The sequence below is a fragment of the Apium graveolens genome, chromosome 3 (assembly GCF_009905375.1).
Source record: "Apium graveolens cultivar Ventura chromosome 3, ASM990537v1, whole genome shotgun sequence".
In the NCBI taxonomy this organism is placed as follows: Eukaryota; Viridiplantae; Streptophyta; class Magnoliopsida; order Apiales; family Apiaceae; genus Apium; species Apium graveolens.
In genome coordinates, this window is record NC_133649.1 from 7,414,879 (window position 1) to 7,486,254 (window position 71,376).

General features: G+C 36.0%; 6 protein-coding genes, 1 non-coding gene and 1 pseudogene across 7 annotated transcripts; all 8 read left to right on the forward strand.

Moving 5' to 3' along the window:
• The first annotated feature begins 5,032 nt into the window (after window positions 1–5,032).
• On the forward strand, window positions 5,033–10,212 carry LOC141713811 (cell differentiation protein rcd1-like). The gene is made up of 9 exons (XM_074517383.1): window positions 5,033–5,210; window positions 5,496–5,567; window positions 5,943–6,032; window positions 7,234–7,276; window positions 7,944–8,050; window positions 8,822–8,926; window positions 9,449–9,639; window positions 9,713–9,782; window positions 9,895–10,212. Exons 2-9 carry the CDS (start codon window positions 5,517–5,519, stop codon window positions 10,021–10,023), a joined length of 786 nt encoding a protein of 261 aa, XP_074373484.1. The 5' UTR covers window positions 5,033–5,210; window positions 5,496–5,516; the 3' UTR covers window positions 10,024–10,212.
• A 722-nt stretch (window positions 10,213–10,934) lies between these two features.
• Window positions 10,935–14,527, forward strand: LOC141711556 (uncharacterized). The gene is made up of 3 exons (XM_074514099.1): window positions 10,935–11,231; window positions 12,626–12,913; window positions 13,198–14,527. The coding sequence occupies exons 1-3, from the start codon at window positions 11,076–11,078 to the stop codon at window positions 14,359–14,361; spliced, it is 1,608 nt and encodes a 535-aa protein (XP_074370200.1). The 5' UTR covers window positions 10,935–11,075; the 3' UTR covers window positions 14,362–14,527.
• A 9,081-nt stretch (window positions 14,528–23,608) lies between these two features.
• LOC141711195 (ARS-binding protein 1-like) lies at window positions 23,609–24,191 on the forward strand (annotated as a pseudogene).
• A 6,230-nt stretch (window positions 24,192–30,421) lies between these two features.
• On the forward strand, window positions 30,422–37,911 carry LOC141711557 (callose synthase 12). The gene is made up of 2 exons (XM_074514100.1): window positions 30,422–36,092; window positions 37,684–37,911. The coding sequence occupies exon 1, from the start codon at window positions 30,765–30,767 to the stop codon at window positions 36,084–36,086; it is 5,322 nt and encodes a 1,773-aa protein (XP_074370201.1). The 5' UTR covers window positions 30,422–30,764; the 3' UTR covers window positions 36,087–36,092; window positions 37,684–37,911.
• LOC141716100 (small nucleolar RNA J33) lies at window positions 33,718–33,798 on the forward strand. Its single transcript, XR_012572829.1, has one exon. It is a non-coding gene; the product is annotated as a small nucleolar RNA J33 (small nucleolar RNA).
• Window positions 37,912–39,038: 1,127 nt separating the features above from the next.
• LOC141711558 (two pore calcium channel protein 1A-like) lies at window positions 39,039–45,535 on the forward strand. Its single transcript, XM_074514101.1, has 7 exons — window positions 39,039–39,308; window positions 40,260–40,406; window positions 40,580–40,687; window positions 41,363–41,458; window positions 42,489–42,619; window positions 43,614–43,674; window positions 43,832–45,535. The coding sequence occupies exons 1-7, from the start codon at window positions 39,174–39,176 to the stop codon at window positions 45,413–45,415; spliced, it is 2,262 nt and encodes a 753-aa protein (XP_074370202.1). The 5' UTR covers window positions 39,039–39,173; the 3' UTR covers window positions 45,416–45,535.
• Window positions 45,536–46,132: 597 nt separating this feature from the next.
• On the forward strand, window positions 46,133–50,940 carry LOC141711559 (two pore calcium channel protein 1A-like). The gene is made up of 7 exons (XM_074514102.1): window positions 46,133–46,339; window positions 46,645–46,791; window positions 46,966–47,073; window positions 47,169–47,264; window positions 48,175–48,305; window positions 48,990–49,050; window positions 49,160–50,940. The coding sequence occupies exons 1-7, from the start codon at window positions 46,208–46,210 to the stop codon at window positions 50,696–50,698; spliced, it is 2,214 nt and encodes a 737-aa protein (XP_074370203.1). The 5' UTR covers window positions 46,133–46,207; the 3' UTR covers window positions 50,699–50,940.
• Window positions 50,941–65,665: 14,725 nt separating this feature from the next.
• Window positions 65,666–66,827, forward strand: LOC141713812 (uncharacterized). Its single transcript, XM_074517384.1, has 2 exons — window positions 65,666–65,790; window positions 65,852–66,827. The coding sequence occupies exons 1-2, from the start codon at window positions 65,666–65,668 to the stop codon at window positions 66,825–66,827; spliced, it is 1,101 nt and encodes a 366-aa protein (XP_074373485.1).
• Window positions 66,828–71,376: the final 4,549 nt, after the last annotated feature.

Consider the following 71,376-nt stretch of genomic DNA (forward strand, 5'->3'; position numbering starts at 1 on the left):
TGCTGGTTGGTTACCAATATGTGGACAGTTTCACAAGTAATTTCACAAGTACTGTGACCAAGTAACTGCAGGTTTAGCTGCTGGTTTTACAAGGACTGCTGGTTTTACAAGGATTTTCTTGTATTTACTGCTTGTATCTTATTCTTTTTACTCCCTCTTGTACCATTCCTTACTTGTTTGACCAATTCTATATTTTAATTTCTAAGACTAAGAGCATGTGCACCCGTTTACTCAATTAATTCATCAATTGAATCAATGATGTTGATTACTATTTACGTTAAATCGATTATTATTTTTTACGATTATTGTGCACCCACAAAACTTCATTAATTCATCAATTACTGTTAATCAAGTCAATAATGTATAATATTAGCTATCTTACTTAATAATATAGATTAAATATCATATATTTAACTCCAACTTTATTATTTAACAATACCACAAATAGGATTCTTGACACTAATAATTGACAATAAATTCGTCGTCACACATTGTTCTTGTTTAAATATCTGTCGATATAGATTATCGAATCCAAAAAACTTATAATTAAATACTTTGGAAGAAAATCAATTACAATCCATTTTCTTAACTATAAATATAAAAAATCATAGAATATGTAGTAAAATTGAGTGAATAATTGATGTTATAAATAAAATACTTAATTTTGCTATTTATAAGAAAAAAATGTATGGTAAAATCTGAAATTATAACTGTTAGTAGTCAGTATCTGTTTTAGCAGCAAAAACAATAATAGTAATTATTCTTCCAGTTGATTGGCCGTTAAAAAAGGCCCGTTGCACTCTCTTTTTTCAACACAACAACAATCTATCTATTATATATTACTGAAACATTACTTTTGTGGGGAAACATTTAATTCGAAATTACTATTTTGCACTCGTATTTGAATAAATATGGAATAATATTGTTGGCATGGAGAATTGAACCCATGACACACTTATAACAAATATGACTTCAACCAACTGAGCCAAGACTCATTTGATTTATATTTTGATAACATACACTATTGAGTTACATACTTCTTTCTTTATTTTGGGTGACTAAACCTATATAATTCAATATTTATACAAGATAAAATTATTCTACGGCTTGGGTAATTAGCTGATTATAATATAATAACTTTATACTCATGTACAACAATGGGATTATAATTATTATTTTTATTTATAAATCAAATAAATAATTTCTTGTTGATAATATATTATCATATTAACTTGTTGATAATATCTTATCGTATAATAATAATTTATTAATTATCGAGACTCCGGTAATTAACTCGCTTCGATATATTAACTATATACTCGTGTAACAACTAAGGGTATAATCAATCTGAGTCGAGTCGAAAATTGTTAGGCTCAAACTCGATTAAAAATGTTCGGGTTCAAGCACGAACTCGAGTTCAACCGTATCTTAAATTTCAAACTCGAATCTCGGGTCATAAAAAATTCGATAGGCTCAAATTTTTTAGGGGAAACATATAATTCGTAATTACTATTTTGCGCCCGTATTTAAATAAATATGAAAAAATATTGTTGGCCTGTAGAATTGAACCCGTAACACATATGTCCAAACACGTGCCTTCAATCAATTGAGGTAGAGGCCCATTTGATTATATTTTGACAACATCAAATACTGAGTTATATATTTGTTTCTTTATATTGGATGGCTAAACCTATATAATTTAATATTGATCTAGAATAAAATTATTCTAAGACTTGCGTAATTAGCTCACTATAATATACTAACTTTATACTCATGTACGACAACGGGATTATAAATTTTTTATTTATAAACAATTTACAGCCATTAAATAACATGTTGATATTATGTTACCATATTAACTTGTTGATAATATATTACCATATAATAATAATTTATTAATTATCGAGACTTGTGTAATTAACTCACTTCAAAATACTAACTTTATAGTTGTGTACAACAACTAAGGCTATAATCAAGCCGAGCTGAGACGAAAACTTTCAGACTCGAACTCGATTAAAAATGTTCGGGTTCGAGCACGAGCTCGGTTTCAACCGAATCTTAAATCAAGTTTGAAACTCGGGTCGTAAATAATCCGGTTGCCTCAAGTTCGGATCGAAAGATTGAATCAATTTCACCAAATAGTGACAAAAACTTGAAATATGATAAGTTATGCTCGAAATCGCTTTTATTAAATATATAAAATATAAATGAAATATTAAATATTTACATACAAATATATTTATATTAAAAAAATAGTATCGGCTCGATAAGACTCGTGAGCCTTATGAGACGAGTAATTTGAAGTTCGAGCTCGACCTAGACCGTGTAAGGAAATTTAAGATTTTGCCCCCATATTTTGATAAATATTACACATAAACATTATAGTATTTTTGGTATCTCTAATTGAAAAAAATCATTGAGACTTGATAGAAAACTATTATTTTAATTGGTAAGAGTGCATTATAAACTTTATATATGTGGCATAATATAAATTTAGGGAAATTCGTCGTTACATTAGTCCTTCTAACATGAATCACGCAATATTGTATGAAACAACATACAAATATCGTAAAAGTACATTAAAATAATAATATTTTTTTATAAATAAAGTTACCCCGTGCCTTGCACGAGTAATAACGCTAGTTAAGCTAATAAATCAACTTAAATTTGCAACCGGTGCATATGCTCCAAGAGCAAGAAAGCCCAGCACACACCCTGGTGGTATTTGGGGCGGTAATGGGCTACGATCCAGTTATGTTTTTTTTATTCTGGGTACGAAATTTAACAAGAACCATCCATGTCTTTTATTTTGCATATCAAATATAACAATATTTTTTTATTTAATGTTGATTTAAACTTTCGTGTTGTATACCGATTTCAACCACATTTCTTATGTATATTTTTATTAGGAACGAATTTGAATTTTCACGTGAGAGAGATAAATGAGGTAAATGGATATTTTGTTAATAAAAAACAAAATAAAGAATAATTATTGATATTGTTAAAATTATAATTGAAAAGAGTATCATATTAAGGTTATAAAATGTCTTATATTTGCTTCGTATTAACAACAAATTTGAATGAGAGAGAGATGAGGTAAATGAACATTTTATTGATAAAAACAAAATAGAATGATTACGGATTTTTTAAAATAAAGAAAAAGACGAGTGTCCAAATCAATCTTATCATTTTATCAATTTTAAATTAATACATATCGTATGTCCTATTGTGTAATACACAATAGATAGATCAATTTTATTTACGATATTCACGTACTTGATTGTTTGTCATATAATATTACGTCATATATCAATAATTGATATTATACGTTAACAATAAGAAAATATTGTAATATTATTACATTGAGCCGTTAAATTTATTGAACTTTGACGACATTATACGCTCAAATAACATTTTTATTATAAATGAACATATAACATTTAAATTATGCCAAAAAGAAAGTTATCTAAATACTAAAAACTCTCTCACAAATCTCATTTGATTTTAAAAATAAATTGGATAGCGGAGTATTAATTACTGTTAAGCGCTTCAACCAAAAATTAAAAGAGTTAGGAATCTGAAATTTACATCCCATGCAAATAATGACAAAATAATCATAAATTTTAATACCACAAATGTGACTACCAACCAACTCCTTGCAGATAGAGAGATAGAGAGGGACAGAGTGAGCTTTAAAAGGTGACAATATCATCAGTTTTATTCTCATTGTGTTCTTCATCTCTCTCTCCCTCCCTCTCTCTCTCCCTCTATCTCAAAACTCTCTCTCAAAAATGGCCAATCAATTCGACAACATGATAACTTCAGTTACAGGTGATTTCAGTGTGAATGAGTGGCGACCTGCAGTACTGGTTCATTGGCCAACTGATGTGTTAAAAAGAGGACTGACTAATCCTTCAAAATCTTACTTTACTGAACCATCCATGACAGATTATCTAGTTGATCCGGCCCACATTGACTGGGCCTCTGCGACCATAGAGCACCTGATACACCTTCTTCATGTTCCGCACTTGGTACAGCATGCACTCTCGTATCTCTGTCAGGTAGTATTATTCATTTATTTATTAGTGTGTGTTTAGGTTTATTATAAATAATTAATTGATGAATCTTGGTCTTTCTCGGTTCTTCACATCCTGTGATTCTTGATCTAGTTCTTAAATATTAGAAATTCATAGATGTGATTTATTATTTTTTCTCTAATTATTGAGAATGATCTTTTTCTTGGTTTTCATGTTTGATATAATATATTTGATGTTTTATATGTTAAAAATTTATTAAATTGATGTTCGCACAAGTATTATAAAATTCAGATGAGTATAAAGGGGTGTATTCGAACTCGGACCTATTTCCGATCCAATTTTTGAAATACTCGGTTATAACTCAATTTTTTAACTGACTCGGGTCAAATTTGGATTACTCGGGAAAAAAACTATTTTAAAATATTTTCTTTCGAAAATAAGTAATAATTCAAAAAAACTCGTAAATGACTGTTGGTTTTAATAAATAGATACAATTTTTAAGTATTTTTTATGTTAAAATGATCGTAAAACAATATAAGAAAAGTAATTAATTATACTGCATATCATTTATAAAATATAACAAGTTAAATACATATTGAAACTAAAAATTCACAATATTTTAAAAATTTTGAATTTTATATCAAATATTCTATCGAGATACTCCGAAACATAATATATATTTCTCACAGTTAAAACGATTGATTTTTTTTTTAAAAAAAAAGAAAATACTTTTTATTAATAAATATTCACTCAGTCCCGATTTATTTGACCTGTTTAAATTCTTGTGACAAAACTGACCCAAATTTAATTGAAAAATTCATATAATATATAATTCAAAATATTTATTAAAATTGTATCACTCTAAAGTATAGTTAATTTACATTAATATCTAATTGTTAGTTTTTGAAAATAATGAGTTTTTATTTACGGTTAAATGCGAGTCTAAACAATCAAACGAGGGAGGGGATGAAAATAAAAGAGAATTAAACATAAGATATCGTAAGAATACGACTGTTTTAATAAACAATCCAGTGGTAATCGGAGAAGGCGTCAACCATGAACAATCTAATCGTTCAATGTTATATAGATGGGGGTTTCTATTTCATTTTCAAAATTTGAAGATTGTATGCAACTTATATATATCCTCATCTGCTCACTGCAGGCTAATTTTGGGTAATTCGAATGCTCTAGTTTTGTTTTTATTTCGTTTATATGTGAATAGAATTTGATCCAGTTGAATGTATAGACAACCAAATAAAATTAATCTTTGTTGCCTGTTTAGTTGATTTATTTATTTTATTTTTCCTTGATTTAGTACTATCTCTCTGTGATCTTCATAATCAAACATTTTTTACAGGTACTAATGTGTGTGTTGCACCAAGAGTTTGAGACTTGGTAGAATTGGTGCTTTATATTTAGCAGTTTAGTTCTGACAAGTACATATAAATGTTAATGCAGAAAAGAGAGAGCTATGATGGAATGGGTATCCTATTGTGGCACTCTTATAAAGGAGTAACCATACTTGTGGAGGTATCATCACCTGCATTTCTGATTATTTTTTTTGCAGATTTTAATGATAAAAGATTGTTTGCTAACTCTATTTGCATCAAACACATATGTGGCTTATGAATGGCCTAGAGAAAATTTACTGCATATGTGTTAATGTTAAAGACAATATGTTGTAGAAAACGTCGCCTAGATTGCTAGATATGGAACAAGTCAACATTTTTAAGATCTGTGCGATCATCAACCAGTTAATCCCAACCAATTGATGATGTTAATACATTTCACTTAGATTAACTGTTTTAGAATGTATGTTTAGCCTATGAATGTATAATCTTATCTGTAGTGATGAGTATTCCATACTAATATGAATGTATAATCTTATCTGTATGTTGATTTCAGGAAGTAAAATCAACTGCGAGGAAGTTGTTCAGCAAAAATTTTACAACTACAGATGTCATTCGAGCTTGCCAAGCCATTACATTACTTCAGGTTATCTCTTTTACATATTCAGATCAGTCTTCTTTTGAAGGGAATCAGTTTTTCTTTTACTTTATCGCAATTTTTTTCTTTTGCAATTCTTGCACACAGTTAGATTCTGATCTGTAAATCACGCACTTATCAAAGGTTAAAAGATACCACTCATGCAACATTTGAATTGTACAACTCATTCATTGATTTTTCATTTAAGAAGTTATAATAGGCTTGATATCTCAATTAATATCTCTTTTAGGGTAAGTAGAATATATGGTAGATCTCTAGGTATTGCATTTTAATATAAGGAAGCATCAGGGTTGTTCAGCGCAGAGCGCAGATTTAAGATTTCCTTTCCCTTTTTTAGGTTAGATAATGTTGCCTAAAGATTCCAACTGTCGCCCCCAAAAGTTATAAGAAACAAAGAAATTTAAAAAAATAAGACAGATGTGTTTACCGTCATGCTAGGGCATGAAATTTGTCTTTCTAGTCATGCCATAGGTTTGAAAAAAATCCACGTCATATTCATTAGCATCTTCAGGTAAGGATCAAATTTTATATTTAGCTTCAGTTATTTGGAATAGTGGAAGTTCAGCCATCTAACATAACACCAAATGCCTAAATAAAGCCTCTAGTAAAGCTAAAGCTGAAAGTATGCGGTAAGTGTAAGGTAGAGGTTGTTGTTATTAATCAAAGAAATCATTGTTTATATGTTTAGAGAAAAATTATTAGGGGCAAAAATTATTCAAGAGAATTGTCTCTTTGTTAAGAGGAACATAAACCAGTTACGAGAAAAATTAGTACTATTCACTTTCTTTCATAATCTGGTTCGCTTTATGCTATCCTGCAGCTCAACTTCTTCCAAGGAATTGCTTGTTTCCTCTGTGTTCTGATATATATATGTTGCAGCTGGTTTTTAGTTTATGCTGAAAAGAAATTCTTATCAAATTTAATCTTCTTAGAAAACAATAACACTTTAGTAGTGCCTAAAAGTGGAAGGACTTTAAAGTGCATATACTATTATCATGGAGGAATTTGTCAATAAGATAATATAATATTGGGTGAACATTTATATTAGCATTTGTAAAAAAAATGTGCTTATATCATAAACTTCCTATGCTATCATATTATTCTTTACTCGGGTAAGTTAAAGTTCTTACCATTCAAATAAATGTTACTATTTCAAAATTTGACACAGTGCCTTGATTTTCGAGTGTAGTGCCTGGCATCTCAAAGGGAGACAAAGCAGGTGTTCCTAACAGGTATTACATCTATGTATGCTAAATTTATGCAGAAATTCAATTTCAGGCTTAGTTGTCTGTTTCTTTTAGAGGTTATTTATGTTGAGCATAATGCCATAATGTTATATCGTTCTGCATGACTTAGTATCTCAGTCTTATTATGGTTGCTTAATGAATTATTGGTTTATCTTTGTCAATTAAGAAGCACTAAAACAGCTGTTTCACTAATATTGTGGTTTCATTAAAGCTAAATACTTGTCGCCTACAACTACCGAATCTCAAATTACTTAAAAGGTGATCACGTATATACTTTTTTAAGATATTTTTACTAAAAACTTCTGTATATTTATTTTTGCAGCAAATGAGATTTTATATCTTGTCTCCCCCCCCACCGCACCCCTCCTTACACAGTGGCATATCAAAATTTATCTGAATTAATTAAATGTATTTTGCCTGGGCAATTGATATAGGCAGGCAAATTAAAGAGGAATATGTCAAGACTATAAAAACTGTATAATGACAAAACGGTTTTATCAGAAGATATTCTTATAGAATTTCCTTGTTATTGCTGTGATTTTCATTTCCCGATGACCTCCAGAATGTAATTATATAAATCATATACATACTCTAAGTAGATGCAGATCTTACTACTAATTGTTGATAGAATGTAAATCTTGTTGTCCTGCAGCCAAGGTTACAGACTCTCTTTGCCTATTCCTTGTTGACATGAATCGTGAAGAGCATACACTAGTTTTAAGGAATGCCAGCTTGAGGGCTATATCTGCATTGTTTGAGGTAGTATTTCCATTACAATCTAACTATCGTATACGATGTTCTCCTGTCTTTTCTTCTAATTACTCATGAACATTGTTATTTAACCTAACATCACGTGTTACTCATTCAGATATATTAACCTAATTAGGTAACGTAGCTTGTCATTAACCTACCGTACTAATTTCTATCAAGACAAGTGGATTATTCTAATGGGTTTATTGCACTTTGATGGTCTGAATTCCTCGCATTATCTGCTTTTCTACTTTGCCGATGTATAAATTAATTAATCATGCTAAAAAAACAATGCACAATTTGGATGAGTAACTATATAGGATGGAAAAAATTTGTGTCCCAAATCATAATCAATGACACATTTTGCTTATGTGTTTTGTATAATATTTAAGATGTCATGCACAGAACAAATATAACTTACGCACACAAACACACACGGTGAAAAGTGCAACTCATACGCATACTATTGTAAAATTCATTAGTCTTTTAAACTCTATTGTGCAACATGTGTTGCCTTAGGTGTAAAATATCAACCGTAATGAGCATTCCGTTTTATTCTTCTTTTCTTTTTCACCGTTTCAGTCAGTTTCCATCTCAAGATCATGTAAGTTTAATCCAATATCAGTATTGAAAGATTTCAACCAAAACGGATTTTTTTTTGCATTTTTCGCCAAGGCCTTTGTTAATGCAATTGTTTAATATATTTTTTTTGGTTTATCCTTATCTATATCATGATTTTTAATTCAGTGTGACAAAATATTAGTCTTTTCTATTATGCAGGCTGATCACCCCGTTCTGGCAGATGCAATCGATCATATTCTTAAAAAGAATATGATTGCATTTTTCTTAGGGTCGATGGAAAATGCTGATTTACATTCGCAGTGGGTAAGTTCTGCGACAACTTTTGACTGTTAGGATCTGATCTTAGTTTTCTGCTGCAAAAGTGTGTACAGTTTGTGCACATCACCATATAATTAATTTTATGAATCTTAAAAATCTGGAAACAACTCTTGCAGAGGGACTGATAAACATATGTAAATTACTAAAAAAAATAATTTTGCTGCAAAGTAATGTGTATCTAACTTGTTGTGGGAATTTTGAAGGTAATGGAAGCTGATTAGAGTTTAGTTGATTACTTCCGGTTCTTTCAGTTCTTCCTCTAATGTCATATGATGAGATTTTTGTGACCTATTAAGTTTATTGTGTACAATAATCCCTATTAAATTACACACATAAAAGCTATCAGTTGGAAAGATATTAGTTGTAGGGGTATCTATTATATGTATTAGCTTAAAATTGGCACTATAAGTATTATTCATGCAATGCTCGTATTACAACATCAAGTAATCTTCCAACTAACCATGTTTTTAACATTTTAGAATCTTTATGTGCATTTATTTGGTATAGACGGCAACGTTCATCGTGTCAAAGATTTTGATGACTGAAGAGGGTCTCAGCTACATAAGCGCTGAGGCAGAACCATGCTTTAGGGTGATACGTGCATATGCAGCTGTGCTTGAGACCCTGGATTTTACATCTCCTATACATCTACTGAATGATATCATTCAGAGCTATCTTCGAATGCTAGATGAACCGAGGTTAGTTAAATTTTAGCTCCCATTTACGTCAAATCTATGATGGCCTTAATTGACTCATGAATATGAAATGCAGAGCCCGTGATGCACTCAAGCACCACCTTCCTTTGAAACTAGGGACTCCTATATTCGCAGCAGCTGTAGCTGTAAGTTCACCCATTTCTCCCAATTCAAAATCGTATTCTAATCATGGTTTGTCGTTTTTTAGCCATTACATTTTTGTCGTAAATTTTTAATGCATTATTCTGGATTTTGCAGCGTGATGCCGGAACAGCACAGAAATTGGAGCTACTACTCCACACAATGTCCGAAATACAGCGGGATGAGTTTGCACCATATAATAACCATCTACAAGCACCGTCCAGTAGACTCCGTATGATAGCTTAGCCTGCCTGAGGACAATCTCTTTGTTTACAACGTAGAGATGTTTTATCATTTTATCAAAACTTCTGTTAAATTTTTATCTTACTTCCTTTCTGGGGGTAACTTTTCTTTGAATTGATCTTAAGTTTGTGCCTTATGGATGGGCATATTTCTGTGGTATTGTTTTATGCGAAAAATGGGCTGAGGATGACCTCAAGCAACTCTCCTAATGTTATAAGGTTCTTCGATACATTTTAATGACATTTTTGTAAATGTCAAATTTTTATTCAGAATTTATAAATTTACTCTCGTCCATTTATACGAGAAAATATTCTAATCTCGGGCTACTACCTGAGATCATCCACCGGTACATGATTCTCTTATTTTATTGATTTTATTAAATGTATAATTGGATCACAATTTACACAAAAAAACATGTTTATTTCGAAATTTTGCTCAAATGCTAAACAGTTCATCCTCGAAAAAATCTAGTTAGAACTTAATTATTTTTAGTGTAAAAAACATAACATTACTGCCAGCTAAATTTTATAAATTCAACTGTTAGTGATTTACCGGTGATTCTAGGACAAAAAACAAAAAGCTAATCTTTCTAAATTTTACTTTTTGAACGTAAAAATATAATAAGATAAGTGAGTTTTAACCTTTTATTCTCAAATAAAGATTTCAAAAGAATTTATTTATGTATTTAATTTAAGTTATGCTAAAAGCACTTCAAAGGAATGTTGAAATTGTTGCTACTAACACTTCTCAAGTCAATTCAATAATATAATAATTCGAGAATAAATTATATAAATAATTAAATAATAACAACAAAGTTGAGAATATTAAAACGCACACAAAAGACAAGTCAAAAATCAATTTACAATTCATCACATTTCTCTATCAACAAGTCATATATACACCCACTTCTCATCTCTATCCATCTGCATAATCTCTCTCTCTCTCTCTCTCTCTCTCTCTCTCTCTGTCTAAAAACACAAATTTTCGTGTCTAATTTCCTCTAAATTCGTTCAATTTCACATCTCCCAGCTAAGTATACCCACAACCCATTTACCATGGCATCCGGATCTTCGTCGGGTCGGAACAATTCGGGTCCGAAAGGCTACGATTTCGCTTCCGATGACATTCTTTGCTCTTATGAAGATTATTCTAATCAAGAAAACTCTAACGGCGTCCACTCCTCCGATCCTGTTGGCGCCAATTCTTCCAAGGTCAAACCCTAATTTTTTTTTTAATTTTTTTGGTCAAGACTTGATTTTTAATTAGGGTTTTGATTGATTATTGTAATTGATGTGTGTTTTGAAGTGGGGTCTTGTTATAAATTGTTTTTGTGATCTTGATTTTTGTGGGTTTGGTTTGAATTGTTGGTTGATTGACTTTTGTATGGTGAATTTTAGCTGATTGGAGATTAGGGGTTTGATTTAATATGTGAAGGTTTTAGTCTTGACTTGATTTTTCGAAGGTGTCTGAGAATTGTTTCGGGTTGATAAGACGGTGTGAAGATAGAATAGGTCGAAAGCTTGTTGGTGTACTTATCTTTTTGTTTGTAATGAAATGGTGGTGCTTAATATTATCGAGTCTTTGACTATGTGTTGGATGTTTGATTATTTGGTAAAGTTTCTAGTCTTGTCTTGGATTTTTCGAAAGTGTCCTTATATTGTTTCTGGTTGATTGGTGAGAAAATAGTATAGGTGGAGAGCTTGTCGGTGTGCTTTTATTTTGTTTTTTGAAATGGTGTTTGGTAGTAGAGTGTAGAGGGTTTGTTACTGTACGTTGGCTGTTTGATTATTTAGTATGACCTTATTTTTGTATTGTTCGATACATGATTATCTAACTATTATGTTGTGTTGTGAAGTGCGGACTTGACTTATTTGGATATGTTGATTATGTGTTTGTTTTTGGTTTAAATGAGTTGATTTGGCTGGATTCTCGCTGATTCTGTCTCGTATATGTTTTGGTTTTATTGGTAGCTGATTTCGCGATTATTTGTAAGATCAATTTATGCTTGTTTGAACCTGTATAAAGATGAACTAGTAGAACTGTCCAATTGATTGATTAAAGACTTTTGAATATTCATTTTCATGTACAAAATTACTTTGCTAGTTGACTCTTTGTATATATGGTTATTATTTACTATGTTAAAACTTGCAAAAAGATTTATTGGTACAAGTTGGTTTATATAAGTTTATGCTCAGTTGCTCCCGATTCTCTGGATGGACAAGTTTTAACCCGTACTCGAAACATTAATTACCATAAAATAAGGACAGTTATTTATGCCAACATGTGGATGCCTATTTAAAATTTTCATTTAGTTATTATGGTTCTCTTCACTCTTGTTAATTTGAGTCTTGAGAGGGATAAAATTGTGTTTGATATGTCTGTTCTCTTTTGTTATCAGCTAAGTGCTTGAAACGCTATAAATTTACCTCAGTTCCACGGGACAGTGAGCCTCAATCTTCATTCATCCCCATACGCACTTTCTTTTTATTTCATTTTGGACGGGACACTTAATGTTTTTAAGAGACAGTCCCTTCTGTTTATCTGTATTATTAGTGCACTGCCAATTATAATACTTAAACTAACTGTTGCTATAATGTTGAAGCAGGAATTTCACAAAAGTAGGATGGCAAAATCAGCTGTGTATCCTGCCTCATCTTACAGTCCTCCAGAAGAATCTATCAACCAAGATGTTATTGCAACTGTTGAATTGACTATGAAAAAGTATGCTGACAATTTGATGCGTTTTTTGGAGGGGATTAGTTCAAGACTATCCCAACTGGAACTATACTGTTACAATCTTGATAAATCTATTGGTGAAATGCGCTCTGAGTTAGCTCGTGATAATGGGGAGGCAGATTCAAAGCTCAAATTTCTTGAGAAGCATCTCCAAGAGGTATTTTGTAGTTTTTTCATATGTGAAGTGATACTATATAATATTTTCAGCAAGATCTCATGAATTATGTTATATTGTTTTTGTTCCTCTATTTATTACTGCACTGTCAAGGTATTGCTGTATAGGGTGCATAGGTTTCAACTGTAAGCAATCTTCTGTAGTTCTTATTATTTGAGTTGTGATGATGTCCTATTATGTGCTTCCTTTTTTTGTTCTCTAGATGATTTAAATGGTTCAATTTTCTAAGATTCTTTAAAGAAGACTTGTAACTGTTGTCATTGCAGGTGCACAGGTCAGTACAGATCCTAAGAGACAAACAGGAGCTTGCTGAAACCCAGAAAGAGCTTGCAAAGATTCAGCTTGCACAGAAAGAGTCCAATTCTGCAACCCATTCCCAGCAGGGAGAGGAACGAGCTTCTCCGCCCGCTTCTGACCCCAAGAAGAACGAAAATTCATCAGATGCCCATAACCAACAACTAGCTCTTGCTTTACCCAGTCAATTGCCTCCACAACCTGCAGTTCCCTCTAGACCTGTGGAGCATCACCAGCAGCCCATGCCACCACAGCCACCTCAAAATGTGACCCCAGCACAGGGTTATTATTTACCTTCAGTGCAGTTATCAAATTTGCCATCTTCAATGCAACCATCTCATGGTCAATATATGCCATCTAATACTCAGTATCAAACTCAACCACAACCTGCACAATCTCAAGTTAATCAAACACCACAGAATCACTCTTTACCTCAGTACCAGCAGCAGTGGTCCCAACAGATAACCCAGCAAGGTCCACAACAGCAACAACAAACATCCATGCAGCCTCAGGTTAGGCCAACATCTCCCGCCGTTTATCCCCCTCATTATATGCCCAGTCAAGGAGCAACCCCCCCTCCTGAGACCCTTCCGAACAGCATGTCGATGCAAATGCCATATTCAGGAATGCCTCAACCTGTTCCAAGCCGTGCAGATGTTATGCCTTACGGCTATGGTGGTGTTAGTAGACCAGCTCAGCCGCAACCTCAGCCTCAGCCTCAGCCTCAGCCTCCACATCAGCATCTGAAGGCATCTTTTGGAGCACCAGGAGATGGGTATAATGCTTCTGGACCACACCAAAATCTCCCCGCTGGAAATGCGTATATGATGTACGAAACTGAGGGAGGAAGGCCGCAACATCTTAGCCAGCCTCATTTCCCACAACAAGGTGGTTATTCTCAGAATCAGCAACCTCATAGCAGCAGCAATATGATGCCTCGCCCCCCACAATTTATGCGCAACCATCCCTACAACGAACTGGTTGAGAAATTGGTGAGCATGGGATATAGAGGAGAGCATGTGGCGAGTGTAATTCAGAGGCTAGAGGAAAGTGGCCAGACTGTTGATTTCAACGCTGTGCTCGACAGGTTGAACGTGCATCCTTCTGGGGGTTCTCAGACAGGATGGTCTGGGTAAGTAAACAGTATTCCTACTTTTATTTGGCTGGTTGCGGAAACAATTATGACGTCTTTTTAGTCTATGTATGCTGTTAAGAATAAAGTTGATGTAATTGGCACAGTGTTTGGTACATATTTATTTGGAAGAGGAATTGTTTGGATATTTAAGAAATTAATTAGTATAACTCTATGGCGTTTATAAATTGAAATGTGGTATGATTTGTTTCAAGGTGGGATGGTCTTATAGCCTAGAAAGACATAAGTTACACTAAATGTTACTGTATGGTTTTATTGTGTTCTTGTTATCTGAATTTTAAAAAAATGTTTACTCCCTGCACCATGTACTGGCCTCTAAGAAAAAGTGCAGTATCAAACGAATAAATTTGTGTTATAGGGTAACAATTGTGATTCAGATCATGACCTGCTAAAAAATATTGAACATATTTGAAGCTAGATTGGGAAGGTGATACTCTTGTGATGATTAAAATAGTTAAACACTCATTTGTCAAATTATTTTATGGAGAACTGCAACTCTGCAAGTAGAAGGGTGCTTACTTTTTTTTATAGATTCATTGTGTACAGGCAAAAGTAGGACACACATGGGTGAAATTAGTTCAGGTAACCGTATCCGTTACCAAAATTTTTACCAAATAACGTAATATGTGAAAATAATTTTCCCCGTTTCGTTATTAAAAACTCCTTTCGTTATGAAATACAGAAACAGAAGTGTGATTATACTCGTAATTGGTCGTAGTACCCTATCTTTTTGTGATTGAAAAAATTAAAATTGCATTGCGAAAAAATATTTATTAATTAAAATTATGTACTTAGGCTATGTTTGTTTTATATCATTAAGTATAATATAAGATTATAATCCTTTAAATTTTTCAATCTCATACTTTTTTTATAAAAAAATTATTGAAATGTTATGCAAGGATTATAATTTTCTAAATTATGCTATGTCATTTTGTTCTATTAGAATAGAATATATGATTATAATCTCTTTTAATACTTGATGGAAGGAGTTATTATTTTATCGTTTTTAACAAAATTTTTATAAAGGATTACAATCTTGTGTAAAATAAACATACATGAAAAATGTAAAGGATTATAGTTGTATTCTAATAACTATCCCTCAAAACAAATATTTGATAATTTTTTTAAAGATTATAGTTCAATTTTAAACTTACGGCTTCCAAATAAAAATATAATATATTTAATCCATAAGATTAATAGCGATAGGATTAATAAAAATGTGATTAGTTATCCCGTAGTATAATCCCTTAAAACAAATATGGACTTACAGTATAACGAAGGTTCTCGTACACGATTTGTATGGAAATTGCCAGCATTAGGTCTACGAAGACTTAAAATGTAATGGCAAGAGGTTGAGTGGGCGTTAAGGAGATGTCATTGACATTTAGATGGTGAAATTGAGATCTCATAGTCTTTGCCAAGTAGCTTCTTGTTTTTTTATGTTTGCGTTCAATTAAAATTCTGAGTTCCTTTACTCGGTCGATGCCTCCCAATTAGCTATGAAAGTTAACAATATTGGTTTGAATATTACTCCTGGTCCTGGATAATAAAATTAAATCTTACTCCTCCGTTTCATTATAATTATTTTCACTTTCCGCAAGAGTTAGTTCAGTTGGTTAAAGATTGGATAACTATTCTCTTGGTCATATATTCGAATCTCAAGGGAGGACAATTTATGATTATGCCTCATGAGTTATAGTCTGTCGCTTAAATGTGGTTTATCTTGATTCATGTGGTTTGCTATTACGTGAGCCATAGGGTTTCCCAGCGCGCACCCGAAGAGTAGTGGGTTAGCTACGATAAAAAAAAATTGAAGTATTAAAAAATTGTATATAAATTTGATTAATGATGCATGTATCAAATTAAAATTTGTCACAATTAGCGTATGTGTCGGAGATTCGGAAAATGTCAGAGACTCAGAGAGTTTTGATTTAATAGCTGAGTTTTGTTCTTAATGACCGATAGAAATAAAATTAGAGAAATGTTAGAGTTCTAAAACTCGTTCCCGAAATCGTTTTCGAAGTTGTCAGAATACTATTGAATATTTACTTAGAAATAAAATGAATTTATATATCATTTTGAAAAGATATTTGAAAAATATTTCGAATATGTATCGTTACTCGTAAACTCAAAGTCGACTAAAATATTGATAGTTTTTATGTAGAAACGAACAAAGCTTGATATTTGACCGTTTGAAAATGTAAAATTGGGGGACCATGATAGAATTTGGATAGAAACTTAAAAGAGTCCATGTCATCCCTGTTGTTTTAAACTAATCCAGAAATCCTTTTTCTTTTTCTTTTCTATGGCCCAGTAGAATCTAACTTTTGGTTCCAAAATAGGTTTGAAAGAAAAAAGGAGGCATACGAAAATATCACAAGAATGAATAAGAAAATGTGGATCTGGGTACTAAATTAGTTTGCTAAGTCGCGCTCTTCTAGAATAAAATTTCATTATTTTTCTTCTTTTTTGTTTCTTATGTAATTTTGGTCATTCTCAAAATAAATATAATAAATCAAAAAATTTAAAAAGTCATTCTCCCGTTAAACATGTTTACTTCAATGAGTCGCTATCTCGCTATTTACAAATATAATCTCACAAAATTATATTATTTATTAGTCAATAATTACTGTAATATTTTTTCCATGTAATATTAGTCATCGTCGGTTGGAAAATAAAAGAAAACCAACCAATCGAGGGTTGATACTTGGTGGGTTATATTAATCATTACGGCCAACTAAATTGGTTGGTTATATATTTAGTTAAAAATGTAAATTAAAACCAACCAACGCGCAACGATCGTATTTGTGACGGTCACTTATACCCCCTTATTTCTTGTAGTGATTATAATATGATATAAATATAATAATATAATGATTTTATAAAATATTGTGAAAACATATTTATAAATATACTTGTATTTGTAATCTTTCATAGGCTAAATTTTTTAAAAAAGAAATTGAAAATATAGTATAGTAAGCTGATTTTAGGAGAAAGATAAGAAATGATATTAAAAAAGAAATTTAGGTAAATATCAAAATGAAAACTTGATTTAAAGAAAAATGAGAAATTTTTTGAAAATATTATGATGGCAAGTTAGATTTTAAAATCTTAATAGAATATGTGTAGAAAGTTTAGGTTAAAATTGCGAATGATGATAAATAACTAAGATACTTTGTCTTTGTAATATTTTATAGTTTAAAAATTAAAAAATAGAAAAATAAAATATAGTAAGCTAATTTTATGAGAAAGATAAGGAATGTTATTAAAAAGGTTGGTTTAAACAAAAAGCAGAAGTTAAATTGATTTGAGGTGATGTTGTAAAAAATTTAGGTTTACGAGAATATTAGAATGACAAGTTGGTTTAAAGAAAAAGTAAAAGTTTTAGAAGAATATTATGATATTAATTTAATTTCAAAAATTTTAATGAAAGATGTTATAGAAATGTTAGGAAAATATTATGAACGATGATAATATATTTAAGATAATATTAGTTAATTGTAATTTTTGATATTTCTTAACTCGAAAAATTGAGTAAATTAGAAAAAATAGGTTGAAACGCATCACTTAAACACCTTCTTCTTCTTCTTTTTCTTTATATAAATATATTGAAGTAGACAAAAACGAATAGTTTATGTATGCATGTTACTATGTTAGGGTTAAATTTATAAATTTATGTATGCATGTCACGTTTAAATTTATAAATTATTATTTTAGGTGAGCTCAATTCTGCCAAGTATATCTTGATCTAAATTTAATTAAGTATTTAAAAAATTAATGTAGATCTATATAAATTATATAATTATAATTGTTCAATTCAGTTAAAAAAAAGTAAAATTATAAAAAAAACGCGTTAATAGATTTATAGCATGGTTTCAACATTTAACAAGGTTTTTAACCAAATGATTGCACATATAATTTTCATAAGGCGGTCTGGAAACTAAAACCAACAATTATTACAACTACAACAATACTAAATCAACACTACAATTTGTAGATTATTAAGATTTTTACTAGTTGTCTAAATGGAGTGATAATCTTAGACGAAAAATAATTATACTCATTGCTATAACGTGTCATCTGGTTGTTTGGTGCTAAAATAACATTTGTATTTCAATGTTACTTATATTTTATAATAAAAAAAATTATATTTATCTAATATTTTATCAACTCATTCAATTTAATTTAAAGTGAACATTCTTCCACTCTATTATTTATTGCATTTCTATAATTTTTTTTCTGTATAAAAATTTAAATATTAGATTTTTATTTAAAAGAAAAAATATTTAAAATTATTTAGGAAACCATGCTTTACGGAAATTTTAAAATATGTGTCGATACTCCGTCACTCAATGTAAACAATCCAGTGGGACGGAGGGAGTAGATGACACGTGTGATGCATGGTTGTTTTAAATAACTCTAATTATATTTTTTTATTTTAATATTGTATTATTTAAATTTGTTATATTTTATTAATTATTTTATTTTAATAATTTTAACATAATCAATAGGGAGAATCATCTTTAAATCAATTTTAACATTGGTCTATCTTTCGGTTGTACACATTATATTGTTTTAGCCTAAAACACATAATATCTACAAAATCCACATAATTATATTCAAATTTTAATATAATTTATTTAAGTTCAGATATATTATATAAATTTTTTAATCCCAATAAAAAATATATTTTTAGCTGGAGTTCTGATTTAACAATACTGAGTTCGATCAAATATTCTTCCGGGTAATCTAATATTTATAACAACAAGAACTCAAGTAGTAATTTGACAACCAAAATTTTAAAACTCATTTTGTGTAAAGATCTTTTAGAAATTCTGTTAAGAAAGTCTTTTTCGAAAACTTGTTTTAGAATTTTGAAAATCAAATATCTGGTTATCCTTACTATATGAGTTGGTTGTTTTTCTCCTCAATCACAACAAGTTAGCTAATTGAAGAAACAACCACCTAAGGGTCCATCCAATTCAGTATATCTTCTACCCCTTATTGAATTCATTTCGCCTTCATTAGTTACCGAGAACTTCATTTACCGCTACATACTATTTCATTCGTAGCTCTAACTCAAATGCTGACATCTGGCACTATCTTTGATGTTTTCATCGTCATCCCTGATGTCATATACTTACTACCTAATTAATGCAATTCGACGGTCTGTTGGTAGGCTTATTATTTTTCGGGCGCCGTGCAAGGAATGACATCTACTATATTAGGCATACTTAAAGAAGCTGCAACCTCTCGCAACGATGGTGCCTTTGAAGGTTGCAATGTTGGCTCTTCGTCAGCTTCAATCGACTCGTTACCTCCAGCCTGGAGCTTGTCCTATTACATACTTCTAAGTTAAATCATACCAAACTCATCTATCTTTCCTTATACGAAGTTCTTACAAGAATAAATCTCCTCTTTCTTTAAAACCACATAAAAGCAGGGTAATTTACTCAGTGTCCGTCGAGCTATCGACTCTTCGTAACCATAGGATCTGGGAACTCAATATATCTATATCGTCAATACACTCGCCTTCCACTTATCTTAACAATATCATATCTTACTAATCCATATCAGGTCTGCTAATCTTAACTCACACTCAACTTGAACGCAAAATGAGTATACTTAGGGTCTTCCTTATCTAATATGACCTGTCAATCCTATCTTACTTCCACCTATTCTTATTTCAGGGACCAATAACTTGTGCTCTGATACCAACTGTAACATCCCCAAATTCGGGGTCAGGATTGGGTGTCACTAAATAACTTTAAATAATATAAACATGTATATTAAAACAAATATACAGATAACCCCTCATTATTCCGGATCGCTTACAGGTTATGGTATGAAACAAGAATCTAACCTTTTAAAATTACAGTAACTAAATACAATTTTAGTACCTCTTTACTAACTTCCTCAAATTATTTACTCTGACACCTCCAAATTCCTTAGCTGGGATCTCTCCACTTTTGTTGTCTATTAAGAGCTATTCACTTTTGTCTTCATTTGATACTGAAAGAAATAAGAATTCACAAAGTAAAAGTGAGCCAAAAATGGCCAGCAAGTATCATAATTGGTTTCCAGGTATTAGATCAAAGAAACTTCTCGAAAGAATCTTTAAATGACTAAAAAAACATCTTTATTTATTTGAAACAGTTGAGCGAATAAAAAATCGGCCATCATTGGCCTTTAATCTTAAATCAAAAGTGACGAGCAATTCCTAGATTCATCTCTTGAATCAGGGTTTTGTCCGGTTTTGTAATCATAAAACTTTTCAAGAAGGAATGTCGTTAATGGCGATCAACAATAAATTAGACTGGATACTAGAACCAACATATGCTCTATAACCTGTTGATCAGTCAGGATATAATGCGGATCTATACCCAACTGCATAGACCCAACCAATATATGGGGTACCCAGGCAACTATGGCCTAATAATCAAGGGTCCAGCCATCTCTGGCCCTTAGGGTCCAGCTCATTCCCGGCCCTCATCGTAACCATCCGGTCTGTGGAGTATTTTGATGTCAAATCACTTTGATTTCAAAACATCCCGATTCAGGGTTCGCAAATAACCCAAAATAATGGGTATTTGCTCAAGAGATCAATCGATAATCAAGGAACAAGATCAAAGAGGTACTTGCATAAACAAGAGTAATTGCAGCGAAATATAAAAACATTTAATTATTCTGAACTTAGAATAGGAATGAAGAAATATTTGCATTATTTTAGAAGACAGTTTATGAATACTTGCCTCAATTGATCCGCTTTCTAGTCTTCAATTGTTATTCTATGCTTTCAGTTATTCTGTATCTACTCGTTCCATTACCATACATAATAAGGCTTTACTTTCACTATCCATGTCTGGCTTTGAATGCCTCGCACTATGTGTATCTATCATAAAAGATACCATTTCAATTAACCGGCAACGTATAATTATCTATCATACGTTTATTTTTAGTGTCTACCCATACGATTCTATCCGACTCGTATATAATTATTTAACAAATAGAGCTCAAGTAGTCACGTAAATCGCATAACACGTAAGGCACATAATTAATTTAGGCTCACAAATATTTTTAGAATCGAAATCAGATATACATTTGCATTAGCAAACAATTTCTGACTCGTTTCTTAATTTTCTAGGATTTATTAGACTCGATGCATAATTAATAAGGTCTGTAAACGAATAAATATCATAAGCCGACTCGCTCTCAGAAGAAATTATGATTTATAACTATTTTTAATGGGATCTGGTCATTTTTTTTATTCTAAGGGACTTCGTTTCGATTAAATCGGATAGACGGTTTAATTATTACGCAATAAACAAGAATAAATCAATTATTAATCAATTATAGTTAATTATTCATAATTAATAAAATCTCAATTATATTTTAAATAATTATCTAGGAATTATCATATTTAAAAATAATGTTTCCCTAATTTTTGGAATTAATTAGGATTTATTACAAATTATTCAATTAAATTGATTAATTATAAAATAATTAATAAGCTTAATCAAATAATAAGTAATTAGGAAATAATTAAATAAATAAATCAATTAATTTTTAAATTTCTGAAATAAGAAAATAATTTAGAATTATTTACAAAATAAATCAGATAATTAATCAAACTATTCATTTGATTAATTAAATAATTAAAAACTGATTTTTTGATTTTTTTTAAAAATAAAATTAAATTAGAAAATACAGAAACAGTTTTTTTCAGAAATCAGTTCAGGGTTTCAGGATCAAAACCGGGTCGAACCAGGTCGATCTCGGATTGAACAAGAACACCACTGGCTCCGGTACCGATGGGCATTTTCCGACGATAGCAAAACGGCAACGAAACACACGGTTTTGGGGCTGGTTTTTCTCCATTTTCGACCAACGATATCACGGAAACAACACTCCCCCAGCCTTCAGCCTCGTTGATTCGAAGCCGGAAACGCAGAAACGCCGCTGGTAACGGCGGTTTCCCGGCGAACTCAAAACGGGAACAAAAATCAACAACACCGGTATGAATCGACTGGAAATTCGACGATCTATACATCTGTAACGCTCAAATTCATCTCAGTAACGTTAATCAAAAACACCCAAATCAAAATCAAACCCGAAAATTATGATTCTAAAATCGAATAATTCAAACACGAAATTGATAACAGAATTGAATAGAGAATTCAAAGAGCTTCGAATCGGTTACTTACATGTTTGATTTGGTGAACAGAAACACAATCAAACTTCGTTTTGATTCCAATAACTCCAAACCCAAATTTCAGAGAATTAGAGATTTTCTTGAATTTCTGATTTTTTATGATTATTTAATAATTAATTAATAGAAAATCTGTTATTTATATTAGTAACAATAATACCCCTAAATAAAATCTAGGCCCTAATTATATATCTCATAAAATTAATTGGCCCTAATTTCTATAATTTTTGGGTATTAATTTTGAATTTTTAAATATCCAATAAATACAAAATATATGCCAAAAATTCCCAAAAAATATGAATAACATAAAAATGCAAAGAAAAATGATATTTGATAATTTCACGATCCTATAAAAATAAAAATGTGATTTTTGTGGGGTTTTTGACACCCGAAAGGGGCCGAAAAAGTCGTTTTTCGCGAAACAAAAAAATTTGTAAAACGTCTAGATGTTCAGAATATTGATACGGTATAGGCCATACTTGGCAAAATAGGGACAATGATTTGATATGGAATATCGGCTATTAAAACACTGTTTGGGCCGTAAAACTTTAGATATTAAACATTTACAGTAAAACCTCTATAAATTAATATAGTTGGGACCGGAGAATTCTATTAATTTAGAGAGGTATTAATTAATCAATAAATTAATAATTATTAATTTATAGAGAATTTTCGGTAGCAAACAAAATTAACTTTTGATTAAATTTTTATTCACATAAATTTAAATAAAATGAATTGTACAATTTATATTTTATACTTAATTCAATTAATTCAATGTATATGAATTTAGAAAGTCAATGTAATGTACAATATATTAGATTCAAAGTCCATGTAGTGTATAAGTTAAATTCATTGTATTTTACATAGAAAATATTCAATGTATATTAGGAAAATTCAAAGTACATGAATTAATTTAATTCATTGTATTTTACATAGAAAGTATTCAATGTATGTGTAGTCATAAAATATATTATATATACTGTATATACTATATTGGGGGAAAAATTATACAAACAAAACAATGGCTTCTTATCTAAAAGGTGTCACAAAATCAACAATGACGGATGAAGCAAGAAAAGCATTATGTGAATATAAAAGAGAAAATTCATCATGCACTCAAAAAGATCTCCAGTTATGGCTCGAGAATAAGTTTCATCTAAAAGTTAGTCAAGGTACAATATCAAATACACTGAAAAGGTCAGCAGACTATCTTGCAGCTAATTACTTGGAGAAAAGAAAAGATATTAAGCGACATAAACCAGCAAAATATCCAGATATGGAGAAGGTTCTCTATGAATGGTTTCTCCAGTACCAAGATCGTGTTAATATGACAGGAGAGCTAATTTTAGAGAAGGCAAAAGAGACCATGAAAATTTTATACCCTCAACAAGATCAGGAGCACACTTTTTCTCAAGGTTGGCTTGAGAAATTCAAGTTAAGAAGCACTCAAGGCATCAAAAATGCTTAATAACTTTTTGATGCAACATGAAAGCACCACACCCGAGCTTTTGGATGCAATAAGGAAGATTAGGGATGAGCTTCATGTTGATTTAAATTATATGAAAAAGCAAACTACAATTGAATCATATTTTACAAATATGTAATAGCTATATTTCTATGAATATAAGGGAATTATTAATTTATAGTTTTATTGGGACCATATTTTTATACAGGGTTTTCAAAAAAATTATTATCTTATTATCTTATCGAAATTGATCATTTTTTGAACTGGCCCAAGTCGGGACCAGACAAAATTATTAATTTAGAGAGATTATTAATTAATCGAGTATTAATTTACAGAGGTTTTATTGTAACTTATAATAAAATACTCAATAATTACTCGAAACACATTATGATCGAAACAGATATCACATAGCACATATCAGCTAGGGTTTTATAACTCAACACACTTACTGACATAATAATACACATAAATCATCTTTATTAAGATATAATACAAGCATAATTTCTCGGTCGTTACAGAGCCAGCAGAAGTGTTATATTATAGATGAGATATGCAAGCTTGTAAGAATAATTTCATTATCAGTTATAAGTTAAACTAGTTGGGATTTGATACGATGTAATAAAAGTTAAGGTTGTGGCTTGTTTTCATACGTTAACCTGTTGCGATCCGTGGTTGTGTAAAGAATGGTCATTGCTTATAATATTTTATATACATGTTTATATAATGTGTGTGAGTTGTGAGCCCCAAACTTCTGACCCGGGTTTGGAGAGCGTCACAATATCAACCAGCGAAATAGTTGTATTTAGTTTTAGCCTGAATGACTACTATAACTATATATTATTTTAAACCGCATTAGTGGCATTTATTATTGTGTTTTAACCCGATATAACAAGTCAACTAATTATATTTAATTTTTTTATTTTTCATTTAAACCCGAATTAGTAGTATAATTTTGTTTAAACATGTATGAATAGTGTATATTATTTCTTCTATTCCAGGTTGTCATTCCTACCAATCAATTATTTTAATTATAATTTTGTTTTAGATCGGTTCGATACGATAACTTTTTTGGCCCGGGTGATTAGTACATATCTTTTTCCTAACAAGAGGACATTATACATATTTAATTATTTTATTTTACACCGGTTCAATAGTATAATTTTGTTGGCCCGGGTCAATAATTTATATTATTTTGTTTCCGGTAGAAACCATTATACATATTTAATTCTATTTGTATTTATATAATTATATTGCCAAAATAAATTTATTAAGAAAGATTTTTTATGTTAAATATAATTATAGATTTAGAGTTACCAAAATAAAGGTGATCAGGGACCAACAACCAAATTTTCAATATTTCATCTTTAATATAATAGTATATATATAATAAGGATGGTTAGGGTCATAGTTGATATCAAATATAAGATTAAGTATCATATTTATTCATCAATATATAACTAAGTGTTGTAATTGAGTTTTATAATTTTATTCATATATTATAGTTACTAGTGCGATGCACGATTTTTTAAAATTTACTTGTTTTATTTTTACAATTTTATAAATTTATTTTAAATTTTTTTAATATATGTATCTTGTTACTTTTGATAATTATATTTATACTGTTAATATTTTTTATAGCTTGTTACAAATTTGTTTCAACAAATATGTAGATATTCAAAGATATACAGATGTTGAATTTAATAACTTTTTTTGTGGTGTATATTATATAACTATATATAGTAAAATAATTAATCATATTAAGGGTATATCATTACATCAAATTTTAGTATTTCAGCATTAGTAGAACTAACATTTTATATTTATGACTGGTTAAACATTTAATCATATTCAATTTAGGATCGTATTCGGAAATTGTGTCGTATTCTCGTGTTTCTATAGTTTTGAAACAATGTCATTTTTTTCTATTCATGATTGTATTAGGATTTTTTTAATTAATTTTGGAAGTTCTATTTTTTCTAATAAGATATAATAAGATATTTTATTATTATTCTATCCAGTTTAGGATGCCTATTTCTTTTTGATTTAAATCTTATATTCTATTCAATTTAAAATTCCGTGAGATATAATAAAAGTATTTAATTATTATTCTATTTAGTTTAGGATACATACTTCTTTTTGCTTTAAATCTTATATTTTATTCAATTTTGAATAGCGTTGATTATAGAAGACTATGTGAAGGATTAGGAGTCATAATTTATTTTCATTTTTATTATTATATCAAATTATAATCTGACGGCTAGGATGTTATTTTTTATGATCAAAATGTTGATATTGTTTTGGCGGTAAACGGACCATAACTACCAAATAAGAATATAATAAGATTAAATATAGTTATGTTTTGGACTTGTGTCAAATAATAATATTATAATATTTTCGTTGGTGTTAGTTAAAATAATTAACAAAAAAAATATAAAATAATGATTATATAAAATTTGATAAGCCTAACTAAAATGGTTGAATATATTTTAAAAATGGCATTTAATTATTATTTCAAGTTATTATTGATAAAATACTTTTTTATAAGATATTAAATGATGCGACATATTGTTAGATGTTATCTAAGGTTCATGTCGAGTGGCCGTATTTTTTAAAAATGTTTTATTTTATTAGGATTTAGATACTGGTTTTAGTCATTATAGATGCTCTTAGTCCATCTCAAACAATTTTGATCCAAAAATTTATGTTTGGATTATCAGCTGATTCTTTCATTCAAATTTTTGACGAACTCCAACAGTGTTATCTAAATTTTGATCCATATTATCTTTTATATATTATAATACTCAAATATGGTATTAAACTCTTTTTTCTTAAATTTAATATTTAAACATTATTAAATATTTATATTGTATCTAATAAATTAATTAAATTAAAAATAATTTTTTTACTACATTTAAGCAACATTAAAATTATAGAATTAGTTAGCTAAAAACATATTCATTTCGTTAATTAACATCCAAAATATTATTAACATTCATTAATTAATCACATAGCAATTTTAAAGCTAATAAACCAAAATCATAAAAGTAAAAAAACCACGATTTTATATTAGAGTAAATTTGGATCACTGATCCATATTTGGATTATTGTTAGAGAAGAATTTGGGACAATCTGCCCTAAATTTGAATTTTTGGATCACTGTTCGAGATCCCCAGTGACCTTTTACGATCTGAAATATTACTTCCTCCACTCCCCGTATTTTTTTACAATTTTTTCCAAATACAAAGTCCATTTACAATTTACGAATGTAATTAAAATATACAAAACCCATTGATTGGATAGTTTGTTTCCTTGTTAAGATGTTTTCCTTTGTTATTGTTTAATTGTTGGCTATATAAACCTCTCTTCTATTGTAATTGAGAACTAGACATATTATAATTAAACCCTATTTTTATCTCTCTCCTCTATACACTTTATCATGATACCAAGAGTTAAGATTCGATATGAGATAGGTTGATAGTAAGTTGTATCAGGGTGGTTTACACATGTTGTGTTTAAAACATGTGTTATGATTATTGTTTTATTCTCGTCTTTTTATGTAAATTGATTGTTTTTTTCTTTTTTCTTGGATGATTTTCAGTTTTAATCACGACCATTTTTTTCTTCGGTTTGGTTGAAATTCTCATGGGCACTTGATTTTGATTGAAGTTTTTTTTCCTGATGATTTTGGTTGGGACACTCATACAACTTTTTTGCTGGTTTTGTTTGGAACTCTCATATAATTTTTCTGTTGGTTTTGGTTGAAACTCTCTTACAATTTTTCTGTTGGTTTTAGTTGGTACTTTAATACACACTCTCGATCTCTCTTTGATAATATTGGCTCATTGATAATATTGTTTTTTTCCTTACTTTTCATTTCACCTTCTTTTCTCTTTCTCGCGTCATCTATGATGGGAGTAGCTATAAGCGCATATCAGTGTTCTAAAAGTCACCGATTTAAAAAAAAAAACTCCTTGATTAATCCTTAAAAATTATTTGGTCGATCTATTTTTTGAAATCCGATTAATATTTATAAATTATTTTTGAATTATATAATTCATAATAAATAAGGTAAATATATTAAATATTATTAAAATATTTAAATATATATGATTTTTGTTCCAATTAATCACTCTGATCAATCCCCGATTTGACGATTAATCCCTAATCGGTAACTAAACCGATTAGTACCGATTACCGATTTTTACAACCATGGCGCATATGTATATTTCTTCGTCCTTTTTATGTATCTGGTGCTCACAATTGGCCCTTCGTGGGATTGGCTTACTTTATTTGGTGTCATAGGCACATTGGTCTTTCGCGAAATTGGTTTAATTTATTTGGTGCTCTGGGCTTATTGACCCTTTAAGGGATTGGTTTAGTTTATTTGGTGCTCTAGGTACATTGACCCTACAATGGATTGTTTAAGTTATTTGGTGCTCTAGGCACATTGGCCTTTTCGAGAGATTGGTTTAGTTTATCGGGTGATTTAGGCACATTGGCCCTTCGAGGGATTGTTTTAATTTATGTGGTGCTCCAAAGCCTATGCACATTAATTTAGTTTATTTGGTACTCTAGGCACACTGGCCCTTCGCGGAATTTGATTAGATTTGGGTACAGTTTGAATTTGGTTGAAGATCGGATATAGTTTGTTGACTTGAATTCAGTTATTTGGAGTTTGTTTGGATTGGTTATTGGGTTTGATTTGGGATTTGGACTCGGTTTTGGTGGTTGCAAATTTGTTTTATTTTTTAATTTGTTATGGTTGATTATTGTGTGACATGAATGGTTTTTTTCTCTTGCCGATTGGATTACTGAGTTTTCTCTTGTGTTGCTGCGTATTTGGACGTTTTCTCTTGCATGCTGATACTTATTCGGATACACGCCTATGTTTTCTCTTATGATTTTTGCGTTTTTGAACGATTTCTCTTATTGCTAAGTTTTAGATTTGCTTCAAAGTTTTTTTAGCTTTTGACTCTGTTTTTGAATTTGTTTGGATACTCTTGTTACTAGTGTTGCAACTTTGGATTTATTTGATTACGTGGCTCTGTTTCCTGTTTGGCAAACTCTCGATTCACCATCGTGAGTTGTATGGGGGATGTTAACATATATAATATTTTTATTATTGGATAATTTCATTATTATAATAATTTATTTGTTAGGATACTTTCCTTTATTATTATTTGTTTGTTTGCTATATAATCCCCTCTTTTATTGTAATCGAGGATAAGTCATATCTATACTATACTTAAATAACCGGAATGAAGTATATTTTCGTATATTTTTTTTGGTTGGTTTGGTTATCTCCATTTATGACAGTCGAATCTTTTTATTCAAGTGATCATGATCGTTAGATCCAAATACTAAAATAATATAAAAATATTAATGAAGACCCATGCATCGCAAATGTTATAAAACTAGTTATAATAAAACCCTACTTTTCTCTTTTCCCTCTATATTTTAACATAGTATCATAGTTCGGTTTAGGGAGGAACTGGGGTTCGAGTCCTACCACCCCATTTATTTAATTTAAATATTTGTTTTTGGTATTGATATTGGTAATCGATATATTTGTCGTTAGCAATCGTAGCAAAACGTATTGTACGATTGAGGGGGAGTGTTAAAGAGTATAAAATAATGTTGGGGTTTTTTGCTACAACCTTAAGATTTTAGAACAACTGATTACTTATCACTTAATAAATTCTAATATTTGCGGTATAACGTAGAAAGTGTCATAAAATTTATAAAAGATATTTAAATATTTAAAAGATATTTAGGAATTATTAAATTCATTTGCTTAATGGATAAATTACATGATTATTACGTTACAACTTCATGAAATCGGAACTAATTGGTTGAATTATCGATTAATATCTTGTCAATTTTTTTTAAGTAGAAAAATGTTATTTTCAATGTACTTTTTTTTTTCTAAAAAAATTTCAGAGCAAATATCAAGTGAAAAATAAAATTGCCTCCATGTATAAAAAACACTCGAAAAATCAATATAAGGGCAATTTGATCTTTTCACATATTTTTTCTTTGAGTGTTGGTTATATCTCTTGCGGGGGTCAAAAGTTTGACTACTGGATGTACGTGTATAATCAATTAATAGAAAAAATATTTTAAAAAATAACATTTTCCTTACATGTATCGAAACAATTATGGACAATTTATGGAATCAGTCTCAAATATTTACGAACTATTTAAAAGATAGGCCGATTCGATAACCGAGATTAGTCCTATTAATGACACATGATGCACGTAAATTGCCGGCGATCTCCTTGACTAATCATAAAACCCGCCGCATTCTCATATTTTGAAACCCATTAGCTAGCTTAAAGAAAAAAACAGTATATACCCACCCACACACACTGTATCCCCACGCGTTAAACGGCCCCTTCCATCTTATTCTTTCCGCTTTCAAATCCGTTTCAATTTCCCTTCTTTTGTCTGCTAATCCATACCTCACTTCCCCTTTTGCACGTTACCCTCTCTCCTCTCTCTCTCTCTAAACCCCCCTCTCTCTAGATTTAACAATTTCAAAATCTCTCCCCACCCCTCTCTCTCTCTGTCAATCTCTCTCTCTCAAAATCTCTCCCAATCTCTCTCTCCCCATTACAAACTCTCTCTTTCTCTCTCCTGCCATTAAACACAAATTCTCTCCCAATCTCTCTCACTCTCTTAAATCTCTCTCTGTCTACACTGACCTGATGCTATGAATCCCAGACGACCCGGTCCAACCCGACCCGACCCGGTCCAACCCCAACCCTACAACATCATCCCCATCCACGACCTCTTAGCCGACCACCCCTCCCTCCGCTTCCCCGAAGTACGCGCCGCCGCCGCCGCCCTACGCGCCGTCGGCGACCTCCGTAAACCCCCTTTCTCCCCATGGCTCCCTCACATGGACCTTCTCGACTGGCTCTCCGCTTTTTTCGGCTTTCAAAACGACAACGTTCGCAACCAACGCGAACACATAGTCCTCCACTTAGCTAATGCTCAGATGCGCCTGACCCCACCTCCTGATAATATCGATTCACTGGACCCCACCGTTCTCCGGCGGTTCCGCCGGAAATTGCTCAAAAACTACTCCGATTGGTGCTCGTTTCTTGGCCGGAAACCTAATATCTGGATCTCTGATAGCTCCCGTGGGGCCCACTCCGATCAAAGACGTGAGCTTTTGTATGTATCTTTGTATCTACTGATTTGGGGTGAGTCTGCGAATTTACGATTTATGCCGGAATGTATTTGTTTTATTTTTCATCATTTAGCTATGGAATTGAATAAGATACTTGAGGATTATATTGATGAGAATACGGGGAGGCCCATTTTGCCTAGTGTATCGGGGGAGAATGCGTTTTTGAATAGGATTGTTACGCCTATTTATGAAACGATTAAGGCTGAGGTGGAGAATAGTAGGAATGGGACTGCTCCTCATTCGAATTGGCGGAATTATGATGATATTAATGAGTATTTTTGGAGTAGGAGGTGTTTTGATAAGTTGAAGTGGCCGTTAGATGAGGGGAGTAATTTTTTCGTGGCCGATGTTAGGAGAGGGAAGAGGGTTGGGAAGACGGGGTTTGTAGAGCAGCGGTCGTTTTGGAATTTGTTTAGGAGTTTTGATAAGCTTTGGATTATGTTGATTTTGTTTCTTCAGGCTGCGATTATTGTTGCGTGGGAGGAGAGGGAGTATCCGTGGCAAGCGTTGGAGGAGAGGAGTGTGCAGGTTACGCTTTTGACGGTGTTTATTACTTGGAGTGGGTTGAGGTTTTTGCAGTCAATTCTTGATGCCGGAATGCAGTATAGTTTGGTTACGAGGGAGACTTTGTGGCTTGGTGTGAGGATGGTGTTGAAGAGTGTTGTTGCTGCTATATGGATTCTTATTTTTGGGGTTTTCTACGGGAGGATAGTTAAGGAGAAGAATAAGTACGGGAAGTGGGAAAAACATGAGGTGAATAACCAGGTGGTTACTTTTCTTGAGATTGCACTGGTTTATGTCATCCCGGAACTTCTGGCACTAGCGCTGTTTATAGTACCGTGGATTAGAAATTTTATTGAGAATCGAAATTGGAGGATTTTTTACATGCTGTCGTGGTGGTTCCAGAGCAGGTCGTTTGTGGGCCGAGGCCTTAGGGAAGGACTTATGGACAATGTGAAGTATACTTTGTTCTGGATTGTCGTCCTGGCTACAAAATTTTGCTTCAGTTACTTTTTGCAGGTCAAACCGATGGTTAACCCGACACAGGCCCTGTTAGACATGAAGGATGTGAATTACGAGTGGCACCAGTTCTTCGGGAAAAGCAACAGATTCGCAGTTGGATTGTTGTGGCTTCCAGTGGTTCTAATCTACTTAATGGATATACAGATCTGGTACTCCATATACTCGTCATTTGTTGGTGCTGGAGTTGGGTTGTTCCAGCATTTGGGCGAGATACGAAACATGCAGCAGTTGAGATTAAGATTCCAGTTCTTTGCTAGTGCAATTCAATTTAATCTTATGCCCGAGGAACAGCTAATGAATGCTAGGGGAACTCTTAAAAGCAAGTTCCGGGATGCCATTAACAGGTTGAAGCTGAGGTATGGCCTTGGCCGACCCTTTAAGAAGCTTGAATCGAGCCAGGTAGAAGCAAACAAATTTGCATTGATATGGAATGAGATAATCTTGACCTTTAGGGAAGAAGATATCCTTAGTGATCAAGAGGTTGAGCTGTTGGAACTGCCCCAGGATACATGGAATGTAAGGGTCATCCGATGGCCTTGCTTGCTTCTGTGCAATGAGCTGCTCCTCGCTCTAAGCCAAGCGAAGGAGTTAGTAGATGCTCCTGATAAGTGGCTCTGGTATAAAATATGCAAGTATGAGTACAGGCGTTGTGCTGTTATTGAAGCATATGACTGTGTTAAACACTTGTTACTGCATATTATAAAATATGATGTGGAGGAACATTCCATTATCACAGTCTTATTTCAAGAAATTGATCACTCGCTGCAGAATGAGAAGTTTACAAAAACATTCAACTTGAAAGCGCTTACCAAGATTCATGCGAAGCTGATCATCCTGCTCAACTTGATAATCAAGCCCAACAAAGACGTCAACAAGATTGTGAACATTTTGCAGGCCCTATATGAGACTGCTATTCGAGATTTTTTTAAAGAGAAAAGGACTGCAGATATGCTAAGGGAGGATGGGTTGGCTCCAAGAAGGACAGTTTCTGGTGAAAGCTTGCTTTTTGAGAACGCTGTTGAATTGCCAGATGCAGACCATGAAACTTTCTACCGCCAGGCTAGACGCCTTCACACTATTCTTACGTCTCGGGACTCGATGCATAATGTCCCGAAAAATCTAGAAGCTAGACGCCGGATTGCCTTCTTCAGCAACTCTTTGTTTATGAACATGCCTCATGCTCCCCAAGTCGAGAAAATGATGGCTTTCAGTGTTTTGACCCCTTATTACAATGAAGAAGTGCTCTATAGCAAAGAAAACCTTCGAACTGAGAATGAAGATGGGATTTCTACCTTGTATTACCTGCAGACAATATATGCTGATGAATGGGAGAATTTCTTGGAGAGAATGAGAAGAGAGGGTTTGGTTAAAAATGATGAAATATGGAGTGACAAGCTAAGAGACCTTCGCCTTTGGGCATCTTATAGAGGGCAGACACTGGCTCGGACAGTGAGGGGAATGATGTACTATTATCGTGCTCTTAAAATGCTAGCTTTTCTGGATTCTGCATCAGAAATGGATATCAGGGAAGGGTCACGGGAACTTGCTTCAATGGGGCGTAGCCGTAGCTTAGATAGTTTCCGCTCAGAAAGGTCACAATCTGCAAGAAGCCTGAGTAGGGCAGATAGTACAGTTAATTTGTTGTTTAAAGGACATGAGTATGGAACTGCTTTGATGAAATACACCTATGTGGTCGCCTGCCAGATATATGGGACTCAAAAGGCCAAGAAAGACCCCCACGCTGAAGATATTTTGTATCTGATGAAGAACAACGAAGCTCTTCGGGTTGCTTATGTTGATGAGGTTCCCGTAGGGAGAAGTGAAATGGGTGGAATGGAGTATTACTCTGTTTTGGTGAAATATGACCAACAGTTGGAGAAGGAAGTGGAAATATATAGAGTCAAGTTACCTGGCCCGCTTAAGCTTGGGGAGGGAAAGCCAGAGAATCAAAACCACGCTCTTATCTTCACTAGAGGAGATGCAGTTCAGACCATCGATATGAACCAGGACAACTATTTCGAGGAAGCACTTAAAATGCGAAATCTTCTGGAGGAGTATAGGCACTATTATGGTTTGAGAAAGCCTACTATTTTGGGAGTTCGGGAACACATTTTTACTGGTTCCGTTTCATCTCTTGCTTGGTTTATGTCAGCCCAGGAGACTAGTTTTGTCACTTTGGGACAACGTGTTTTGGCGAACCCTCTCAAAATACGCATGCACTATGGTCATCCAGATGTATTTGATAGATTCTGGTTCTTAACGAGGGGAGGGATAAGCAAAGCTTCGAGGGTGATCAATATCAGTGAGGACATATTTGCAGGCTTCAGCTGCACATTGAGAGGCGGGAATGTTACTCATCATGAGTACGTTCAAGTTGGCAAGGGGAGGGATGTTGGACTGAATCAAATTGCCATGTTCGAAGCCAAAGTTGCTAGTGGAAATGGGGAGCAAGTTCTCAGCAGAGAAGTCTATAGGTTGGGACATAGGCTGGATTTTTTTCGAATGCTATCATTTTTCTACACTACTGTAGGGTTTTTCTTGAGTACAACAATGATTATCCTCACTGTTTATGCATTTTTGTGGGGTCGGCTATATCTTGCTTTAAGTGGGATAGAGAGTTCGAATGCTGCAGATGATGCTGCAGACAATAAAGCTCTTGGTGCTATCTTAAATCAACAGTTCATACTCCAACTTGGCCTATTCACTGCCTTGCCAATGGTGGTGGAAAATTCTCTGGAGCATGGCTTTCTTTCAGCAATTTGGGATTTTATAACTATGCAACTTCAGCTGTCATCAGTATTCTTCACATTTTCCATGGGAACTCGTGCGCACTATTTCGGGCGAACTATTCTTCATGGTGGTGCGAAGTACAGGGCCACTGGCCGTGGTTTTGTGGTGGAGCACAAAAGCTTTGCTGAAAACTATAGACTTTATGCACGCAGTCACTTTGTAAAGGCTATTGAGCTTGGGCTGATACTTGTAGTGTATGCTGCGTACAGTGCTGTAGCTAAAGGAACTTTCGTTTACATTGCGTTGACCATCTCGAGTTGGTTCCTGGTGATTTCATGGATGATGGCCCCTTTCTTGTTTAATCCATCTGGTTTTGATTGGTTGAAAACGGTGTATGACTTTGATGAATTTATGAACTGGATTTGGTTCCGCGGTGGTGTGTTTGCTAAAGCTGATCAGGGCTGGGAAAGATGGTGGTATGAGGAGCAGGATCACTTGAGAACAACAGGTCTTTGGGGAAAGTTTCTGGAAATTATATTGGACCTCCGGTTTTTCTTTTTCCAGTATGGGGTTGTATACCAACTTGGTATTTCTGATGGGAGTAGGAGCATCTTTGTTTACTTGCTTTCCTGGATCTATGTGGGCGTGGCACTTGCAGTTTATTCTACTGTAGCTTATGCTCGGGATAAATATGCCGCAAGAGAACATATCTATTATCGATTGGTCCAGTTTCTCCTTATAATCATTGTCGTGCTTGTGATCATCGCTTTGCTCCAGTTCACCGAGTTCAAATTTGTGGATATCTTCACTAGTCTCCTGGCATTTATTCCCACAGGTTGGGGTTTTATTTCTATTGCACAAGTACTCCGACCCTTTCTGCAGGACACTATGATTTGGGAAACTGTTGTTTCTGTCGCTCGTATGTATGATATAATGTTTGGAGTGATTATCATGACCCCTGTGGCAGTGCTGTCATGGTTGCCTGGGTTCCAGTCTATGCAAACAAGGATATTATTTAATGAAGCATTCAGTAGGGGATTGCAGATAAACAAGATTGTGACAGGGAAAAAATCTACTGATATGTGATTTGAGGTCAGTCTTATCTCCTTTTTCCCTCGGAAATTTCCATATATTATGTTTTACCTTTCTGCAAGTACCCATGACGCATCTACATGATATGATTACTATGATTTGATATCTCTGGACTTTCTGTGTAAAAGAAGTTTTTATATCCATTTAAAATTGTTCTTGATTGCTCTAACTATTTTTAGGGTTAGTTTCTTTGTCCATGGCTCTATAAGATTGATTAGGTAATTTCTGTTTTATTATTTCTACTTCATGTGAGTTTTGGCATCTATGTCCAAACCAAATAGTTTTATGTGAGGTCCCAATTAAATGTTTCTATCAGAAGTTTGTTTAGGCTTTCTGGAACTTTGAGATCTATGTGACCTTCTGTTATTTAAAGTGTTTGCAAATCTTCTGTTCAACGCACTGTTAGCTATTAAATTCTTTGGCCAACACTTATAAATTGCGATATGCCATTTCGTTTTACGCTGCTTGTTAATTTTGTTCAAGATTTAAAAATTAGTTTTATATCAGTAACAGTTACTGTTTCTACTTAAAGTATTTACCATGGTTTGGAAAAATCAGGAGCTTAAACAATTGTATTATTAAGTATTTGTTCAATAGGATGTACATCCTGGCTTCATGTCTACATGCCCATAACGTTTCTTCATTTGGTAATCGTCCAAAGTGCTTGTTAACCTTGGTTCTTTCAGTTGGCAATTTAAAAGTAAGTTTTTCGCGTGGTCCAATGTTTTTGGAGATCATTCAGGTCCCAAGGGGCTCCCTAATTCTTTTCCTTAAAAGTAGTACAGTATTAATGTTGTAATCCTAACTATTGTTTAGGGTTTTCCTCCCCTTCGCACTTCTAAAAGTTTTGTTAGTACTGAGTTTGTGGGTTTGAACTTTTTATTTGTTGTTATTAATGTTTATCAACCAAACCGGGATCTGCAAATTCTTTGCACACACTTGTTAATGTTCGTTTGTAAAAAGGATCAGCTGAGATTAACCTTGGCGTTTATCTTGAACCAGATTGTCAGGTCAATCCAAGTATTTTGTTAACCCAATTCTATCATTATGTGTCAAAAACTTGATAGCCGGACCCAGGTATGGTGTAATGACACTTGACACTACATTTTGGCCAAAAACATGTAATATTTAATTACCGATGAGTCTTCCACTTGAACACACATCTATGTCGGAAACTTTTAGCGTGTCCTGATAACAATATAGTCCAAATATTTCAAATTTAGAAAAGTTCCTAAATGTTAATAATGCATCCCTCACCTTTTCATCATCCATGATTTAAGTTGCATTAATATGCTTTCCTTGGTTAAACCATTCTAAATAGAGAAATCAGAATAAACAAAGGGTAAGGGGCAAGGCATTGGTGGGATACACCATGTAAGTATGCTTGATTTTCATTTAAATTGATTTCAAGTGGCATAATTGGTGTTTCCTATTTGACTTTGGACCTTGATGTGTCATTAAGACCTGGCAAGTTAATTTTTGCATTAGCAACTAGCAATACATTTTACATGCTGGTGCATAGTGCATACATTTTGACAGTTTCCTTGTTTTTTAAATAATTAATTGACATTTTCCTTGATGACTTGTGCAGGCTGAAAGTTGGTACTGAAGAGGCAATTTGACCAATTCTTGTTTTGTAATGTAGAGATTGAAATTTGTACAGGCAGAGGTAACAGTAAAGAAATCATTACTATATTTTTTGATTTGCAGAGCTGAGGTGTAATATGAGACTACTGTTTAAAATTAGATTGTCCCTCTAATCCCTGTTATTCTTTTGAAATAGAAATTCAGTATCCTGTTTCAAGAAGCTTTATTCATCTGTATCAGTTTTCTTTTTGTTTTTTTTAAACAATTCTTGTTTTTTCTGTATTAAAAATAAAATTAAACTAGTATAAGCTTGATCTTGTCAGAAGAAAGTACATAATTTTAATAAAAATGTTACATTTTGAAATCTTGAATCTCGATTAAGTTACATCTAGCACAAACACTGTACGAACGTCGATATCTAATTCGAAAAAAATAAAGCGGGTAAATAATTTTAAAAAGTATGTATTTGAGTTGCAGTAATATTTTCTATAAAATGCAATAATTTATATTTCTGTAACGTGACAATTTTTTTGGATTAAAAATTATGAAGATTAATAGTTTCTATAAATTTGTAGGATAATATTCAAGTCCATCTACAGGGCAATCTTTCTCTCTCGAAAAAAATTTGTCAGGAAAATTAGATAATTGTTTGGTAATTTTTTTTAATCTATGAATATTTTGAGATATAATATATATAAATAATGTTTTTGAGAATGTTTGAAGGTGAAACTGATAGTTATTTCTTACAAAAGCTGAAAACTAACAGATTTTTTCAAAAGTACAAGGGGACATGATTTTATTAACAAATAATTTTTAGACCAAAAACGTCTTTTCAGACATAAGTTTTAAAATCTACCAAATGTTTTTCTGACAAGTGAAAAGCTGTATGCAACGACAATAAGCCTTAAAATATAAATTTGCAAACAATATGAGCTTTGTGAATGTAACGTCAACATATTCAAAGCATATTCTGATCTGGCGGGTTATTAAATAACAAATTGCCAAGCAATGGAGTGGATAATGCTACAGCAATTAGCAAATTGTTTTGCAATTTGTAATATAATTTTAAGAAGACACAGATTTAGAAGAAACCTACTTAAACCATTAAGTTAATGCCAGTGTTCCCTGTTTTGACCACTTGTAGTTGGCACCTTTCACAGCCCTGGTACCAAAATCACATCTTCTGCACTACGTGGTAGCATTATAGTATTTTTTAAACACAGTTTGGATCCGAATCTTGTTGTGTATTGATCTCAAACTCTTGTTTTACTATAATATATATACCTGCTCTGCATATATGTAGTAGTCCTACATTATAGTTGAATAGAGAGAGAGAGAGAGAGTAGGTTTAGTGTATAGTGTTGCCATTGTTGTTGAATTGTGTGTGTGTGTGTGTGTGTGTGTGAGAGAGAGAGAGAGAGAGAGAGAGAGAGAGAGAGAGAGAGAGAGAGAGAGAGAGGAGTAGAGGAAACAGAAAGAACAAGGGAAGAAGAAATGGTAAAACAGCAACTACTAAGTAGAGGAAGATACTCGGGTCAACGATTACAAAGGTCAGCTGCTTTTCAACAGAGATCCGATGCCATTACATGTGGTTCTCCTTATGAAAAAGCTGCTGCCCTCATCGATCTCGTATGCTTCATCCTCACTTCTTTAACTCCTTCCCCTCCATTTGATCAGTTCTATACCTTATATTACTGTTTTTTGTTCTAGGCATGTTACTAAAAACATCTGGAATTCACTTATATCGATAATAATAAGAGATTCATTAAAAATATAAATTGGATTCACTGTGAATATGAGAATTAGAAGTAAAGAATGTATGGTGTTGACGTACTTACAATTCACTAAACACAACTTAGTTACTGAGTTAGTATTATGTAAATTGTGATTTTTAAGGTTGTACAGAATGAGATTATTAATTTCTTGGGCAAAGTTTTTGAACATGACAAGTAAATACACGTTCTTAGTCATTCTTAGACAAAGAAAAATAATTATCATTATACATGATAAAGTTATAGCTCAGACTTGAGACATTTTGGATTTGTCTACCGCCATAAACTGGTACCGATGCGCTGCTTCAAGACAGAAGCTAGATCACTATGTTATAGGCAACAAGTACGAAGAGACATTAGCCTACGGGCCATATGCTAAATTCTTGGATTCGCATATGCCTGAGTCCCTGACATGGTTCAGCAAGTAAATCGAGTCGTTAAGACAGCAAAAACTGCACAGTTTTTCTGGTATAGGTAATAAGCATCCAAAGAGGGGAAAGATTAAAAAAGGTCAAAAACCTCTACCATATAGACAGGAAGAAATATGAGATGTGCTGTGGTTTTGATTCTCTAATTCACCCTAATTTTTCAAATAATATACATTAGAGGTTCATTTGGTTCTTTGCTTGACACTGGGTATACTAGAATAAAGTACAGTTGTATCTGGAGTATATCATAATGTCCAACCGGTATTGAAAATGGCAAGTAACTCATGTCTCTTAGTCACACAGATACATTTGCACACACACGCACTATTGCATGACTATTGCAAATTCCAGTATTATGAGACATGCACTTACTTTTTCAGGCGGAAGATGGCATTGGAATACCAGAGGAGATTCTTAATAATGAGTCGACCTTTGTAGAGGCCACAAAACTCTACCTTTTCTTCATTCGATTTGATTTCATCTGGACCCTTAATTATTTCGCACTGTTATTGCTTAACTTCTTGGAGGTTGGTTAAGTTTTTTTGTGCCATATATTCTTAGATGGATATAGTTTCTGGGCTATATGTGCTAGTGGAGTTCTAATTTTACATAATTTTTTGTTAAGTGCCAGTTTATAGTTATCAAGTTGACGTCGTTGTATTCAGTTTTTATTTTTAATTTTGTTTAAATACATTTGCAGAAACCATTGTGGTGCAGCCAGAATTTAGCAATTTCTTGCAATGACAGGGATTATTACTTCCTTGGCCAGCTTCCTTACTTAGACGGGGCTGGATCTCTTATATACGAGGTAAAGGTCTTTTCTATTTGTGGAAAATCTCATCATTTGTAACCAGAGTTTTAGTGCCCGAGAAACTGAGAATACATCCTCAAACTCTTACAGAGTCATTGTTATACAGCTTCAAAAGTTCATTTTATAATGTAAGTAGATAACGAGATGCATCTACGACTAGCTTAACAGTAGGCAGTAGGCTCCAACTCACTCAAAATGTCAAATTAACCACAAGGATTCATATATAATATAAGGGACTCTAAGAACTAATGTGTGCCATGATAGTAAGATATATAGTCTCTTTCCCCGTGTTTAAACTTGTAGTCCAAAGGTTTGTCTCTGAGAAACTAAGGTTCAAATGTGATTATAAGCTTTAAAAACAGAACTGTTTCCAGGACTTGATAGTAAAAAATCTGCACTATAGGTCGTACATTCATATGAGCGTGTATAATCTACATAACTTTCGGAAAAGTTGTAGTCGGACATTGGACCAATAAAAAGAAAGGAATTTTGGGTGTGATTTCCTTATTTGACTATATTCGCTCTGTTAGTTTCAGTTTCGTATGACAGTAAAAATCCATTTAAGGCCTTCCTCTGGATGAGATGGTTAGCTGCCCTTTCTTGTCATGCACTCACAAGTTTAGTTTCTATAACTTTGTTTTTTAATGTGTGAATTTCTGCACTTTTATGCAGGGAATTACTCTTGTTATTCTCATAGTGCATATGTTCTTCCCAATATCATATGAAGGGTTTAATTTCTATTTTAAAAGTCATCTTAATAGATTAAAGGTAAGTTTTCCACTATCATGCTCCTGCAGCTTATATTTTTCCTAAGTCATAATATCTGTTTTTCAGTTCTTATTATCCTAATATTTTTAATTTTTAAGAATACAAGTATGTTCTGTTCCAAATTATTTGTTTGGTATTCATCAAGTTACAATATACAAGTGTTCTCAGGTCATGTAGGTTTAATTGGACATCGGAAAGCTGCTCTAATGAGCAAATTGTGATTGTCTTACTTTTATCAGTTACAGCTTACAGGCATTGCCTTGAATCCGGAAATACAATATCTAATTAGAGTCATTCATTTTTTGCAAGTAATTTGAAAGATATTTGTCGGTAGTAATTGATTCATTAAGGAAAACGATTATGTTAACATTCTTGTGTGTGTATAGCGTGCATAATTAGTTCTGAGATATAGGGGAAATCTCCAACTGAAGTGATCAATAGGAACAAAGGAAAAATCTGGCATTGTATATGAAATCACTAATATATATGTAATACCTAATCTCAATAAGCTTTAAAAAGAAGCTAAGAAATCTGACTCCAAATTATGAAGCACTCTTAAAATTGAATATTACTCATACAAGCAGCGTAAAAAGATTTAGAATGTATTAATTTGAATGTTTGTTCAGATACGTTGTGATATAAAAAATTGTGCATTTTAGGTGAGAAGATAATACAAATGGTGGAATTGAACATTGATATATTAGTAGTCAGCGTGCAGAATCTTTCTCACGGTCTTTACATTCGTTTACCAAATAATATGATCTTGAGTACATTACATAAAAAAAACTTGTGAACACATAATATATCGGATAATATGATCTTACCAAATTATGTATTTCATATGCATTGCTAATTTAAGCATGAAGTCAAACATATCCTGGTAGTGTAAAGATTTCTTGAATTGTCTGCAGTGGAGTTTTAAACTTGACTTGTGTGTATTCTTAAATATTCTTTCTTAGGCCACTTTAAGATGGTACTGATTTCTATTGTGTATTTTTTCCTGTCTAATATAGGTTTGTTGGTTTCTCAGATCATATTCCTGCTAATCCTGGTTGCTGATATTTTCATTTATGTGCTTTATCTCTCGCCAGTGGCATTCTATTCTCTCCCATTTAGACTAGCGCCTTATGTCCGGGTTGCTTTTTTCATTTTAAACATCAGGTATTAGTCACCCTAAATCTTCCACAAAGTATTCGTGATTTATTATTATACTTCAGACATGTAAAAAATTATGATACTTCACCTGCAAAATTTTGCTACCCTTTCTGTCATCTTCTTTCTCAGAAATTTCGCATCACAATATAAATTTGATTATGTCAGACAAACTGAATACCTTTTCATCAATGCGTATTTACAAAATCATACTGAAGGTGTTAACTCAAAGTATGGTCTGTCTTTGTTGAACGTTCTGTTGTGCTGTGAGGAGATATTACTTTGTGGCAGAATTTACATTTTTTTCTTCCTAGACTAACTGCCACTGGCCCTTGTCACTGTCTGTGTCTGTAAATTGTGATGAGTGTGTGTCTGTGAATTTCGGAAATAAAAGAAAAAAATATAAGTTAATTGAGACTTGAGAGATTGAGAGAGGCAGAGTCGAGAGTCAGAGAGAGATTAGAGAGAAACAGAATAGAAAGTAAGAGAGTCAGTGAAGATTTGTAAATGTATGTATGTATTAATAAGCTAATTTCCAGACCTGCTGCTGTGCAATCTGTGTGTGCTCACCCGCGGGCTGTGCGGGCTATGCGGGCTGTGAGGGTTGTGCAGTTTGTGCAGCTCGCGCGGGTTGCAGCCGTGCCGGGTTAGTATTGTGCGGTCCGGGCTCGGTTTTCCAATATTGGATTCGTAATCGGCTCGGTTAATTTAACGAATTGTGCGGATTTGAACCGGCCCGTTTCGGGCCGAATAATTACGGGTTTCCGTACGAACCGGTACCGAATGTGCGGTTCAAACCCGCACATTTGGCCACCTCTATTTGGAGGAGTGCATGAGTTGGAAGTGTTTAATTATGGCTTTTGGTTATATGTAAAAAGGACTAATAACATATATATTGAACGTACCACAGAAAAAAATTTAGAAGTGTGCACAAGCATTCCTCATTAATAATTTCTTTAATCTGATTATATTGTTCATAGTTGTTCTGTTATAATTTACTTAGGGATTTACGAGAGACACTAGTTGTCCTTGCTGGAATGATTGTCACATACCTTAACGTGTTGGTACGTATCTACTATATCTCTCTTTTAGTTTGTTTTGGTACCATTCTTGTAATCCATTTTGGCAGTAAGATTGCTTTGTTTGTGTTGGGAGAGTTTGAAACACTTGTGTAAACATGTAGTGGATATGCCTTATTTTTCTACTATACATCAATTGCAGCTTTTAGGACTTCTATTCCTTCTGTTCTCAAGTTGGTTAGCATATGTCATATTTGAGGATACAGAACAAGGAGAAACGATATTTACGTCCTATACTGCAACTACATATCACATGTTTATCCTGTTTACTACATCCAACAATCCTGATGTTTGGATTCCTGCATACAAAGCATCACGTTGGTACTCTCTGTTCTTCATTCTTTACGTGCTCTTGGGTGTTTACTTTGTCACCAACTTGATCCTGGCCGTTGTGTACGATAGCTTTAAGGATCAGCTAGCCAAACAAGTTGTTGCAAAGGATCGTACAAGGAATGGAATTTTGAAAAAAGCCTTTACTCTCATTGATAGTGAGAAACGTGACTATTTAGACGAGAAACAGTGTAGTCATTTGTTGAAAGAACTCAGCAGATACAGGACATTGCCGGATATCTCAGAAGAAGATTTTGGGTTAATATTCTACGAGTTGGATGATGGTAAACGAGACAAGATGATTCATTTTGATGAATTCACTGATATTTGCAATGCCATAGCAGTAAGGTTTCAGAAGGAGGATTGCTTGCCTTGGTTAGACCAATTCCCATTCTATGATGCAACCTTATCCAAGAAGTTGAAAGCCTTTGTCCGAGACACCAACTTCGAATATGTTGTAATTTCTGTTTTGATACTGAATCTTGTGACTGTTATTATTGAAACAACTCTTGACATACAAGATAACTCTGGGCAGAAGTTCTGGGAACAGCTTGAGGTTGTCTTTGGGTGGTTGTATTTTCTGGAAATGGTGCTAAAAATCTACTCGTATGGGTTTGAAAACTATTGGAGAGATGGTCAAAATCGTTTCGACTTTGTTATCACCATGGTTATAGTTATCATTGAAACAACAACTTTTGTCTCTCCCAAAGGACTGCCATTTCTTTTAAATGGAGAATGGATTCGCTATCTTCTTATTGCAAGGATGTTACGACTAATAAGGCTCTTGATTTTTGTTCCTCGTTACAAAGCCTTTGTCGCGACATTTCTCACTCTGATCCCAAGTTTAATGCCATACCTAGGTATTATATTCTGTGTGCTATGCATTTATTGCTCTTTCGCGGTGCAGATCTTTGGCGGGTTGGTCAATGCTGGCAACCTCCGTTTGGCACAGACGGATCTTGCAGATAATGACTATCTACTTTTCAATTTTAATGACTACCCAAGTGGTATGGTGACACTATTTAATCTATTAGTGATGGGAAACTGGCAATCTTGGATGCAGAGCTACAAAGTATTGACAGATTCTTCTTGGTCTTACATATACTTTGTTAGCTTCTATTTGGTAACTATTCTACTGCTACTGAATTTGGTAGTAGCATTTGTCTTGGAGGCGTTCTTTGCTGAAATGGATATAGAAGACGAGGAGAAATGTAAGGATAACGACAAGAAAATTGAAGGAAAGGATAATCATAAAGGCAAAGAGAGTGAAGCAAGGGAGCCAAGACGGCGTTATGCTGGCACAAAAACACGCAGTCAGAGAGTTGAGGCGCTCCTTCATCGTATGTTGAGCTCTGAGTTGGAGGAGCAGGCAGAGTGCTCCAACTCCAATGCTTAAATCATGCTTCATATCATGTACTATATTAGAATAGCAATGCACGTAATGTCTATGTTTGTGTTCAAATACAATTTGAAGCATATAAACTATAAACCGCCAAATCCTACATTTATTAGTTAATCTTATGTTTGTCTACACTTGTAGCTGTTGAAATTTTGTCATAGCTTGATTAATTAACACTTCCTTGGCAAAGCTAAGGTATGCTGATGAAACTCCTGTTCTTTGATCCTCTTGCTGTTCTAGACTCTCCCTCTAATCCAGTTTCATTCAAATCATAATTTGTAAACCCGAGTTTCTCTACCATGGTACATTTTAATATGAACAACTTTACAAGTAATGTACATATGTTTAAGCACTAATACTTGCAGTTGGTGCTCTAATGAATATTATAGTACGACGAGGTACATAAGATTAGTTTGTTAATTAGTTGTTTAGTTGAGTGTAGACTTGTCTAATTGATTAATTAAAATCCTAACAACCTAAAGTTCAATGTTAAGCCCTGTTCTGACCCTGTGCCTCCTTTGACACCTACTGAATGACGCCTTCTTCCCTACGTCATTCATACATATATTATCTACCATTGCATGGAATTCAATGCTTTCTCTGTAGATTGATGTATTGGCTCTTAGTCGCATGTCTAACTAACATACATTACTTATTTAATTACATTGAGTGAGCATTTGATCAAATATGATAAGTTACATGTATAAATATACTCCAAGTAGCATCCATATGGTCATTGTGGTTGTATATTATAGCTTATAATAACAGAGAGAGCAGGCTGAGAAGACAATGGATACGCATCTACTACTTCCGAGTGGAGAAAGTTCGGTTCTGAGACACCGGTTGCCCACATTTAATCGGAGGTCCGACGCCATTGCATATGGTTCTCCTTATGAGAAAGCTGCTGCACTCATTGATCTCGTATGTTCATCCTCACTTCTATGCTCTACTGATCTTTCACTTCCTTTCAATTTCTATACTTTACTAGAGCCTTATTATGTGTCCAAATACCCGAACAAGTGCAATATGTAAAAGAAAACAATTTTTGGTTATGCTTTTACAAATTATACGTATTTACAAAATAAAAATAGAACTAAGATTTTGTACAGTCTTGTCTCGTATGACTTGCATCAAATTGTGCTGGAAGCATTATTTTACTAGTAGTGATACTGGCATGCATGACTACTGAAAATTCGAGAAATATGGTACATGTACTCTGTTTTCAGGCTGAAGGTGGCAGGGGACTACCGGAGGAGATTCTTGATGATGATTCAACCTTTGCAGACGCAGTGAAAGTCTACTTCTTTTTTATTCGATTTGATTGGATCTGGTTCCTTAATCATTTTGCTTTGCTGTATCTCAACTTCCTCGAGGTTGGTCAACATGTTATGTGCTATGGATATTTCTTAGATGGTGTTTTATCGTCTTTGGGCTATAAATGCCAGTATATTTCTGATCCAAATGCTATATATATATTCACTGTCAGCGTATTTACATAGAGTTGGTATAGTCATATCTAGGTTATATGAATGTTTGTTTATTCGCAGAAACCATCATGGTGCAACCAGAAGCTAGCAAATTCTTGCGATAACAGGGATTACTACTTTCTTGGACAGCTGCCTTATTTAAATGGGACTGGATCTCTTATATGTGAGGTAGGATGTCGTTAAATTTTTGCGATAACAGGGATTACAAGTTTCACTTCTTTTAACTTGTTGTTCTAATTCACGAGTTTCTGTTGCAAATGCAGGGAATTACTCTTGTTATTCTCATAGCACATACACTTTTTCCAATTTCATATGAAGGGTTTAGTATCTACTGGAAAAATCGTCTTAATAAGCTAAAGGTGCGTACTCCACTGTCATGTTCCTGCAGCTTATAATATTCTCAGCCCTTGATGTCTATTGTGCAATCTTCGTTAACCTAATATAACTAAATTTTCATGATATAACATTATCTCTTTCAGTAAATGTAGGTAATTAGGTCTTGTAGATTCAATTGGACATAATGCTATGATCAGTCACAGGCATTGCTAACATAGTTGTGCAGAAGTACCTGTATATTACCACATCATGCTTTACCTATTAACTTGGCATCATCATATATGTGCAAGAAGTCCACTGCCAAATTTTGAACTTTTTCTGAATACTGGGTAATTATATTACTTACTAATGAGATGTTACCATGACCACATCTGCTTTACCTTATGTGTAAGCATCACCATTTATGTCTGATGATCCGAAAAGACTGCTTCCAGATTATAGGCACTTTATAAGTAAAAGACATTTCGCCATTTCTTTTGTTTTGCTAAATACATTTGGCCATTTCTTGTATGCATGTGTGATAACATACTTCATTATCTAGAAGGTATCAGTGCTTTGTGAGTGATTAAGAGAACAACACATATTACTAATATATTAGTGGTCATCCCATAACTTCTTTCTCATAATCATAACATGATTTTACAAAATATAATATGAATTCTTAGAAGTACAAAACTTATGAACTTACCCAACACCTCTTGGTCTAGCGGTATCTCCCCAGCTCCCTATACTGGATGTTTAATGTGTTTAAAATCTTACCTTGTTGTGTGTTTTTATTCAATCATTAAATCAGGCATCCTGATGGAGTTTTGAACTTGACTTTTGTTACCTCTGCCATTCTTGTTTAGTTTAGTTAAATGTGGCACTGGTTTCTAATTATTTTAGAAAAAAACTTGTCTAACATCTATTTGTACCTTTTTATTGATTTCTCAGATCATTTTCCTGCTAATCCTGATCGCTGATGTTTTCATCTATGCGCTATATTTATCTCTGGGGGCATTCTCATCTCTTCCATTCAGAATAGCACCCTATCTGCGGGTCCTTTTTTTCATTTTGAACATCAGGTATTTAGTGAGTGGTGACTAAATCTGCCAATCATGAACTCATAAGATACTATTCATGATTTCATGACTAAATCTTCCATTCTTGATTAGTTTAGTTAAATCTGCCAAAATGTGTAGAATACTGATAAGATAAACTTGTTCAAACCTTACATTTTCTTCATCTTTAGAAATCTGCAATCTTTCAATGCATCTTCTTTTTAGGAAGGCATGTATATCCAATCTAGTAATGGCAATTATTCTTGCAAGATATCTTCAAGGCTTTTCCTAGTGAACGCGTCTCTCCTCTTTGGTAATAAGAGGCTGAGGGTTCACGTGTCAGGAGAGATGTGTGTGCATGAGTATTCAAATTTCTGTAATTGTACTTTACCCAGAAATTGATTCTTTTATGATAAACAATACTTTTTTGCATGAATTATAAGTGTAATACAGGCATACTCAAAAAGTAATACCAAGGGAGAACTTGAGGCCTGTAATATCATTGATTAACTGTACTTCATCATGCAATCAAAAAAAATAACTATCTACCAACAGGCTTTCTCTATTGAACTTCATGTTGTGTTAATAAAAAACAAGAACTCATGTGACAAAAGTAGACTCACAACAGAAACCTTTAGTGATGTGCACAAGTTTTTCTTATTAATCTGATTAAATTGCTTATAATTTATGTGTTACTATTTACTTCAGGGATCTGCGAGAAACCTTGGCTGTCCTTGCAGGAATGATTGCCACATTCCTTAATGTTCTGGTACTTCTCCGCTATATCTTCATCCAATGAGTTAAATTTATCGTACTATCTTGGTTTGAAACACTGATGTAAAGGATTCACCTGATTGTCCAATGCATGTCATTTGCAGGTTTTAGGACTTCTATTTCTGCTATTCTCAAGTTGGTTGGCATATGTCATATTTGAGAATACAGCACAGGGAGAAACATTATTTACCTCATTTGGTGCAACAACATATCATATGTTCATCCTATTTACCACAGCCAACAATCCTGATGTCTGGATTCCTGCATACAAAGCATCACACTGGTATTCCCTGATCTTCATTCTCTACGTGCTCTTGGCTGTTTACTTCGTCACCAACCTGATCCTTGCCGTAGTGTATGATAGCTTTAAGGGTCAGCTAGCCAAGCAAGTTGTTTCAAAGGATCGTATAAAGATTAAGATTTTGAAAAAAGCTTTTGATATTATAGATAGAGATAAAATTGGTTTTTTACACAAGAAACAATGTACTCTTTTGTTGAAAGAACTTGGTAGATACAGCACATTGCCCAAAATCTCTGAAGAAGATTTTGATAAAATATTCTACGAGTTGGATGCTACTCATGACTTCAGGATCCATTTGGAAGAATTTACTGATATTTGTAATGCCATAGCAGTAAGGTTTCAGAAGGAGGATTCCTTACCTTGGTTAGAAAATTTCTCATTCTATCGTGCACCCTTGTCTGAGAAGCTGAAATCCTTTATACGGAGTCCCAAATTCGAATACGTTGTAATATCTGTTTTGATACTGAATCTTGTCACTGTTGTTATTGAAACAACTCTCAACATACAAGACAACTCGGGGCAAAAGTTCTGGGAACACCTTGAGTTTGTCTTTGGGTGGTTGTATTTGCTGGAACTGGCGCTAAAAGTTTACTCCTATGGGTTTGAGAACTATTGGAGGGATGGTCAAAATCGTTTTGATTTCATGATCACCATGGTCATAGTCATTGTTGAAACAGCCACTTTTGTGTCTCCTAAAGGCCTGCCATTTCTCTCAGATGGAGAATGGATCCGCTATCTTCTCATTGCAAGGATGTTACGAATAATAAGGCTCTTGATTTTTGTTCCTCGTTACAAAGCCTTTGTCGCGACATTTATCACTCTGATACCAAGTCTAATGCCATACCTAGGTACTATATTCTGTGTGCTATGCATGTATTGCTCTGTAGGGGTGCAGGTCTTTGGCGGATTGGTGAATGCTGAAAATCCTCATTTGGCAGCGACGGCTATGGCAGATAACGACTATCTGCTTTTCAATTTTAATGACTACCCAAGCGGAATGGTGACATTGTTCAATTTATTAGTAACAGTAAACTGGCAAGCATGGATGCAGAGCTACAGAGTATTGACAGATTCTGCTTGGTCTTACATTTACTTTGTCAGCTTCTATCTGGTGACCATTCCACTGCTTCTGAATTTTGTAGTAGCATTTGTCTTGGAGGCCTTCTTTGCTGTAATGAAGATGGAAGACGATAAAAAACATAAGGACATCGACGAGGGGAGTGAAGGGAAGGATCCACGACGACGTTATGCTGACACAAAAACAAGAACTAGGAGGGTGGATATTCTGCTTCGTCATATGTTGAGCTCCGAGTTGGATCAGCACGCACAGGCACAGTTCTAAATTGCTTATATCTTTGCTTCATCTCTCATTCTAAGAGGCTTAGAATAGGCAGGCACCAGCACCAGTATAGTTTGCAAACCACCAGCTGCTGTATTAAATGAATGTTATTTTGTGTTTGTACTGAATCTATATTTGTGAGTGTCAATATTGAATATATTTAATGTTCAAATTTTATGATGAATTTTGGTATGTATATTTAGTGCTTTTGTAGAAAGCTGAATATTGTTTGCATTAGAAGGTGATCATAATTCATACACAGAGATATTGAGGGTGCCTGTAAGCACATACTAAGCGCAAAATCTTATAAGTTTAGATTATTTTGATTGGTATAGTATTTGTATTTGTGTATGCAGGAGGAGTCCACTATTATTAATAGATATCAATCAATCAAAATGAAGTAAAATTATGAAATTTCACGCTTAACATTTTGCCTATAGGCATACACTATGGACTTCATAAAAAGCACGTGCAACAATAAAAATGTCATCTAATCTTTTAGGAACTTGGGAAAATATTTTTGTTATACCCAAAATTTGGCATTGAGATTGATTCGGGTCAAATGCGGCTTACAGAGAGTCAAACCCGATATTGCATTGTGGAAGAGAGGACGCGTCCAGTACCTTAGGACGCGCCTACTTTGGAAGAAATAAGTTACGAAGCGAGAAGAGTGCATGGTCAAGGGAGGACGCGCCCAGAATTTATGGACGCGCCAATGTTTATGAAAATGCTTGGCAGATGGAATCTTATGGTGATGGGCGCTCTAGGGCGCGTCTAAGTTAGCGAGGACATGTCATAGGAGGCGAAATGCTGTGTATGATGGTTTAGAGGGGATGTTGCAAGTTTGATGAGGTTAAGGACGCGCCCAAAGCTCTAGGACGTGTCCTGTGATTTTGATTGCTATAAAGAACGATTGATGAGGAAACAGGTTTTGATTTGTGGGAGTTAGGACGCGCCCAATTAGAAAGGACGCGTCCTGAGTTTGATCTGTGTACATTTGATGTTGAGTTCAAGACAAAGCTTGCATGGAAAGGAGCGATGGAGGATTATTTTTACTAATGTGTTTGTTGCAGGTACTCTATGAAGAATTCCCTCCTTGAGATGGTCAAGGAGGGGGATGTCCGTGAAAAGCTTGAAGGCCTCCAGGGGTATGCCTGATGATTGAAGGCCTCCTCCTGTATTCAACGGGTGTCCTCGTTGGGGATGTGGGGTTTACTTTGGTGTGTGCTTTGGGAGCTCTGTTCTTGTATTCAACGGGTGTCCTCGTTGGAGAACTTTGGAGTCATCCTGCACTTTGCACCCAAGAGCTTGGGATCACCTGTCCTGTTATCTGGTGGGTTATCCTCATTCGGGGGACAGGGACGGGTCTGGCACTTGGGGTGAACCGTGGCTATACCTGCGTTCGTAAATCAAGGGAGATAGCTGTAGCGGAGTGTTATCCTTGCGCAGGGAGATGCACTATCCGTGAAGTCCTACGATTACGGACGAGCCTTGGGCCTTTGCGGTTGGGCCTCATAGTTGGACATTCCTAAAGCTAGCGGAAGATGGATATCGGATGGGCTTCTACTGGGCTTAGGAGTAAGAAGTCTCAACGCGTTAGACTTCTTGTTCTACGAGAACTACGTCAGGCTTGATCCCTATATAAAGGGTACGTAGGCACATTGAGAGGGTAAGAAGTTGAGAGCTGATAAGAGAGCCACCACTTACTCTGATCAATCTCAGCCTAAAACAACCACAATCAACCATACACCGCTTAAGTTTCCGGCAAAGAACCACCGTCACAGATCTTAATTCCGGCGAGAAACCTCAATCTTTGTTGATACCAAATTCCTCCGTCAACAAATTGGCGCTAGAAGGAGGGGGGCTAATTAAGATCGCAATCTTAGGAGGAAAAGATGTCTTACAACCGTGATGGAAGTTCTTATGATGGAAGTGACAGCAGGTCTGAAGAAGAAGGCGGGGGGCGCTATGCTCGCCACGAACCTTACGTTCCCAGAAACATGGCGGATCCACCGAGGGCTCCAGATGTGGGGGGAACACCTCCAATTCTCATCAGCAACGCTGATATATTGGAGCAACTGTATCACATGGGGGATACTCTTAACAGTTTTAACTCAAGACTGAGTACGGTGGAGCGCCGAAAGACGAGGAGAGGTCGTCGTTTCCCCCGTCATGGTCATGCCTTGGGGAAAGCCCCTGTAGTTGAGGGAGATACACAGGGGAGCGGGGATCACACGCGAATCACTCCACGGCGTTTGCAATATTCGGATGACGTAGAACCTATTGTGGAGCTTGCGGATGAGGACACTGAAGGCAGAGAAATGCCTAGCCTAGGCAACCAGGTAGTGCCACACCCACATAGGTCTGGGCGTACGATGGACGAGCGTCGTCGTGCGGAGAACGCTCAAAACCAAGACGAGGAAGGAAGGGATCTTTCAGCCTTGAAAAGGAGGCTTGGCATAAGGTTGGAGGATGACGATTTGAGAATGTTGCTGCTAGAATGGCAAAGGGAAGGAAACGCCGGAGAGGCGAGGCCCCGTGACACAACGCGTGTGCCCCCTGCATTCCAAAGGGATGACGGGGCGCGGCACCGCGAGCACGAGCGTGCTCCCCCGCGAGGAAGGCCCGGGAATTACTACCGGGGATATCAGAGGAATAGACGGGGAAGAATGGGATATCAATACGGAAGAGCCCCTTACAATGGTAGGAGAGGTGGAACACACTCCGCCGGAGAAATCCCCGTCGTTATCCCCGTAGCTTCCCACAGCGTCACTGGTAATAGGTCTGGGGCGCGTCCTCATGACCAGGACGGCGGGCGGACTCAAGTAAGAATGCAGAACAATGACGAAATTCCTCGACACGGTCAGGATGAACCTCGTGTACGGGAAAACGTTCAGAACCAAAATGGTAATATGCCACCGCCGCAGCCTCAAGGTGAGGGGCGGCGAGATCCTCCGCCACACCCGGGGGGTGATCAAGGGGAATTTCAGCAAGTCGCGGAGCAGCCCCAGCAGCCTAATGTTCAAACCATTCCTGGGGTAGGAACGTTTAATGTGAACGACCTCAAGCGGTTACTCAACCATCTTGAGGGAGGAAGAGTAACGGCGACAGCGCAAGCTCCTTCTCCTTTTGCTGCTATTGTGAGGGAGGCGCAATTGCCCGCGGGATACCGGAACACAACCAACGACTTGCGTTTCCACGGGAACTCTGATCCTGTGGAGTTCTTGGGGCGTTTTAACATTGAAATGGATGTATATCAAGTACCTGATTTGGCTCGATGCCGTCTCTTGGCAGCCACTTTCAGAGAAGGCGCTCAGCAGTGGTTCCAAAAGCTGGGTCCAGGTATAATTACATCCTGGGAACAGATGAAAACTTTGTTTTTGACACAATTCCAAGCCGCGGTGAAGTACACACCACCTGTTACCACGCTGGCTAATGTGAAACAAAAGGAAGGAGAGAGTTTGACTTCATATTTTAAGAGGTTTAATGCAGAATCTACTTTGGTGAGGGGTGCAACTGACGAAACATTGAAAATATTGCTTATAGCTGGGTTGCGTGTGGGGACGGATTTCTGGAAACACCTACAAGGGAAAGACCCAGTGTCATTGGCTGATGTGCTCGCACAGGCGGAGTCGTTCAAAGCAATCGAGCAGTCGCTTGCAGAAACAAAAAAGAATGATGATACCTATAACTCCAAGGGGCGATCCAAGAGAAGGGACAGATCTGTAAGTCCGGGTTATCGGCGAAACGCCAGAAGCCCTAACAGGGTAAACTCTGTGAGCTCGCGAAGAGAATGGAGCCCACCATCGAACTACGAGAGAAGAGTCAGCAATTATACCCCGCTGGCGGCGTCCATTGATCATATCTTCGAGGTAAATAAGGACAGGGGAATCTTCAAGAAGCCCGACCGTCTAACTTCGTGGCAAAGCAGAGATAAAAAGAAGTACTGTGATTACCATGAGTCTACTGGCCATGACACCCACGAGTGTCGTCACTTGCGGGATGAGATTGAGGAATTGATCAAGGCTGGACACCTAGGAGAATGGATCGACAAGGTGAAGCGACGCAGGGGACTTGATGACAAGGGTAAAGATGAAAAACAACCCCCGCGGGCGGGGGATGTTGAGAAAACAGCGGAGGTCAAGTTTCAGAGGGCCGGCAGCATCAGGGCAATTTTTGGAGGACACCCTTTTGTTGGTGACAGTAATCGAGCACTTGAGAGAAATGCGAGAGAAGCGCGACATCCACCGCTCACTAACATCCACAGCTTGGAAGATAGACCCCCGAAGGTCTTTAAGGGGGAGTCCGCTGATATTACATTCAGGGAAAAAGAATCTAGGTGGGTGCATCATCCTCACAACGATGCGCTGGTGATTACCATGCTTATTGGGGCAATGAACGTACATCGAGTGTTCCTGGATAATGGGAGTTCTACAAACATCTTGTACTATAGCACCTACAAAAAGCTGGGTTTCCCAGATAGTGACATGTATTTTGAAGATGCGCACGTCTATGGCTTTACGGGGGAAGCAGTGAGAGTTATGGGCTCAGTCAGGCTTCCCGTCACGCTTGGGGAAGGGGCTTTGTCGGTTACTCAAATGATAGATTTTAAGGTGCTAGATCAGGATTCCGCGCACAACGTACTGGTCGGCAGGCCTTGGTTGCGGGCGTTCAGGGTGATAACCTCGATACACCACTTGATGATAAAATTCCCGACGCCAAACGGAGTTGGCAGCCTGAGAGGGTCACAGTATGAGTCACGTGACTGCTATCACAAGGCTGTCAAGGAATTTCGCAGAAGAAGGTATGAAGGGAAAGGTCTCCCATTTGAAGATATAGAAGATATTCATACAAAACCGAGTGGAGAGGTCCATGCCCACTATTTTCTTGAAAACCCCGGAAAGGAAGAAACCAATACCTCTAGGAACCTTTTTGTGACGCAGGGACGTGTTTCGAAAATCCGTAGTGTAGAAGAAGTGATGGTGAGTAATACAGAGGGAATCACGCAGAAAGAGGTTAACGGGGAAAAGTTGGAAGGGAGAAGTGAGATTTTGCAAGGTCTCGGCGATAACTGCAAGGTTGATGCTCCTCAAAAGAAGGATGCGCCCTTGAATGAAGTTGAGGTTGATGCTCCTCCAAACGAGGACGCGCCCTCAGGTGAAAAAGTGGAAATTGAAGACCCCCGAGACTTTGATTTCGATTTGGATCCCAGGATCCCTATGCCTATTGAAAAAACGGGACCGGCCGAAGACACAATATCTATTCCAGTTGATAAAAATGACCCAAGCAGGGTTTTGAAAGTGGGATCTCAGTTGGATGAGGAGATGAGAGGAGGTCTTACCCGCTTTCTAATTGCAAACCTCGATGTTTTCGCATGGAGTCATTCAGATATGATAGGGATCGACCCGGAAGTAATGTGTCACCGTTTGAATATCCTCCCGAATTGCAAGGGCATACGCCAGAAACGCCGCCCAGTAAGTGGGGAAAGGGCGATAGCATTAAAAGAAGAAGTAGACCGGTTGTTGGAAGTGGGGTTGATCAAAGAATCGTTCTACCCCGAATGGCTTGCAAATCCAGTACTGGTGAAGAAACCGAATGGGAAGTGGAGGACATGTGTGGATTTCACGGATCTCAATAAGGCATGTCCAAAGGATAGCTTCCCGCTGCCAAGAATTGATCAGTTGGTTGACGCGACGGCAGGGCATGCGTTGTTGAGTTTTATGGATGCATACTCCGGATACAATCAAATTCCGATGTATGGCCCCGATCAAGAACATACATCCTTTATTACAGACAGGGGGTTATACTGTTACATAGGAATGCCGTTTGGCTTGATTAACGCTGGCGCGACCTACCAGCGGCTGGTAAACATGATGTTCAAAGACCAAATCGGGAGAACCATGGAAGTGTATGTAGACGATATGCTGGTGAAATCTAAGGTGACAACTGACCATATCAAGCACCTGACGGAGATGTTTAATATCTTGAGGAGGTTTCGTATGAAATTAAATCCGCAAAAATGTGTGTTCGGCGTGGAATCGGGAAAGTTTCTCGGGTTCATTGTCAACCACAGGGGAATTGAGGCCAACCCCGCGAAGATCAAGGCATTGTTGGATATGAAGTCACCTACCAATGTGAAACAGGTGCAGAGTTTGACTGGGAGAATCGCCGCGTTAAATCGATTTGTTTCCAAGTCGTCTGATAGATGCAAGGAGTTTTTCAAGGCGATTAAATTAGCTGGGAAAGACTTTATATGGACGTCAGAATGTGAAGAGGCTTTCAAAAGAATCAAGGAGCAACTGGGACATCCTCCCATGTTGTCAAAGCCATTGGAGGGGGAAAATCTAATACTGTACCTCGCAGTGTCTGAATATTCGATCAGTGCGGTTCTGGTAAGAGAGGAAGACGGGCAGCAATCACCAGTGTACTACGTGAGCAAGCGGTTACACGATGCGGAAACTCGCTACACAAGTATGGAGAAACTGGTTTACGCCCTGATTCTTGCGTCAAGAAAATTGCGGCCGTATTTTCAAGCCCATAGAGTTGAAGTTCGTACAGCATACCCGCTGCGGCAGGTCCTGCACAAACCAGAGTCATCAGGCAGAATGCTGAAATGGGCTGTGGAGCTGGGACAGTTTGATTTGGAATATGTGCCTCGAACAGCGATAAAAGGGCAAGCCTTAGCCGATTTCTTGCTGGAATTTGATTCTGAAATTGATGATAAAGCTTTGGTGATGCTATATCCACCTCATGCCGAGGAGTCTTTGGAGGAGTTTCCGCATCCTTGGTGGATCTTGCATGTGGATGGGGCGGTTAACAATGGAGGAGCAGGTGCGGGCATAGTACTTGTATCTCCGGAAGGCCACCACCTGATGAGTGCAATTCATTTCAAGTTTTATGCAACTAATAATGATGCGGAGTATGAGGCGCTGATTAATGGCCTGAAAATCGCTCTGGAAATGGGGGTGCGAAACTTAATTGCAAGAAGTGACTCAGAGTTGGTAGTGAATCAGGTGAATGGGGGATTTCAAGCGCGAGGCCCGCGAACAGAATTATACTTGAGATGTGTACAGCGCCTGATTGGAATGTTCAAAGAAGTTAGATTGGAATGCGTTCCGCGGGAGAAAAACAGTAATGCGGATGCTTTGGCAAAAATGGGGTCACAACAAGAGGCTGTGTTGTTAGGATCCATCCCTCTTGAAATCCAGGAGGTTCCTAGTATCCCAGAGATAGAAACTATGCAAGTGGATGAAGCTCCCAAAGAAACATGGATGACGCCCATTCTAGCTTACATTCGCAAGGGAACACTCCCCGAAGATAAGTTTATGGCTCGTCGACTCCGTTATCAAGCCGCAAGATATGTGATATACGATGAAGTCCTATACAAGAGAGGGTTCAACCAACCTCTACTCAGGTGTGTTGAAGAAGGAGAAGGAAATTACATCCTAAGAGAGGTGCATGAAGGAATCTGTGGCAATCACTCGGGGGGTGGCTCGTTGGCAATGAAAGTGTTGCGCCAAGGGTATTATTGGCCCACAATGAGAGAAGATGCTACAAATTTCGTCAAGGCATGTGATCGCTGCCAGCGCTTTGCAAACTACTCGTCTATGCCGGCTACACTCTTGACGCCTATGGCAAGCCCATGGCCGTTCGCCATGTGGGGAATCGATCTTATCGGAGAATTGCCGAAAGCTAAAGGAGACGTCAAATATGCAGTGGTTGCGGTCGATTACTTTACTAAATGGGCGGAAGCTATGCCACTGGCTACTATCACCGCAAAGAAAATCAGAGATTTTGTTTTCAACTCAATTGTATGCAGGTTTGGAATCCCTTACAAGCTGGTCTCCGACAATGGAAAACAATTTGATAGCAAGGAGTTGCGACAGCTATGTGAGGAGTTGAAAATCAAGAAGGAATTTGCGGCGGTCTATCATCCTCAAAGCAATGGACAAACAGAGGCTGTTAACAAAATAATAAAACATACCCTCAAAACCAAGCTGGAGGAACGTAAAGGGAATTGGCCTGAAGAACTCCCGAAGGTGATGTGGTCATACAACACTACACCGCGATCTACTACGGGAGAAACGCCGTTTATGCTGACTTACGGTTACGAAGCTATGGTCCCCGTGGAAGTTGGATCGGGATCACTTCGCAGAGACTGTTACGGGAAAGAGGACGCTGAGGTTAATCAAAGGCTTCATTTAGATCTCTTAGAGGAGACGAGGGAAAATTCTCAGCTAAGGTTAGCAGCATATCAGCAGCGCGTCGCAAGGTATTATAACAAGAAGGTAAAAGGACAGTTGCTGAAGGTGGGGGATTTGGTACTTAGGAAAGTGATGCCCAATACGAAGAACCCCCAACATGGAGTGTTTGGAGCTAATTGGGAAGGACCGTACAGAATAAAGTCTATCCTGTGGAAGGGGACTTATCACCTTGAAGACATGGACGGGAAGCTGATTCCGCGAGCTTGGAATGCGGAACATCTCCGAAAGTATTACCAGTAAGGCGTGGCTTTGGCCCCTTGCATATTTCTTTTATTATTTTGGTTTATGCCCAGTTTATAGGCTAGAATTAAATAAATTCCTCCTAGCCTAGGGGGGTAGTGCATGTACTACTTACCTTGGGACTAGTTGAAGGGTCAATTTTTAGAAATAATTTTCCCACAAAGCATAGTAGCCGTGGGACTGGTGCACTTTTGACACCAGAGCGTATTATAAATAAAATTTTGAAACTTTCCCAAAAGATATTTGCTCAATTTGTTTGATCTCATGACGCGTCCTAAGTATAGGGCGCGCCCTAAGCTAGGGTTTTGTATAAAGGAAACTCAAGAAAAATACTGTTTTAAAGGACGCGCCCAAGTTATTTTGGTTGATGCTCCTTTAGACTAGATGTTACTATGAAAAAGAAAAAGTACTTGTCAAAGACGCGTCCAGCGGGAAGGGTGATGTATTTTGTATTTCCAAGGACGCGCCCAAGTAATATTGGTTGATGCTCATAATTTAAAAGCAAAAGCAAGTCCCTACCAAGGACGCGTCCTCCCTGAGAGGAAATATTTTTAAGAGAACATTAAGGCATGTCAAACAGTTAGGACGCGCCCCGTCGTGCCTTGTGCATTGGTTAAACACACAAGTACAGTGTAGTGCCGTGCTCATGCACTTTCCAAAACAAACAAAGACGCGTCCAGCTAGAGAGGACGCGCCCATAATGGATATTTGCTTATTGGGAGAAAATAATAACAAATTAATCAAAGGCGACGCGCCCTAAACACAAGGCGCGCCCATGTGAATGATTGAGGAAAAAAAAGAGAGTGCAAGTGAATGAAGTTCAAAAATAGTCTTTACAATTTGCAAGGCTTCAAAGGGCCTGCGCCTTTAAAGATAGTTTAGGAAAAATATATAGAAAACATAGGACGCGTCCTAGGCAGGAGGCGCGTCCAGGGTTTTGTCTTGATCATTTGCGGGAGGAGGTTGAGTTTGGAGAGGAGCAGGGGACGCGTCCTCCTCCTCTAAGCCCAGGAAAATCCTCTTGTTTTTGATGGAGTCTGCGGCCCTTACCCTGAAGTCGTTTACCCATATCTGGGTATCTGCATCAAACTTTGAGAATGTATACTCTGGGTCGTTGGCAATAAACCCAGAGCACCATTCTTCAAACCCAGCCTGGAAACCATGCTGGTAAACTAGCTTTTTCTCCTCTGTCCACCCATGCAGCCTATCATCATTCAGGATGTCGAGCTCCAGCTGCATGGTGGAGTTCAGGGCGATGACGCTGTCCACTTGCTTTTCCATTGCAGAGACATTGCCTTCCAAAACAGCTTTCTCTGTTTCTAGACGCGTCCTCTCCCCCTCCAGGCGTCTGATTTCAGCATCTTTTTCTTGGGTGAGCAGGGCAATGTGTTTTTCCAGAGATTTGACTTTGTCTTCGGCCTGGCACTTTGCAGTATCAGTAACTGCAAGACGCGCCCTGAGCCTTGCCGCCATGTTGGCACTCTGTCTGGCATGAAGGTGAAGCTCGGCTGCGGCCTTCACCATGGCTTTTTCTGTTTGTTGCTCTGTTCTGAAAGTCCAGCCTCTGACTTCATCCTCTGAAAAATCCCCAACAGAGGACGCGCCCAGGTATCTGAGAACAAAGGATTGATCGTCAGGAATGATCTTTTGGCGTTTAGAAGGCGCGTCCTCTTCCTTCTCAGGAATGTCAAACACGGGAGTCTCAGTTATCTTTGGAGGAGGAGAAGGAGTTGCTGCAGGAGGTGGGGTTTTTGCCTGTGGATCAACTTTTGTAGGAGCCTGTTTCCTTGCCCTTAGTTTTTTAGAAGCCCCAATTGCGAATCCTTTGGGGAGTGAAGCCATATCTGCGGTATAAACATAAAAAGGAATTAGTTATGTGCAAAAAGACGCGTCCTAAAAGAAGGACGCGCCCATAACGTGATATAAAATCTACATGCAGGACAGATATGGATGAATGCAAAGATGTATAAATGGGTGTGAGAATGACGCGTCTTGCCTAAGACGTTTTCTGTGATAATGAGACACGCCCGGGGGGTAGGGCGCGTCCAAAGTGATAATGCATATATAGTAACGTTTATAGGTCAAGCTAAATATGACGCGTCCTAAAGTCGTGACGCGTCTTATATATAATGATTTCTTACCTTGCTCTAAATCCACTTTCTTGTTGACGTCTGGCTGAATAATTTCTGTGACTTGGAGCCCTTTGGATTTTTCAGAAGCGGTGAGGATGGGTTTCCCATTGTGGAAATCTCGAAATTTGCAGAGAGAACCCACTCGTGGGGACAAAGCTCCTATTTTCTTCAAATTCTCTTCGGTAATCATGTCTCTGAGGTTGAAATGTTTTTCGGCATACTGCAAAACCTTCTCTGCTCTCTTCTTCTTCTTTCCCGTAAGCTCTTTCTGGGTCCTTTTGTCTAAAAGAAGGAATGATAGGTTACAACAAGGAAAATAAAGAAAAGGATTATAAAAGGGAAGGCGCGTCTTGAAAGTGAGGACGCGTCCAGAGCATTGAACTCACTTGGTTCCAAATTGAAGCGAACGCGCGTCCTTTTGACATCATAAATATAGAAGAATGGCTCCTTCCAGTCTCTTTCGTGGCTAATTTTACCTTCATTGAATCCCTTGTTGTTCAACCATTTGTTGACTACCAGGAAGTGGTACCCGGGAATTGATTTCCTGATGCTGTAAAAGAAGCTGAATTCTTTCATTGAGGGCGCGCCCAGCCTTAAGTTATGGTACATGATGAACAGAGCCCAAGCTAGTTTGTATGAATTTGGTGATAGTTGGACTGGAGCTACGTCGTACCATTTTAAGATTTTCTTAATGTATGGATGCAAAGGCGCGCCCACACCCAAGGAAATTAACTTTGGAGTAAGCACCATTCTGGGGATCCTTTGGTTCCCGACATTGAAAATGTGTGGCCTCATGGTTCGAAGAGGGCGCGCCCAGATTCCCTCCATGTCATAGTACTTCATGTGCCATTGAATTTCCCAATCGGTTGCCGTCGAGTCAAGAGCTACGCATGCCAGCTTGCCCTCTCTTTTTCTTCTAGCATTCTTCTCTGCCTCAGTTAGAGTGTCAAGCTTGGTCCAGTCACAGTCCACTTCAACATCTGAAGGATTCCAATGTTCCAGAGGGGAGTCTGATTTCTGAGGGGATACTGGATATGTTTCGGGGTCAGGAATCCTCCTTTCAAATTCATTCACGCTGAGAGGTGACGCGTCCTGAGAGGGAGCCGAGCCTTGGGAATTTGACGCGTCCTGGGAATAGGACGCGTCCTCTCCTGAAATGGCTATTTTTTGGGGTTTTTGGCTTGTGGTTAAAACAATTTCGTCGTCTGTCCAATCTTCAATGGCAGCCCTAGTATTGAGAACCGGAGTTCTTTGCCTTTTGACTCCCTTCTTCTCCATTCTTGAAAGTATGGGAACATGATCCATGGAGTCAGAACTGGAATTGGACATTATTGAGGTTTTTGATTTAAGGGAACAGAAGGCGCGTCTTTCTGCTCTTAGGAAGGAATTCGTCCTGTGGATGTTGGGAAAGTCGGGTTTAAAAGAGATCAGGTGTGGGGAGTAGGTTCCGATACGCTTGTTGAATGCTTTAAACGGGTGAAATGGTGAAGAAGAAGACGCGTCCTCCAGCTGCAAAAGAATAAATAACAATTTGAGGACGCGTCCATTTTAAAAAAAAAAAAAAAAAAGGAGAGAAGAAAAGGAAAAGAAAGATGGAAGGAGGATATTGGGGGGGCGCGTCCTGAGAATCTACCGCAGGGGGGTGTGCTACAATGATGCGTCCTAATAAACCTTTGGTCCTATATTACCTTTGTTTGGGACAACTTGAACATGTCTTAAATTAGGAGGTACAGGACGCGCCCTAACAGGAAGACGCGTCCTACATAATTATAATAGCGGAATGTTAATCGACTGTTGGCAGTTTGGGGAAAATATGACGAAATTCTAGAAATATGTTGTTGGGAGATCAGGGAAGCTAAACATGTTATATTTACCTATACATACATATATACATACAAGCAGACATGAAGAACAGTTTATATGAGCATGGAGTATACGAATAGTTTCTTGCTCATTAAGATTAATGTATTCAGTCAAATAAAGAAATGAGAGGAAATTTGTGTACCTTTTGAGTTGAGGAATGAGTTGAGCTAAAAAAGTAGGGGAATGGTTGAACAGATCACCGGAATGTGGCCTTCGAAGCTCCTGTTTAACGATGCGGCAATGGCGGTTGTGTGTGAGAGAGAGAGATGATGGTGGTGGTATGATGGAGATTAGAGTATTTATAGAAGGATGATCCTATGGACGACAGCTGTACCCCGCATGCAGAAAGTAAGGGCAGGACGCGTCTTTAGGCTACGACGCGTCCGATTGTTTTGAGCCAACTTTTGGTACTGGGATTTAAGGATAAAACTTCCAATTTTGTTTTTAACTGCAAATGGAAGTTGGGGGGTAGTTGTTATACCCAAAATTTGGCATTGAGATTGATTCGGGTCAAATGCGGCTTACAGAGAGTCAAACCCGATATTGCATTGTGGAAGAGAGGACGCGTCCAGTACCTTAGGACGCGCCTACTTTGGAAGAAATAAGTTACGAAGCGAGAAGAGTGCATGGTCAAGGGAGGACGCGCCCAGAATTTATGGACGCGCCAATGTTTATGAAAATGCTTGGCAGATGGAATCTTATGGTGATGGGCGCTCTAGGGCGCGTCTAAGTTAGCGAGGACATGTCATAGGAGGCGAAATGCTGTGTATGATGGTTTAGAGGGGATGTTGCAAGTTTGATGAGGTTAAGGACGCGCCCAAAGCTCTAGGACGTGTCCTGTGATTTTGATTGCTATAAAGAACGATTGATGAGGAAACAGGTTTTGATTTGTGGGAGTTAGGACGCGCCCAATTAGAAAGGACGCGTCCTGAGTTTGATCTGTGTACATTTGATGTTGAGTTCAAGACAAAGCTTGCATGGAAAGGAGCGATGGAGGATTATTTTTACTAATGTGTTTGTTGCAGGTACTCTATGAAGAATTCCCTCCTTGAGATGGTCAAGGAGGGGGATGTCCGTGAAAAGCTTGAAGGCCTCCAGGGGTATGCCTGATGATTGAAGGCCTCCTCCTGTATTCAACGGGTGTCCTCGTTGGGGATGTGGGGTTTACTTTGGTGTGTGCTTTGGGAGCTCTGTTCTTGTATTCAACGGGTGTCCTCGTTGGAGAACTTTGGAGTCATCCTGCACTTTGCACCCAAGAGCTTGGGATCACCTGTCCTGTTATCTGGTGGGTTATCCTCATTCGGGGGACAGGGACGCGTCTGGCACTTGGGGTGAACCGTGGCTATACCTGCGTTCGTAAATCAAGGGAGATAGCTGTAGCGGAGTGTTATCCTTGCGCAGGGAGATGCACTATCCGTGAAGTCCTACGATTACGGACGAGCCTTGGGCCTTTGCGGTTGGGCCTCATAGTTGGACATTCCTAAAGCTAGCGGAAGATGGATATCGGATGGGCTTCTACTGGGCTTAGGAGTAAGAAGTCTCAACGCGTTAGACTTCTTGTTCTACGAGAACTACGTCAGGCTTGATCCCTATATAAAGGGTACGTAGGCACATTGAGAGGGTAAGAAGTTGAGAGCTGATAAGAGAGCCACCACTTACTCTGATCAATCTCAGCCTAAAACAACCACAATCAACCATACACCGCTTAAGTTTCCGGCAAAGAACCACCGTCACAGATCTTAATTCCGGCGAGAAACCTCAATCTTTGTTGATACCAAATTCCTCCGTCAACAATTTTTATTACAAATAAAGAAAGTATTGAAGATTCTTCTGATAGATAATGAGTAGCTGGTGTTATATCAAAGATCAATATAAAGCTTCTATAGAAATAGCCATATGTTCTCAGATAAATAGTAGTCTTGTAAACAGCTTGTGGGTTTGATATGCAATTTGGCCTAATATGTTATGGACAAGTAGAATTGTTTCTGTTGACTAGTCTGACTACACAGATTAGACTATATATTCAATTTTTGTAACAAACTTTTAGTCAGTTGAATGAGCAACATTTCACATTTCATTTCCTGTGTCCATCTTCTTCTTACTTACACATATACACACATCTTATTAATTCTATTATGGTATCAGAGCCATCCATGGCTAAATCTCTTGATTAACGTCTTCTTCTCATCGGTAATTTCGTTCTCTTATTGATTACTTGCATTATTACTTGTATTTACAGTTGACATTGTGTGATTTCTGGATCATGTGTATTTGTATCGCTTGAGATCGATCTTATACACATGCTTTGTGATTTTATCTACGAATTTTTTGTGTAATCAAAGTGTTTGAGATATTGCCGCAGTATCGAAGGATTAAGTAGTTGTTTTGTTGTGTTGTTTTCGTTGATAATCAAGTGTTCCTGGTGCAAATTGAGATTTGTCGTTAAGTTTTTCAGAAGATTTGATTTAGTCATGTTGCCTCGTAGCTATGTTAATGCTGTTGCTGGTAATCGTAACCAAAATGATGGTAGTAGTAGTAGCAATCAATCGACTCCGCCAGATGAACAATTAGATTCAGATGTCGATAAACGTCTACCGTATGATCCAAATGTTGTTGAGATTTGAGAATAATTCACATCCACTATATCTTCATAATAGTGATCATCCTGGTTTAGTTTTGATCGCTAAGAAGCTAGTTGGTCAAGAAAATTATGCACCGCGGAGTAGGTCAATGCAGATTGCACTTAGTGCACGAAACAAGTTTGTTGTTGTTAATGGAGTGTATGTGAAGCCTGCTAATGATTCTGCACTTTATGCTCAATGGGAACGGGTAAACGACATGATCATCACATGGATTCTGAATTCTGTAGCAGATGATATTAGTGATAGTTTGAACTTTGTAACTTCAGCTAAGGAGGTATGGGATGAATTACATGAAAGGTTTTCTGGTGTTAATGGCCACATGATATATCAAGTTATGCGAAACATCCATAGTCTTGAACAAGGAAATAAGTCAGTGGAAGTGTATTTTCATAAACTGAAAGGGCTATGGGATGAATTTGTTGTTCTTGAACCAAGTGTTAATTGTTCTTGTGGAGCTCACAAGGTTCAATCAGAAAGAGATCAGAACAGGAAGTTGTTGCAGTTCTTTATGGGATTACATGACAGTAATGCCACAGTCAGGGGTCAGATACTTATGATGTCACCTCTTCCTTCTTTGTCACAGGCTTATGCTTATACGAAGCAAGATGAAAAGGCCAGACAAGGTTTTCAGACTATAGACACAATTTCTTTGGCTAATGCTGCTATAGCTAAAGATGAGGGTGTTGCTGCTTTTGTTAAGAAGTTTCCTCCAAACAGAAACAACACAAATTCAACATCTGCTCTTGGTCAAAATAAAGTAGCTCTCAAATGCAGTTTCTGCAACTTCAATGGACACACCATAGAACACTGTTATAAACTCATTGGTTATCCACCTAACTGGAAAAAGAAAGAGAGGTTCAGCAATACAGGATCAGGACAGAATTCTTTTAATCAGTCTGGAAATGGTGGTCAGTTCAGGAACTTGCCTTCTACTGTTAATCAAGTAAGCACAGCTGCTTCTCAATCCCAGGTGTCTCAAATACAGCAGTAGATCAATCAGCTTACTCAAATGATACAAATGTTTGTTGGTTCTGATAAAAGCATGAAAAGTCATGAGGGGCATTTGGCAGGTATGGCCATTGCTAGTCTAAATTTGGTACATTCAGGTATTGCTCAAGGGATGTGGTTAATTGATACAGGAGCAACAGATACATGTGTTGCTCCATAGAATTCTTGCACAATGTTAAACCTCTATCTACACCTGTTAGTGTAGCCTTACCTGATAATTCTCATATCATAGTCACTCATTCTGGTTCTTTAGTACTAGGAGCATTGCAACTTCATGATGTGTTTTTTATCCCCAGTTTCAGCTACAATTTAATCTTAGTGTCAAAATGGATTAGTGTTACTTCTGGGAGGGTAAATTTCTATTCAGACCATTGTACTTTTGTCTTTTCAGATTAAACAACTATATTAGCTTCTGGTTTCTTAAACAAAGGGCTCTATTGTTTGAATCAAAACAATATATCTGTTAATAATCCCATTGTGTCAATTGCATCTTCTTCTGTAAATCATCTGACTTCCAAACCTTATCTCAGTGTTTTATGGCACATGAGACTTGGTCATGCTTCTTCCCAAGTATTACATAAAATTCCTTGTGTTTCATTTGTGTTATGTGCAGATAAAAATACAAAATGTCCCATCTATCCTTTGTCTAAACAGACTAAGCTCCCCTTTCCAGTCAGTAGTAGTCATGTTATTCATATTTTTGATTTAATTCATGTGGACTTGTGGGGACCCTATGCTCATGAAACTAATAATGGTTGTAAGTTCTTTTTCACCATTGTAGATGATCACTCTAGGGCAGTCTGGACCTATCTTTTGCCAACTAAACAACATGCCACCATTCAATTGATTAGATTCTTTGCTCTTGTAGAAAATCAGTTTCACACCACTATCAAATCTTTTAGAAGTGATCATGGCACAGAGTTTTTTAACCATATTTTCACATCTTTTCTTCTTGACAAAGGAGTTTTTCAACAAGCTTCTTGTGTTAATAATCCTGCTCAAAATGGTCGAGTGGAGCGTAAACATAGACAAATTCTGTCTATAGCTAGATCCTTAAGGTTCCAATCGGGATTACCTATTAAATTCCGGGGGGAGTGTATTTTAGCTGTAACTTATATAATCAATAGGTTGCCTAGTCCAGTTTTGAACCGCAACACACCTTTTGCTTGTCTCTTTAATGAATCTCCTGATTATTCTAATTTGAAATTTTTCGATTGTTTGTGTTATGCTTCTATACATGACAGCAACAAATTTGATCCTAGAGCAATTAAGAGTGTCTTCCTTGGCTATCCTCTTGATCATAAAGGGTATAAACTACTAAATCTTGAGATAAAACAGATCTTTGTATCTAGACATGTAGTGTTTCATGAAACTGTCATTCCTTTTCTCCTCAATACACACACATCTCATCTCTCTGATCCTCATTATGTCCAACATTGGATAAATGAGGATACTGATTCTTCAGTCTTGCCTTGTCCTACCAATTCTGATATTTCATCAAATTCTGATGATGATGTTTTTGAATCTACTATTCCTTCAAGTCCTATTTTTAATCATTCATCTCATGACACTTCTCATGCACATGATGATGACTGGATCACTTCTCCACCTGATCATGACACCTTAACAAATTTGTCATCTGATGTCATTCCTTTCAACAATTCAGCTACTGATGTTTTAAGAAAGTCTATTAGAGAAGTTAAGAGACCACAATGGTGGACAGATTATACTTTACCACAACATTTACAAAAATCACAGTCCAGTGTCAAATATGTTATGGTTAATTTCATTTCAACACACTCTTTTACACCAGCTCATTTTTCTTTTCTTGCTAAGATCATCCAGAATAAAGAACCTGGATCTTTTGCTCAGGCTATTACAGATCCAAATTGGATCAATGCCATGAACAAAGAGTTAGATGCTTTAGAATCTAACAAAACCTGAACCCTTGTCCCTTTGCCTCCAGGAAAACAGACTATAGGATGTAGACGGGTTTACAAAATTAAGTATCATGCTGATGGTTCTATTGAGAGGTATAAGGCTCGTTTAGTAGCCAAAGGATACACTCAGGAAGCAGGAGTAGATTTTCATGAAACCTTTTCTCCTGTAGCTAAAGGAGTCACTGTGAAATCTGTTTTTGCTGTGGCAACATCTAAGAAATGGAAAGTCTTTCAACTGGATATCAATAATGCTTTCTTGCATGGAGATTTGTATGAGGAAGTATATATGGATATTCCTCTTGGTTATAAAATGACTGGGTTTCCTCATTTAGTTTGTAAGCTCATAAAATCTCTACATGGACTAAGATGGCATCAAGAGAATGTCATACCAAATTGAGTGATTTTCTGATTAATTTTGGTTTTACTAAGTCTTTAGCTGATTACTCTTTGTTTGTGCACAAGACTGGGAATTTGTTCACTATTGCTGTGGTTTATGTTGATGATATCGTTCTCACTGGGAATAATCTTAGTTTTATTGATTCTCTTAAGTCAGCTTTACATGATGCTTTTAGTATTAAGGATTTGGGTGAAGCTAAGTACTATTTAGGCTTAGAAATTTCCAGAACTGATGAAAGAATTGTTCTAAGACAAAAGAAATTTCTGGTGGATTCTAAGCCTCTGTCTATACCACTTGATCAACATGTAAAGCTGTTTGATGATGATAGATCTGGTATGCTTCTTAGTAGTCCTTCTTTATATAGGAGTTTGGTTGGAAAAATGTTGTATCTCACATTTACCAGACCTGATATAAATTACTCAGTTCATTTGCTAAGTCAGTTTATGCAGAAACCCAGGGATAAGCATTTAGCTGATGGATACAGAGTCTTGAGATACCTGAAGTGTACTGCTGGTTTGGGTCTGTTCTTTTCTGCTTCCAATACCTTAAATCTTACAGGTTTGATAGTGACTGGGGGGTTGTCCACAGACTGGTAGGTCTGTTACTGGATATTGTTTACATTTTGGATCTGCATTGATTTCTTGGCAAGCTAAAAAACAAAGTGTGACATCCCTTAGTACTGCTGAAGCTGAATATCGAGTTTTAGCTACTGTTACTATAACGACTCGTGTAGTTTTGAATTATTCAAATATGTGATTATGGGAATTTTTACATAAATAAAATATGTGTATTGGTTTTTAACCGCTATGTGTTGTTTGGTTATTATCTATGTGTGAATTATGGTGTACCGGGTTGTCCACGGGATTAATTATGGAGCCGTATTGAATTATTCTCACTTTCAAAAAGTGGATTTAGTGCAAATTTATTTGCATAAATATATGAAATGTCTCAAAAATTGTTTTTATGGTTCTATAATTACAATAATTATTTTTGGGATTTTATAAAATTTAGAAATCAATATTTCATTAATTATTTAGCCCTGTATGATTTTCTGATTGCTTTTATTTGCAAAATCCATATTTAATTATAAAATTCTTAAAAAATTATGAAACCCATATTTATATAAGTTTGAAATATTCCTAGAATTTTAAAATTATTTTAGAAATTTTTGGGATTAATTTTACCCGCGCGTTGTTTCGTTTTATTAATAAAAGCGGGTATAAGTGGCATTTCAAAAATTATGTTAAAATTATAAAAATTACGTTTTTATTTACTTCGGGATATTTATAATATTATAAGATTATTTTCGTAATTTTTTGAATTCATTTTAAATGCAGCTCAGTCGTTAATTGTCAATGACGGGTATATCACATAATGCAAAATATTTTAAACTTTGCAAATTTCTCATTTTAGTAGTTTCAGAATATTTATAAAACTTTAAAATTATATTTTTGTATTATTTTGATGAAATTTGCACGTGCTACGTATCGTTAAAAATTCATAAAACGGTGTTAAAAATGGGATATACGATTATGAATAAGGTACGTGTCCCTTATCTTGGACGCGTGGCAGCAGTACAGATCACCATTTATATTTTGTTCTTCACCTCCTTGCTTCAACAGGAGACAGCAACATCAATCTCTCTCCCGATTTCCCTGATATCTCTCTCCTCTCCTCTTTCCCTCTCTATTCCCGTTCCCTGCTCCTTCTTATTCGGTGGAAATTATTTCCGCCGCCTCTGTTTCCGGCAAGTCCGTCGCGCTTGAGTTTTTCCGGTATCTTACTCTTTCCCGATTACTTGACTCAACAATTATATATATATATATGTACATATATGCCTGCCTGTAGTTGGACTGTGATGTTTATTCTGAGTCCTAATATTTTAAAATAAATAAATTAGTTCGTGAAATTATCTTTGAAACGAGAATTTGATTTTACATTAAAGTCGAGTACGTAATTTAGTTGACGAATTGTGATTGGATTGATTGTTGGGTTGAACTGGTGGTCGGAATTGTGGTTGTGAATTTGATTGTTGTTGGTCTGACGTCGATTGATGTATCGACGGGTAGTCCGATAAACAGAGGAGACGGTGCCCGATTTACGGGAAATTTACCTACAAAAATACGGGAGCGTACCCAACGATTATCGGGACGTTGAATGGTTACATAGATATATATGTGTTCTATATGGAACTT

What these genes read in the sequence shown, in the direction of transcription:
- LOC141713811 (XM_074517383.1), top strand. Translation starts at nt 5,517, where the DNA reads ATGGGTATCCTATTGTGGCACTCTTATAAAGGAGTAACCATACTTGTG. An exon ending in AAAGCAGGTGTTCCTAACAG is followed by an intron (nt 7,277 to 7,943) that starts GTATTACATCTA and finishes GTTGTCCTGCAG; the next exon opens with CCAAGGTTACAGACTCTCTT. An exon ending in CGAATGCTAGATGAACCGAG is followed by an intron (nt 9,640 to 9,712) that starts GTTAGTTAAATT and finishes TATGAAATGCAG; the next exon opens with AGCCCGTGATGCACTCAAGC.
- LOC141711556 (XM_074514099.1), top strand. Translation starts at nt 11,076, where the DNA reads ATGGCATCCGGATCTTCGTCGGGTCGGAACAATTCGGGTCCGAAAGGC. An exon ending in TTGGCGCCAATTCTTCCAAG is followed by an intron (nt 11,232 to 12,625) that starts GTCAAACCCTAA and finishes ATGTTGAAGCAG; the next exon opens with GAATTTCACAAAAGTAGGAT. An exon ending in TTGAGAAGCATCTCCAAGAG is followed by an intron (nt 12,914 to 13,197) that starts GTATTTTGTAGT and finishes TTGTCATTGCAG; the next exon opens with GTGCACAGGTCAGTACAGAT.
- LOC141711557 (XM_074514100.1), top strand. Translation starts at nt 30,765, where the DNA reads ATGAATCCCAGACGACCCGGTCCAACCCGACCCGACCCGGTCCAACCC.
- LOC141711558 (XM_074514101.1), top strand. Translation starts at nt 39,174, where the DNA reads ATGGTAAAACAGCAACTACTAAGTAGAGGAAGATACTCGGGTCAACGA. An exon ending in CTGGATCTCTTATATACGAG is followed by an intron (nt 40,688 to 41,362) that starts GTAAAGGTCTTT and finishes ACTTTTATGCAG; the next exon opens with GGAATTACTCTTGTTATTCT. An exon ending in TCACATACCTTAACGTGTTG is followed by an intron (nt 43,675 to 43,831) that starts GTACGTATCTAC and finishes CATCAATTGCAG; the next exon opens with CTTTTAGGACTTCTATTCCT.
- LOC141711559 (XM_074514102.1), top strand. Translation starts at nt 46,208, where the DNA reads ATGGATACGCATCTACTACTTCCGAGTGGAGAAAGTTCGGTTCTGAGA. An exon ending in CTGCTGCACTCATTGATCTC is followed by an intron (nt 46,340 to 46,644) that starts GTATGTTCATCC and finishes CTCTGTTTTCAG; the next exon opens with GCTGAAGGTGGCAGGGGACT. An exon ending in ATCGTCTTAATAAGCTAAAG is followed by an intron (nt 47,265 to 48,174) that starts GTGCGTACTCCA and finishes TTGATTTCTCAG; the next exon opens with ATCATTTTCCTGCTAATCCT.
- LOC141713812 (XM_074517384.1), top strand. Translation starts at nt 65,666, where the DNA reads ATGTTGCCTCGTAGCTATGTTAATGCTGTTGCTGGTAATCGTAACCAA. An exon ending in GATGTCGATAAACGTCTACC is followed by an intron (nt 65,791 to 65,851) that starts GTATGATCCAAA and finishes TCTTCATAATAG; the next exon opens with TGATCATCCTGGTTTAGTTT.